Below are 72,089 nucleotides of genomic sequence, written 5' to 3'. Positions count from 1 at the left end.
TCAGGAGTTCAATAGGAAGACATCATAGTTAAAGTGTCTGAGAGGAAAAACCAACCAAATTCAAGTTTCCGTTAATGTGTTCGGCCCTCCTAAAATGACAAAACAAAAATCTGCTAAAAGAGGCCACTTGTTGACAAATCAACATGCAAATCAATAGGGAAACTAGTGTATCTTTCTCTGTTGAAGTTTTCTATGACATGTATTTATCAAAATCATCAACTAATTGTCAGTCTTCCACTATATTTGAGGTACATAAAATCAACACTTTTCACTCCAACACCCAAAAAGCTTGTGGTGCGGTCAAAAAACTGAAGAAAAAGTAGTGGGTCAATCGAATGAATGTCCTATTTTGAGATGGTCTATAATATTTTCCCGTTAAATTGGTGGTCACCAAAAAATTCGTAAGGAGAGAATAATTTGTGACACAAATTATGTCTTACAAAATATAAGTTCGATTTCAAAACATTATGTCTTAAAAAATTCGTAACCCACAAATTATGTCTTATAAGATATCTTAGTTTCTACATAACTTATTTCTCTATCGGTTTTAGAACCCCAAAAAATATGCAGTAAGAGATCGTTTGATGTGAAGGATAACATCAAATAGTCCCGAAATTAAATTATAGTGCACTTAATTTTGTTGTTTGGTTGGCAAATTCGGGATAACTTATCCTGGGATTAGTAATTAGTACCGGAATAAGTTATCCCTCATAATGGGTGATATAGTAATTTCAAGATAATGTAACGACCTATTTCCGTCGTTAGGGATAGCCCAATGGGGAAGAATTTCGAGCCAGAAAACTTTGGATAGTAACTTGCGAAAAATTTGAGCCTAGGCTGGACTTGGACGAATTCTGAATCAGGTAAAGTTTAGGATGATCACGTGAATGATGGAAGGTCAAATTTATAATTTGATCGGACAGACTGATAGCCAAGACGATACAAAGCATATATGGCTTTGCGGAATTTTCATTGATTTTTCATGAATTTTTACGCTTAAGGTAAAGTTATTACTCCCTAGATTCATACTTTGATTCTTAGAAACTAAAAGTATGGGTGATAATCATTGGGGGAGGATTTGAACTGAAAATCTATGGTGGAAAATGGCCCTAGGGTAAGATTAAGATCATGGGTTTGGCCTAGGAAATGAAATTATATTATATTTCGTGATAGTTAGGCTATTGTATTGATCTTTAATATGTATTCAATATTTTTAGACCAAGAATGAGAAGAACGGACCCAGAAAGGGAATACTCTTACATTATAAGGTTGAGAAAACTTGAATTTGAGGTATGTGATGGTCTAGTTTCCTGTATGTGTTTCATATTAAATTGTTTCATGATATGCATGTATGTATATGAATAGGGAAACATGCTAGATTATGCGTGAAATGATCATTTGCTGGCCTGTTATTGTGATGAACCTGTTCTTGGTGGTATAAATGTTGTAAACATTAAATGTTCTTGGGATCGAGTGTCATTTTCAGACATATAATTTGGATCGGGTGTCACGTTTCGACACGTATTTGAATTGGGTGTCACGTTTCGACACATACTTGGATTGAGTGTCACATTCCGACACAAACTTGATTATTTGTAGGTCCCTTGAGAGGACCTTTGTGTGAAATTATAGCATGTGGAAGACATTAAGTTGTGATATTGAGATGTTGTTGACTTATTCTGTATATGTATATGTCTATTGCGTTGGGTTTACTTGTCTATGATCCGCTTATTGGATAACTGCGTGATCCTATCAGTACACCGTTATTTTTTGTGCACTAATACTATACTTGCTCTGTCTTTTTGTTGAGTACAGAGCATATTCAGCCGGTTGCTAAGAGACTTCGTCTAGATGAGTGTTCGTGTCTTCGAGTTCAAGGGTAAGTTGTTCCTTCAAGCTGTCGTGGACTCTATCGTTATTCTAGTCCTTTTCTTTTCCATGACTTAGGTGTTCAGACATGGTTTCTATTTATTACTGGTTTATAGTTAAAGTTGTACTCATGTTCTAGACTTGTTAGTTATAGTTTTGGTACGATGACTTTCAGTTTCTAGGATGTGTTTACTTTCGCATTTCATTGTTATTAATATGGTTACCTAAGTTTATGGGAACTCAACATTATTTCTGGTTTATTCCTACTTCCGCAAGTCTTTAACTGTTATCTTCTAAAGTTTGGTAAGTTAGACTATAAAAATGATTTTCCTATTAAAATAAGTATTGTGGGTGCTAATCACGGCGGTTGAGGTCATAACAAAATTGGTATTAGAGCCTAAGTTCCTTGATCTCGTCATACCAAAACAAGTCTAATAGAGTCTTGTAGAACGGTACAAGGACGTCTATACTTTTCTTCGAGAGGCTACAGGATTTTAGGAAAAGTTTTACTATCTTCCTTCCTTCGTGCTATAACTTGATTCCAATTAGTATCTGGTGATCCAAATTGATATATAATCATTTTCACTCTCTTTTTCATAGAAAGATAACACACGTTACAATGGTGTCAGGCAAGTAGCCCCAGTTGAGCCCGAAGAAGAGCCAGCCGTTCGAAGGCGTGGCAGAAAGAAAGACAGGAGAGGTAGGCGAGGCAGGGGCAGAGAGAGGGCAACACATGCTAGAGTAGAGTTCTCTATTGAGGAGGTGCGGGCAGGTGAGACCTCTCGGGCTCCCCAAAATGAGTTTGAGGGGGAGGTAGAAATTGGAGAGGAACAGGAGCGGGCAGAACAAGAGGAAGATACCCAAACTGAGGCTGCTGATATCCCCCCTCTGGATCCAATCTTGGCCCAACAGATCATGGCATTTCTGCGCGGGCTAGCTGGCACTAGCTCCATCCCCACCATGTCAGCAGCACTAACTCTTGTTAACCATCCGTTTGCAGTTGTAGTTCAGCCAACAGATGAAATGGTAGGCACAAATGCATTCTTCAGGCCACTAATGGGTCCTATGATGACTGGTACTGAGCATGACATGCTCACCAAATTCCTCAAACTCAAACCTCCAGTTTTTCATGGTACTGAAAATGAGAATGCCTACGAGTTTATTCTTGATTTCTTTGAGAGGCTACACAAGCTAGGCATAGTGTATCAGCATGGAGTGGAGTTTGTGACTTTTCTGTTGCAGAGAGGGGCCAAGTAGTGGTAAAGGGCCTATGTGGAGTGTCGTTCGCCTGTGTTGTCCCTATTTACTTGTGCTCAGTTTGATGCTTTATTTTTAGAGAAGTATGTGCCCCGCACCCTGAGGGACAGGAAGAAGGATGAGTTTATAGCCCTTGAGTAGAGAGAGTTATTAGTGGCTGCTTATGAGGCCAAATTTCATGCTTTATCCAGGTACGCTACTCAGCTGGTCACTACTGAGGAGGAGAGGATCAGGTTGTTTATGAAGGGGTTGGACCCCGAGTTACAGGTACTTTCTGTTCATATGACTTCGTCCGGCAGGAGTTTCAATAAAGTCATAGACTTTGTTAATAAATTTGAAGGTGTGAGGAAGGATGGGAAAGCCAAAGCTTTGGCAAAAAGGCCTAAGAGTGCAGTAAACTTCTAGGGATCCTATTCTAGAGGGTCAGGCAAATCGGTGATTGCTGCCCGACCAATTCAGTCAGCACTGCCCGCTTTCATTGGCAGATTTTTAGGTACTCCACAACAGCATCGACCATAAGGGTTAGGGAGCATCATTTCCAGGTAGACACCTGTCTTTTAATAATTATTATTTTAACTGTGAAGAGAAAGACCATATATGGAGGGAGTACCCTCACCCCCGCGAGACAGTTTCAGCATCCTAGTAAGCCCGAGCAGTTCTCATCAGTTGGAGGGAACAGTAGCAGAGGACGTCCATAAAGTGGATGAGGAGGAAATCTGAGTGGCCGTGGGGGTCGAGGCAGTAGTAGTGCAGGTCAAGGAGTAGTCCAACCAAGCAGGAAAGTGGCCTGTCAGGATGACCGAGCTCAGTTTTATGCATTCTCGGACAAAATTAAGGCAGAGACGTCTGACGCAGTTATCACAGGTACTATTCTTGTCTATGATCGGATGATTACTATTTTATTTAATCCAGTTTCCACTTATTCCTATGTGTCTGTAAGATATGCCTCGGATTTTGATACATTGTGTGATATATTAGATGCCCCTGTTTATGTTTCTACCTCTATTGGAGAGTCAGTCATAGTCACACATGTGTATCGTTCTTGTTTTTTTTGTTTATGAGATGCTAGACTTGGGTTGACTCAGTGATCCTAGACATGACAGATTTTGATGTGATCTTAGGCATGACTTGGTTGTTCCCCTACTTTGTTGTACTTAATTGCAATACAAAGACTATGGCTCTACGGATTCCGGGGAGGGAAAGGTTAGCGTGGAAAGGGGTGTACAAGCCTAAGCCAACTAAGGTCATATATTTTCTCCAGACTAGAAAAATGGTGGGGCAGAGTTGTTTTTCCTATTTGGCCCATATCCGAAATGTGGAAGTAGAGTCTTCTTCTATTGAGTCTATTCCAATAATGTGTGAATTTCCGAAGGTTTTTCCTCCAAACTTGCCTGGTATGCGTTCTGACTGAGATATAGACTTCTGCATTAATTTAGAGCTGGGTATTTATCCAATTTTCATTCCTCCCTACCGTATGAATCCGGTGGAGTTGAGAGACCTTAAAGCTCAGATTCAGGAGATTCTTGACAAGGAGTTCATTCATCCTAGTACTTTTCCTTGTGGTGCTCCGGTGTTGTTTGTCAAGAAGAAAGATGAGAGTATGAGAATGTGCATTGACTACCGATGGCTAAATAAGGTCACCATCAGAAATAAATACCCTTTGCATTATATTGATGACCTGTTTGACCAGCTATAAGGTGCTTCAGTCATCTCAAAGATTGATCTCAGGTCTGGGTATCATCAGTTGAAAATTAGACCCGAGGATATGCCCAAAACAGATTATAGGACTAGGTATGGGCACTATGAATTTTTAGTAATGTCCTTTAGATTGACCAATGCACCTGCAACTTTTATGAGTTTTATGAATGGGGTGTTCAAACCATTCCTGGATTTGTTCGTGATAATGTTTATAGATGATATATTGGTGTATTCAAAAAGTGAACAGGAATATGCAGATCATCTTCGAATTGTGTTGGGAGTTTTGGGGAGATAAATATTGTATGCAAAATTGTCTAAGTGTGAATTTTGGCTGCCTTCAATTGCCTTTTTAGGCCATGTTATTTAAAAGAAGGGGCAATGGTGGACCCATAAAAGATTGAGGCAGTTAAGAATTGGGCTAGGACTAGTTTTGTGACAGAGATTAGAAGTTTTGTGGGACTGGCCAGTTACTATCACCGGTTCGTGAAAAACTTTGCTTCTATTGCTACTCACTTGAGTAGGTTGACTGAAAAGGAATTACCATTCGAGTGGACTGATAAGTGTGAGGAGTGCTTCCAAAAGCTCAAAACTAACCACAACACCAATTTTGACCCTCCCAATCGAAGATAAAGATTTTATTGTTTATTGTAATGCTTCACATTACGGTTTGGGTGTTGTGTTGATGTAAGATAAGAATGTTGTAGCATATGATTCGCGATAATTAAAAGTGCATGAGAGAAACTATCCGATTCATGACTTGGAGTTGGTAGCGGTAGTGTTTATACTAAAAATATGGAGATATTATTTGTACGATATCAAGTGTGAGGTTTTTACTGATCACCGTAACTTACAATACGTGTTCACCCAGAAGGACTTGAATTTGAGACAACGAAGGTAGATGTAGTTGTTTATAGATTATGAGGTCACTATCCAGTACCATCCAAGCAAGATTAATGTAGTAGAAGATGCATTGAGCCAGAAGCCTGTGAGCATGGACAGTTTAGCTTGTTTGGGGGCCCTGAAGCGGCCTCTGGCTAGAGAAATTCAGGCCTTAAAAGCCAGATTCATGATGTTAGGCATCTCAGAGAAATGGGATAATGGTCGGAGTTGATCTAAGGCCCACTTTCATAGAAGAGATCAAGACCAAGCAGTTTGAGAATGTATGCTTAAATGAAATTAGAGGGAAGATATTAATGGGCAAGGCTCCAGACTCAACACTAGATGCAGGAGACGTGCTCCATTTTAGGGAAATAATTTGTGTTCTCCGGGTAGATAGACTAATTCAAAAGATCCTACTTGAATCTCATGGTTCATAATACTCTATTCACCTTAGAGTGACTAAGATGTATCAAGACTTGAAACGGTTATATTAGTGGCCGGGTATGAAGAAAGACATAGTTGAGTATGTAGCCAAGTGTCAGAACTACCAATAGGTGAAGTATGAGTACCAAAGACCTGCAGGTTTGTTGCAAAGAATGTCTATTTCTTAATGGAAGTGGGAGAGAATAGCCATGGATTTCATGGTGGGACTTTCTAAGACTTTGGAAAATCATGACTCTATTTGGGTGGTGGTTGATAGGTTAACAAAGTCAGCACACTTCATTCCGGTTAGAGTAGATTACACTGCACAACAGTTGGCCAAAATTTATGTGAAGGAAATAGTAAGGCTGCACGGGGTGTCCCTTTCTATCATTTTCCACCGTGGTACGTCGTTTACTTCCAAATTTTAGGATAAGTTGCATGAAGAGTTGGGTACTCTACTCACTTTCAGCACATCTTTCCATCCTCGATAGACGGGCAGTTAGAAAGGACTATCCAAGAGCTGAAAGATATGTTGAGGGCATGTGTGATAGACTTTGGGGGACATTGAGACAAGTTCTTGCCCTTGTGTGAGTTTTCCTACAATAATAGCTACCACGCTAGTATTGATATGACATCATTCAAAGCCCTATATGAGAGGGGATGCAGGTCTCCCATAGGGTAGTTTGAAGCTGGAAAAGTGGAGCTATTAGGGGTTGACTTAGTGAGGGATGCTCAAGATAAGGTAAGAAACATACAAGCTAAGCTTCTAGCGGCTCAAAGTCATCAGAAGGAGTATACTGATCGCAAGGTGAGGAATATGACATTCGAGGATGATGATCAAACACATATAAAAGTATCACCCATTAAAGGGGTGATGAGATTTGGCAAGAAGGGCAAACTCAACCCTCTCTATATTAGTCCTTTTGAATTTCTTGATTATGTAGGGCTAATGGCGTACATGTTGGCCTAACCACCTAGCTTGTCTGGGGTACACTCGGTGTTCCATGTGTCTGTATTGAAAAAGTACTATGGGTATGGGAACTACATCATTAAATGAAACTCAGTATTATTAGACAAAGAACTTCGGTATGAGGAAGAGCCAATTGCAATTCTTAATCATGACGTCTGAAAGTTAAGGACTAAGGAGATCAATAGGGTTAAAGTGCAATGGAAACATCGTTCGATAGAGGAAGCTACTTGGGAGACTAAGAAAGATATGCGAGACAAGTATCCTTAACTGTTCAACGAAACAGGTAATACTCTATCTTTACTTTAGCCCTATTTTTCCTAGTTAGTCATTCGGGGACGAGTGATGGGTAAATTGGTATTCATTGTAATGACTAGTTTCCATCGTTAAGGATAGTCCAATGGGGAAGGATTTCAGGCCAGAAAACTTCGGGTAGTAACTTCGGAAAATTTGAGCCTAGGCCAAACTTGGACGAATTCTGAGTCAGGTGAAGTCTAGGATGATCACATGAATGATGGGATGTCAAATTTATAATTTGATTGGACAGGCTGATAGTCAAGACGATACAGAGCATTTACAGCTTTGCGAAATCGCATTTGGACGAGTAAAACTCCGAAATTGAAGTTGGCGTAAAGGGTATAAGATTAAGATCATGGATTTGGCCTAAGGAATGAAATTGTGTTATATTTCGTGATAGTTAGGCCATTGTATTGGTTCTTGATATATATTTAATATTTCTAGACCAAGAACGAGAAGAACGAACCTGAAAAGGAAAAGCTCTTGCATTGTAAGGTTGAGAAAACTTGAATTTGAGGTAGGTGATGGTCTAGTTTCTCGTATGTGTTTCATATACTTGTTAAATTGCTTCATGATATGCATGTGTGTATTTGTATAGAGAAACATGCTAGATTATGTGTGAAATGATCACTTGTTGGCTTGTTATTGTGATGAACCTTTTCTTGGTGGTATAAATATTGTAAACATTGAATGTTCTTGTGATTGTGATATCTTAGGATAGGGTGTCACGTTCTGACATGTATTTGGATTGGTTGTCACGTTGCAACACATACTTGAATCGGGTGTCACGTTCCGATATAAAATTGATTGTTTGCAGGTCCCTTGAGAGGACCCTTGTGTGAAATTATAGCATGTGGAAGACATTGAGTTGTGATATTAAGATGTTGTTGATTTATTTTGTATATGTATATGCCTATTGTATTGGATTTACTTGTCTATAATCTGCTTACTGGTTAACTACGTGATCCTACCAGTACACCGTTGTCTTTTGTGTACTGATACTATATTTGCTATGCCTTTTTATTGAGCACAGGGCATATTCAACCGGTTGCAGAGAGACTTCGTCTAGAGGAGTGATCGTGTCTTGGAGTTCAAGGGTGAGATGTTCCTACAGGCTGCCATGAATTCTATCATTTTTCTAGTCCTTTTCTTTTCCACGACTTAGGTGTTCAAACAAAGTTTCTATTTATTACTTGTTTCTAGTTAGAGTTGTACTCCTGTTCTAGACTTGTTAGTTAGAGTTTTGGTACGATGACTTTCAGTTCCTAGTATGTGCTTACTTCCGTATTTCGTTGTTATTAACATGGCTGGCTGGGTTTATGGAAACTTAGCATTATTTCTGGTTTATTTCTACTTCCACAATCTTCACTATTCCTTATTTTTATGATAATTCTTTATATTTTTTAATTAAAAATTAGACTATACAAATATATTTTTTATTTATTAATTTATTTGACTAATTCTTAAGTTTATTTATGTTTTGATTTCTCTACTACTAAATTACATATTTTTAATTATATATATTTTTTAGTAACTTGAAAGCTTGTATTTTATATATCAACTAAAATGAAAACTTTAGTATTTTACAATTTAAGAGTGATATGTGCTTAAATGAAGTGATATAAATAATAAATCCTCTTTTACTTTAACAAATTTAAGATGAAAATTCTATTTTAAAGCTAAATATGATGAAGGTTTTGGTTTTAAATACATATGGTACTATCATGGAAATGCACACACAAAAATATTTAAACTAAATAAGATAAAAAATTTATTTTTAAGAATGAATAACCAAAGCTTGCAAAGAAAATATAAAAAACTAAATAAAGTGAAGGGTATTTTTGTAAATAAACAACTTATTCCTAAAATTTATGCCATGCATATTATTTATAATACAACAAATCAAACAATCAATAAGAAATAATCATAACATAACTTATCACATCATAACAAATTCCAGCATAACTTATCTCATCATAACTAATTCCAACATAACGTATCTCATTATAATTAATCTCATCATCACTTGTATTCAAACCAAACAACCCCTAAGAGACATAATTTATCCCTACATAACTTTTGTTGGATAAAATAAAAGTACTTTAAAAACTTATACCTTGCGAATTAAATATTACACAATTAATGGCGGACAAGTTGATACAAATGCTCTTAACATTTGTCTTGCCAATCCTTTTTCTTCTATTTAACATTGAGAAAATATCTCTCTGCTTTTGTTGGAGGATGTAAGCTTGGTCGAACAAATTAGGGTTTGCCCTCCTTTCTTTTTATCATAATTAGAATTAATTTTTTGGCAAAAATTTTTTATTAGTGGAATACTAGATCTCTTTTATATTTACTAATTTTTTCTTTGAACTTCCATAAATTGATATCTTTTTTTAAACTACAACACAAAAGCATCCACGATGTAGTTATTGACAAGTCTTGTTTAGAAAATATTCTCTCTCAATAATTTTTATATATATTTTTTATATCAACTTTTTCCACATGCACGTCAATTGACCAAAACTATATTAAGTACTATATATTGCACTTTTTTAGTATACTTTTCTTTGTTTATGATTTCTCTAAATTTGTAATTATTATATTCCTCATAACGCTTTGTTATTTCGATCCAATACGAACCTCATTAAATCCTTATATGTTATTTCTTAAACTCTGTTTTATTTACTTTGTATTTATTTATACTATATTAAAAACACGAAGGTGCTTAGATTTCGCTTTAGATAAAATCGTCTTTTCACTATTTTTTAAAAATTATTATTTAATTATAAAATTACATTTATATATTAACCCTAGAATATATATAGGGTGAAAAAGAAAAATACGGTGCACAAAAATTGAGACTCCTACTTAGGTTAAGAAATCAAATATGAATAAAAACTAATGTTGGATCCTAATTAACGTGAGAAGGATGGGAAATATACCACCTAAAATAGAAATTCTAACTAATTTTGGATCCTAATTAACGTGAGTAGAAGAAAAAATATATTACTTTAAATAGTTTTATTCCTTCTTAAAATTAATATTTAAAAATTCCAAGTTAGAATCTACCTCCCATATTTAGAATATTCTTAGAATTATTTAACTTCAATTTACAAAACACAAATGTTCATGTACCCTTCTAATTATTTTTATATATGTCAATTATTATCAATTTCTTTTCATGTACTTTCATCCAAGTTTTTTGAAAATTTTCTACTAATTGTGATTCAATCTATTTTTATTAATTGAAATTGTTGTTCAACGGTCCTTTGACTAGGTCCATGCCTTTTACTTTTGATCTCAAAATTTTATTTTCGCAAGGAAGAACACGAAATTAATTCGCTTTCGGAATTATATTATTTAAAAGATGGAGCAGGTAATTTACTTTATCATGAAAAAGATTATGTGACTTATTTTTTTATCAATATTTATGAGATCTACTTCTTGAAAACATGGCTTACTGAAAATTGAGAAACTCAGGCATCTCAATTTGATTTAATGTTATAGTAATTGTTTATCTCAATTTATATTGAGAAATTCAATTGTACGAGAATTATAGCTATTAGATTTTAATATAATTTTTTTTATCTATGAGTAATTCGCCAATGATTTAATAATGAAATTCGCTATTAAATTTAATTTTTCTCTATAACATTTGTTATCAAATAAAGTGTGCGCTTTGATCATGCGCAAAACACGTACACCGAGATTAATATATTGTTATATGCTAGTTAACCATATATATTATGCAAGAGTGGTATTTCTATTTATTTTTCAATTATTCCTCTTCCTTTTGTGTCCCCAAAATTATCATACGTGTCTCGAAGCACAAGAGAGCGCTTAATAAACATTGTAGGGGCCATAGCCACATGTATGTCATCTAAAGTCCACATGTTTTTTTTTTCTTTTTGTTTTGGGTCCTATATTCGATGAACTCAAAATGAAGGGACCAGTTGTTGCAAATGGAGTGGGCTTTAGAATTTAGTTGAAAGGATATGCCAATATTGACACATCATATGTGCAACTCTGGGAAAGAAATCACATGTACAAATCTGGAAAAGTTGTCAAAGCACGTCATTTCTATCGTCAAGAATCGTTCACCGACTCAAAAGATCATTCAACTATTGAGAATTATATGATAAACTCAACAATTTTTTATTTTTTTTTGTAATTAAGAAAGCCATCCAACTTTGTCTATATCATCTTCAAAAGTCACCTTATTAATATTTAACCATCAAAATCTGACATAATATTTTATTTAGTCTACGTCGACCTTTTCTTTTTCTTTTTTAAGTCCACATGCATGACAATATGTTGAAGATAAGAAAAGCTGAAGATATCAAACATGCTGAACAATCTGGTCTAATCAACGTATAACTAGAGTTAGACTCACACTATGACTAGACTCCTATATCGACTAGGCTACTACTTCTTGTACTAGCTGAAGTCGACTAGAATTATATTATTCATAAATTGCAGTATTATCATAGTAGTAATAGTTATTGTAGTAGGACTCTAATTATAGCTATTTTAAGACTCTACAATTAACTCCTACATAAGGAGCATGTACGCTATTGTTTTAATTATCAACACAATCTTTGATTTCTCTCATTCTTTTGTTGAGAATTCTATATGGTATCAGAGCATTAAAGTTTTTTCTCTCTTTCTGAATATTGGTAAAAAAAAAAGGGAACCGCACGTTCAAATTGCAATGACTACCTCTACCAACACACTGTCCATCTCCTTACTTCACCACCTCACTGCCTCTTGCTCCATTAAACTTAAATAAACAAACTATCTCATATGGATGATGCAGTTGATTCAGGTGGTGAGACTAGCCTGTCTCATTACAGAGAATAAACCAACTAAAAGTAGTTGTTCCACTGCTGAGAAAGTTGTGGCTGTTGAGAAGGATGCAGAAGATAGTGGCAGCATTGATGATTGGGAGGAGAAAGATGTGCTGCTAAGGAATAGGATCTCAGGAACCTTGATAGAAGAAATCATGTACTTGATTCTGTGTTGCTCAACTGCCAAGGGGATGTGGGAATGCTTAGAAGAAACTTATCTTCAAGCAACAAAAGATAAATAGTTTCAGTTTAAACACCACCACCAAAGTGTTAGGCTAGGATCCAAAACGATTTATGAATATATTAAGAAATTCAAAGGCATATGTGATGGCCTTGCAGCCATACGCAAACCATTGGATAAAGATAGCAAAGTAATCAATTTTGCTAGAGGTTTATGTCTCAAATATAAGACCTTCAGGACTGTCATGCTAGGTAAGACACCATATTCCACATTTAATCAATTTGCTAATGCTCTCATGAGTTTTGATATAAGGGAAGATGAAGAAGAGTTTTTACAATAAAATACTAATATGGCATTCTCTACCCAAAGAGGCGGGGAAAGAGGAAATAACAACTTCAACTACGGAGGAAGAGATAACAGCACAAAGAAGAAACAACTAGAAAACTGGAGAGAAGCAAATCCAATGGCATCATTGAATGCCTCTGAAGATTATCTTCCTTAACAGGAACAATTGCCACAAACGTATTATACAGGTGAAGGAAACAATAGTTGGTATACAACTTCTGGAGGAATTGTATCAAACATAATAAGAATGGAATTAACAATCGAGCTTACAGATTCAAAGTTATTCTCTTACGTTACAGTCACCATTAAGTCTGCTCTCTAAGGTGATACCAAACACCATGAGGAGTTTCGTTTGATTATAGAATATAATGAACGTGATCCTGATAAGGTGGTTCGAAAAGAGAAAACTTTAAAAGCTTTGTTAGGATCAATTTTTTCTCTCGATGTTATTCACCATAAATCTCTTGTTTCACCTATTATAAAAACGAGCATGTGAAACTATAGGACTGATGTAATCAATGATGTGATGAAATTCAGTATAACCTGGAGAGCAGTGTCTCAATTTGTGCTTGGAAATGCTTGTGAGGAACTTTATGCCTCCTCATTCCTTCGTATCGTTATTGAATCGCTCACATGACATTCTGCAAAAGGCCCAAGTGAGTGATCGTGTCCATTCAAATTTATTTGGCATTGCCAAGTTAGTTTCTGTGAGCACTGAATTGGGTTGGTATGTGCAAGATCAACAACAACTAGATTGCTATTCATATCGAAGCATTGACAAAACAAGTCTTTGTTGGGTTTCAAAGCAAGCTAGGAGAAATTGTTCCTCCACTCTCTAGCTTGAGGGGAAGTGTTGAAGATAAGGAAAGCTAAAGATATGGAAAAGGTTGAACAATCTAGTCCAATCAATATACAACTAGAGTTAGATTCACACTAGGACTAAACTCCTATATCGACTAGGCTGCTACTTTTTGTACTAGCTGAAGACGACTGGATTAGATTATTTATAAATTGCAGTATTATCATAGTGGTAATAGTTATTGTAGAAGAACTCTAATTATAGCTACCTTAGGACTCTACAATTCACTCATATATAAGAAGCATGTACTCTATAGCTTAATTATCAATATAATACTTGATTTCTCTCATTCTTTTGTTTAGAATTCTACATAATAAACCACAACCGCCCGACCCTAATCCATATCCCAAATTAACCCTATTCACTTGGAACCGACCAGACCTCACTTATATATCCTCCAATTTTCAATCTATGGTTAATAATAAGAATTATCGTTAGGTAATCATGAGGTTATGAGTCTGAATCTTAAAATTAAAACAGTGAACCGTAGAAATTTGAACATGTGTACATTAGAGGTGTATTTCGTACAAAGAAAAATATTTTTTCAATTTTTTCATATTTGATTACTCAAAATATTTGGGAAAACTTTTTCTTTAGAAAAATGACAACAATAACAATATACCCAAGTGAAATACTATAAAGTAGGATTTGAGGAGGGTAGAGTGTGTACGCAGATCTTACACCTACCTCGTGGAGGTAAAGAGACTATTTTTGAAAGTCTCTTGGCTCAAGTAAAGCAAAATAAAATAGTAATGAAATGAAAAAATGATAGTGAACAAAACTTGGAAACTCATAGGAAAACAATATAGAGCATACAAACAAGAAACAATAACATCAACAAAATAGTTCAATCACCTAACATAATAAACATTAGATGATAACAAATTACAAATTAAAGCAAGAAATTATATGAATAGGGCTATTTTCACAGCAGACATAGCACCGCAGACCACCACCAAGTCTAATCCTGTTGAAAAGTAAGACAACGCTCAATTACCTACTATATCCTAATCTATAACATTCATATCCTTCTATCTAAGGTCATGTCCTCGGTAAGTTAAAGTTGCATCATGTTACCTCTCCCCGATACTTATTCAACCTAAGCCTACCTCTCCTCGTGCCCATTATATCCAACCTCTCACACCTCCTTACTAGGGCATCTGCACATCTCATTTTTATATGTTCAAACCATCTTGGTCTCTCTTATTCCCCATCTTGTCCACCACGGAGGCCATTCCCACCTTGTCTCAGATATCTTCATTCCTAATCATGTCACTTCTAGTATGCCCACACATCTTGTCACAATCCGACCTAGAGCCTAGTCGTAACACGATAATTGAAACCCCTAATAGGATCCAACCAAGCCTCTTGTACATATCATAAGCATACATAAGGTAAAAAAGAAGCGGAAACATCATAACAGAGTCTAAACCATGAATAGAAATTTAAGAATGTCACATGACAACATAAACTCGAAACATTTGTCCAACTAGATGCCTTTACTCATGAATATGGGTGGGGGTTAAGATATGTCCCTAGCTCACCCTCAATATGAAACATAGCAAAAGTCTTTGAAAACAATACTAACTCGATAACTAGTCCCCGATAAATAAAGACTCACCACAACCATCATTAGATAGGAAAGCTTAACTAGCCACGTAAATGAGTATGATCTTCAACCTCAACCCCTACATTATGAGACAATGTAGGCAAAAAGTATGCATTAGTACGTTGAAATGTACTAAGTATGTGGGCATGACATGCAACGTAAATCATGGAATGCAATGGTCAAGTAAAATACATAATAAGATGAGATAAGTAAAGTCATGAGAAAATCATATTAACCAAAGCATTTGAAAAGCATAATTTAAAATTATAGCATACATAAGAGATTATACATATGTGGGATAGGAACCATAACCGATAATAAGACCATGCGAGATATAACATGGAATCCCGTTGTCTCTCCATACAACGAAGAAAAAGGAGAATCTACTTGCCAAGGTAGACTCTACCCTCTAGGCGGATCATACATACGCTATATATGGATCTAATAGCTAGACCATGAAGGCAACCTATGGTGGCACGTAGTTTATGGGATATGAGGCTTCTACTAAGACTTTTGGTAGGGCCCCAAACTCAATTCCACTCGGTACTAAGTCAAATCCCACGGAATGCATGCATAGCATAGAAATCATAATTACATATATCGTAGTCATGATCATAGGTTTGAAATAATAGAGTAGTTCATTTTCATAACATACTTGTAATGTGAGAATTTTTCTTTTATTATTACAATCATATTTGCATAATTCATATCGTTAGGCTTTAGGTTACCACATAGGTCCTAAGTCACCTTTTAGGCCTTAGGTCACCACATAGGGCCTAAGTCACCTTTTCATAACTTGCATGAAATTCATACCTTGAACTTAGAGTAAAACTCAATTGCATAATCAATTGGCTTTGAAAATCATGTAATTACCTTGAAACATGCATGATCATACACTTTATATTAGCTCATACATAATTCATATAGATAATATTCTTTGGAAGGATAATTCAAAATACTCATAATTTACATCATAAACCCTAGAGATCAAAATAGGAGAATTCATGAAAAAACTCTTCAATTTAATGCAATAACCATCAATTTATATCAAAATAGACTCATAACCATACTTTGAATCATAATTCATGTCATAGGAATAGAGATCATAAAACCCATAAAATACCATACTTTAATTTGATAGAAAACCTTGAAAATTGATTGGGCTTCATGGATGAGAGGATCCATGAATCAATACCCACATACCTTAAGTGAGAACACCAAATAATTTGGAAGAACTTGAGAGTGTTGATGGAGAGCTTGAGTTAATTTACTTGAAGTCTTCAATGGAGCCCTTGAGAGTCTTTTATAGAGAGAGAAATATTTGAGTAGGTGAATTGTAGAAGAATGAATAGAGTTAGAGGTTTAGGTCAATTTATAGAGTTGAATTAGATCCTAAAAATGTCTAGGTTCATTAGCTAACAATTAAAGAAAAGTCTAAAGTGCCCTTGCCAAAAACTAAATTCAGCCAGAAAAACCCTCACCAGGTCCGTGACGCGGAGGCAAGCAAGTCCGCAATGCGGACTTGTCGTGCACCTTACTGGTTTGCGCAGTTTCTTAAGAAATCTATCTTTCGATCTACGGGTCCTAAAAATCCATCGAAATTATTTTTCTGCAGGTTTTGACCCCCTGATCGATATTCCGAACTCGGATTTTCCAAGAATATTAAGGATGATGCATTACATGAGCGGCCTAATCCCAAGGCATTCTTAAGACACTTATGAGCATTTTGAGGAATATTATAGTACTGGCCAACACTCTATCACACACAACATAGTTATAGTCAAACCATCACTCTATAGATTTTACCTTTAAGTTTTTGTGGTATAGTTTTATTACACAAGACTCTGAAGGCAAACCTTCAATTCATTCTCGCCGCACCAATCTAATGTGTAACATCAGTATCAATCTTCCATTTTCCTTGAATCAACAACTCGCATATCAAGTCTCTCTTCCACGTCTAAATGTGATATTTACGTGATAAACATATCAATGAACTTACTTCATGAGGAATGCAACTTTGATAAGGTGATAACATAAAAGCCTTATCATACTTAGTCTTAAGTTATTAATCTAGTTATTACAATTATATCCAACGTTGAATTGGCTCATTAAAGAATAGATTAGCTTTAAAGAATATAAATATTTTCTCTAATACATCCTATCAAATGATCCCCCATATATATTATAACTATTAATCATTAAGGAGAAGAAATACAAGTCTTGTCTCTGTGTTAATTTCAGGAAGAAAAAATAAAGATGCAAAGCCAATGGGAGCACGAAACGTACTTACCCTCAGGTGCTGTTGAAGAATATATGACATTGGCTCTCTCCTGTAATTAGAAAGAAAACACAAACTTCATTGGTTTTTTCACAATTAATATTCTCTCACTCTCTCAAAAAGCTGACCTTGTCTTATTTAATTTGTTCCATCTAGTCTTTAAAATCTTCTGACATTTGGTTTTCTCCATATATATGTATGTTGTCTATGAAACATCCAAAAATTACTAGAAAAGAATGCTTACTCATATCCATGTCCACATGAAATCACATTATGTTAATTCATTCCTTAAGTGAAAAATTGAGGTTAAATTACACATTAAGCTAATCAATATTTACACCAAGCTAGTGATATTATTTTATCATGGTTAAATAATAAATTAATGTCATGATAAAAATATTATTGATTCGATATAAACACCAGAATATATAGCATTCACAAAATCAATTAAATTGGTTAATTATCATATATAAATTTTGGTAATAAATAAGAGATCGTTTAATAGTCATAATCTTAGATAAGACATTATTAGTAAAATTGGAGAAAAACTTCCTAGTGAGGTGATTTTAGGAATTAAAATCAAACAAGCATGAGTGAAATATTTGTTGAGGTTGGCACCCTGAATTAGAATGCTTGTACCAAATCAACCATGTAATGCTTAATGACGTCCCAAGTGGTTTGAAAAAAAAAGGGTGTAATTTATATAAATCTCTTAGTGTTAAGAGTTAATTATATTATTTATATACTTTTTTTAAAATTATAAAATTCTCTTAAAATTTATAAATTTCAGATACATCACTAGACTTCGGATACATCAGTAGACATTCGGATACATAGGGGAGAGATGTATGAGGGGATAGGACATCCGAATATATGCATGGGGAGGGATGTATCAGAAGGGGGGAGAGATGTATCCGAAAGGGAATAGGGATGTATCAGCTAGAGGGGAGTAATATATATATCCGATTTGATATTTTTGAATTTTTTTTAAATGATAAAATTTTTTAGAGATTATGATAAAATAAGATATGTATTTAGATAGTTATTACTTAAAAATGGCCAGTAAATCCATCAAGACCAGCTGAGCTACAAAGATCCATGGAAAATATAGCATTCTTGATTTAATGTAAATACCAGAATTAGTTTTCCAATAACTAGTCTGCAAAGAATTTAGTCCTTGAGCATATAATGAAATAATCAAAGACGATATAGTCTGACCAGCGATCGCGAAGAGTGTTTCACTGTCAGTTGTAATTTTTCAGTTTTTTCCTTCTTTTTACCTCATTTTTACTTAGTTTCTTTCATTATTCCTCAAATTAACTAATAATTCCTTTTTATGCAAACTATGAAGAAAACCACATTAAATGCATCTATTTTCACATAAACAAAACAAAATTCTGAGTTTAAAAAACTCTAAATGATTGAAAATTACCCACTCATCATAGTCCTCCAGACTCAAGTGCATTTTGCTGACGTACCACAATCATGAGATTCCACCATCCAACAGCATGATCACAAGCTACAACATTTATATATATATATTCACTCATGAAATGATTCATATAGAAATTAATTTTAAAAAATTTGAATAGTATTAAAAGAAACAAAATTGCGACGATGAAAAGGAAGTTATGAAAGTGGAACTAGTTAATCCTAGCTAATGCAGGGATTACACAATTTTGGAGTTTATTAAGAATATAGAGTGAATAGAATAATATTTTATATGCTATATAGCTGCTTAAGTAGAAGTATTGTATTGTGCTTTTTTTTTTACTGGCATCGTTTCAATTGTTTGTCTGATTTTATTTTGTCATGGAGTTTAAGAAAATAAGAAAAAAATAAGTTTAATCTTGTGATTTTAAATTAAAGATATATAAAATATATACCAAAATATCTTTTAATTTTATAGTTTTAAACGTATCATATAAAAAGTTGAAATACAATAAGGAGTTACTGAAAAAAAAGATATTTTAAAAATAAATTTTAAAACAACAAATAAATTGAACTAGAGAAAATATCATATTATTGGTGGGAAGAAGACAAGAGAATTTTATGATACCCAATATAGCTTGGAAAGATTTCCTTGTCTATCAGAATCGAAGTCCAGTACTCTATTCATTTTAGTTTATTTGATCTATCTTTTTTTTAGTTTATTTCAAAAAGAATAATGTCTCTTTTATTTTTAGCAATTCATTAATTCTAATTTTTTACATAATATATTTGATTAAAATCACAAAATTAAAAAATATTTTAATATATTCAAGCACACATATCCATGCAATACAATATTATATTGAAATGGGATGAACATATGGTCGTTATAAAGAATATATATAAAAAAAACTAGTTGACTAGCCTATATATGTGTTTGGAGAAATGAAGTAAACCACGTAAGATTGAAGCTATTCACAACTGTATACTATGTACTAGGGCTGTACAACACAAATCGATAAACCGCACCAAATTGACAAACCGAATCAAACCGGAAAAAAAAACCGACTAGTGGTTTGGTTTGACTTGGTTTGGTGTTTGGAAAAAAAACCCGACCATTATAGGGTTGGTTTGGTTTTAACTAAAAAAAGTCAAGCCGAATCCAAACCGACCCGATTATGTTATACATAAAAATATTTATTAAAATATAATTTATAAATATTTTAATTTTTTTTTCATAATTGTTTTTTCTTTCTTACATTTAGATTTGGACTTGAGAAACCATCTAAATAATATGCAAAAAAAAAGTCCATCTTATAAAGTTATATTATAAAGTTAAAACTTCAAACAGTGTTCTGCCTCCATCTTATATGTTGATATTTTGTACTAGAATTCTTTTTAAGAAGCACCGCTCTTTGTTTTTTATTAGATACTATGAAAACCCAAAAAATCCGAAAAAAACCCGAATAACCCGAAAAAACCCGAATAACCCGAAAAAACCCGAAAAACCCGAGAAAAATTAATATCGAAAAACCCGACTTTATTGATTTGGTTTGGTTTATAGATTTAATAACCCGATACAAATGGTTTGGTTTGGTTTATAAAAAATCCGAACCAACACGATCCATGTACACCCCTACTATGTACATACTGTGTGGAGCACCACCACAATTTTGTGGTCATCCAAACATACACAACAACAAAATTAGCTTTTAACGATAATAAATATATTTATTAACAAAAAATATTAAATATTTTATTGAAATTAGTTAATTATCATTAAATTTAATATCACTATATATTTTAGGAACATTTTTAAAGAGTGTTAATTATCGCTAAAAATATATATTTAACGACAATTAATTAATTACAACTAAAAATTATTTTTGATATAGTGATAACCTTGACCTCGTAATCTCGTATGTCCCCCTCCCTATTTATTTTTTTGCCTCTTCATAAAGTATTATTCTGATCTAATTATACATAATTTAGTTATTTGTAATGTTAATTTGGTACTCACATTACAAATTTTATTTGCGTTTTAATAACATTATTTATGTCATATTTAATATTTTAATCGCCTTCTATAGAGGATTTTATCATTTGGAGTTTATATTATGTTATTGATATGTAGGATTAAAATGGTGGTTACGCGATGACGCTGCATGCCAGATGCCGTGTTAGGGTAGGCTGATAGGTCAATGTTGTGAAATTCAGATTTTAAAGGGCGTTTTATTTTGGGGATCTTTTTGGCACTCTATAAATTATGAATAAGTTATGAAAGACAATTTTTTAACTAGGAAGAGTTAGGAGTCGTTGCGAAGGCTAAAGTTTATTGAGTTTTTTTTATTTTCTTCATCGTATTATTTTTTTATTATATTTGTTTGGATGATTTGTAGTATTTTTTTCATATCCATGTGGAGTTAAACTTTTCGTTATATGGTTGTGGTTCTTTCATGTTTGTTGCTATTCGAATATTATTTTTGATCAATTGATTTTCCATCATTGAATTATTTATCTATTCTCGGTCTCAATTATTTGATTGTTTCATCATCACCAGTCAAATATTATTTATGACTCGTTATTTGGACTTGAGGGAGAAAATTGCTAGCGTAATATCATAAATAAGTAGGGTGTGTTTGTGAACCTCTAGATAGGGAATCGTTTCGCCAATGTGGATAGAAATATATCCTTTAGCTCTCTCAGTTAAATATAGGAGATATATAAATGCATTCAGATAATGTACGACGATCATAGAATATAGATGTTAGAGCAGTTTGGGTAGGCTTAGACTTATCCACATGATGTTCATAAGCAATATAAAGATGCAACTAGTAACTTAGGAAAATTGATAGGTGAATCAATTAAAGAATAAAATGTGATTGTTAGATAGACCATAACTCTAAATCGATTTCATTCAACGATAATATAAAATCTATTTCTCTTTGGTTGAAGTTCATTATTTGTTTTCTTTTTATATTTTAGTTAATAAATAATTACATCTTTGATTTATAATGCTTGAATAAATAATTAGCATTAGTTTAATATAGTAAAACTTTAATTATAAGTTCCTATGAATTTGACATTCGATTCTCGAGTTACTATATTATTTGTACAATCATGCATATTCTACCCATCTTGACCTGACATCTTTGAATAGAAATCCTTGTTCCTTTGAGATTCATATGCTTGTAATTCTCGTACATATTTTCTTGAATATATTTTGTCATAATTTTTTCGAGAGGGGCTGTGTACACCTCTCCAATCCTTTGTGGAGAATTTATGTAGTATATGTGTTTGTTTGGGATGACCAATGTAATGATTCCCCATTCCCGAGCTCCTATATTATGATTCTCATGTTGTTTGTGATATTAACAGGACCAACAAAAAGTGGAGAATGTGAAACATGATGCTCAATTTATTGATATAATGAAGGAGTTACAAAAGGCCATAGAAAAGCTACGGTGAGAATTTCAGTCCATATAAGTGAAATGAGTTTTTTTAAATGGATAAATATAGGCTTCAACCTATTTAAGCTCACACAAATATAAATAAAATGAGTAAAACATGAAAATTCATATATAATCATATATCATCCACTTATAATAAAAATCTATAATTGCACTATTTGTTTTTGAAAAAAAAAATTGGTGGCTGGGGTGGGGATAAAAAAATGAATTTTTAAATATTTTTTTCTAAAAAAATAAATAATAAAAAATTGGGTATGGGATGGAGGTGGGGATGGGGACAGAGTAGGAAATTTTATTTTTCAAAAAGAAAATTAAAGTGTTTTTGAATTTTTTTTGGGGAGGGAGGGCTGGGGGTAGCGTGCGCAAATTTATTTATTTTTTTCCAAAAACAAAATTGATAATTTTTTTGGGGAGTGGGGGTATGGTGGGAGGTGGGGATGGGTGGGGTCGGGGTGCAAAGTAAGAAAAAATTAAATTGCTTCTTTTGTATGAAAAATTATTTAAAGAATAATAATAATATAGGGGTGGGGTAGGATAGTAAGAGTTGAGGTATTAACAATTTAGTTTTGATTTAATATATTTTTATTTTAAGATATTAAAGTGGGTTTACAATCATTTTCTCCAAATCATATCAACTCATATTTTATATGGGTGGATTATGATCGAATCTATTTTAACTCGATCCATTCAAATTCAATTCAATCTACCCATTTGCCTGGGAAAGGCTTAGTGTCAAACTCACACAAATGTAATTATCTATAAGTGACATGTCTAGCTAATAACAAGGACGAACCATAAATAAAAGAAGAAATCTAACTATTTTCTATGAGAAGAAATTTTGATGAAGCGAAGATAGTGATCTAATATTGGGTCGAGGTCCGAGTCAACTAATACAATTTCATGAATTTCTCTGTGATGGTCTTACGGACATAGCGACATAACTGATAGAATAAATAACTAAGCTCGAACAAGAGATAAATCAATTTCATTCAGATATCCAAAGGTCAAAGATTCATTTATTAACAGTATAAAACTTAAATCCGAAAAAGAAAAGAAAACAGAGATGTTACTATAGTAGAAGACAACTTAATTATTACTTTTCTGGTATAGGACGGAAACCTCTGCTGAACCATATGAACGCCTCGTCTAAACCTAATTGTGTGCACAGGTGACAATTAATCATTTTTTCTCGAGTTTAGAGCCCGTTTGGATTGATTTATAAGTTGCTTATAACCTGTTTTCAGTTTTTTTGAATGTTTGGCTGATCAACTTAAAATCATTTTATGCTTAAAATAAGTAAAGAAAAATAATTGGGTCTGTTTGATTTAGTTTATCTAAAGTGGCTTATAAACTGTTTTTAGCAAATAAGTTGCTTAAAATAAGTTAAGCCAAAAATTTAGTATCCAGAAAAATCCATTCATTTTCCTTAACTAAATATGATGTACTTTATGTTGCAGATCAGAAAATTTCATGAAGAATAAGAACTTAATTGTGTTATTTTAGTTTGTAAATAACAGTTAGGAGACTTACAAGTTTCTTCTTAGCTGAAGCAAATCACGATTTGGGTCATCGACTGTCAGAATTTCTCAAAAAGCAGATGAATATATTCCCTTTATCCACAAACTAGATAATTTTTTTTAAAAATGCAGTGGTGAAAATTAAATATCTATATTTTTCAACACCCATAATATTGATAAGTTATAGGTAAAGTTTAGGAGAAGGATAAGTTAATGAGATGTTCTGGTAATTAGCACCCCTTATGAATGGACCCGACCCAATAGCTATTTGCTATTTCCAACATTAAAGATTAAAATTGATAACTCCACTAGTGGAGTTAAACCTGAGAAGAGGAAAGTAGTAGCAGAAGGAAGAAGAAGAACAAAGAATAAAGATGAAGACGAATGTACAAAAGAGAAGAGAAGAGGAATTGTAGAGAGAAGGAGGAGCGGTGAGGTAGAGAGAGAAAAATATCTCAAAAAATGAAACTAATATGTGTGTATTACTTCATTAGTATATGTACTTATATTTTTTCACTTGTACATATACATCATTTATACATTTATACATTCAACTACATTTCAACTAACTAAAATAACTTACTAACAACTTTTAACAGCTCTTAACAATATTCTAACTACTTTAACCATGTTAGCTTGCCAAGTTAACACTCCTCCTCAAGCTCATGGTTTGAAGAGGTTTATAACTCCAAGCTGATTTAGCGACTGTTGATGTTGGGATTTTCCTAGACTTTTGGTGAGTATATCTGCTTGCTGGTCTTTGGTATGTATGAAGTTAGTTTTCAGCATACTTTGGCATAATCTTTTCCTTACAAAATGGCAATCTATATCAATGTGTTTGGTTCTTTCATGAAAGATGGGATTTGCAGCAATTTGAATAGCAGCTTTGCTATCACAAAACATGTTAACAGGCAATTCAATCTGAACTCCTAGCTCTTTAAACAGACTTACCAGTCAGGTGATCTTAGCTGCACAGTTGGCCATACTTCTAAACTCAGCCTCTGCATAGCTCCTGGATACTTTTTCTTATTTCTTTGATTTCTAGGAGATTAGTGATTACCAAACTTTACTAAGTATCCAATGACAGACCTTCTTGTTTCTAGACAAGCACCCCAATCAGAATCACAGTAGGCAGTCAATTTATTTGTACCTTGAGATGACATTAGCAGCCCAAGATCTGGAGCTTCCTTGAGGTATCTGACAACCCTCAGTGTTGATTCCATATGTGACTCCTTAGGATTGTGCATGTATTGGCTCAACACTTGAACTAGGAAAGCTATATCAGGTCTGGTCATGGTGAGATACAAGAGTCTCCCCACCAGTCTCTGATACCTTTCAAGATGCTGTAGTGGTTGATCATTAACTCTGCCTTCATGTTAGATGAGTTTATCATATTTTACTAATGTGAGTTTCTTATTCTGTTCTAGTGGAGTTTTAGCAGGCTTAGCTCCTCCTAGCCCACATTCAGCAATCAGTTCCAGTGCATATTTTCTCTGAGACATGTGGATCCCTTGGCTGGATCTAGCACACTCAATGCCTAGGAAGAACTTCAACTCACCTAAGTCTTTCATTTTGAATTGCTTTTATAGGTCTCTTTTTGTATTCTCTACTAGACCTGGGTTACTACCTGTAACCAGCAAGTCATCCACATAGACTAGTACTACAAGTATGTCATTATCAACTTGCCTGGTGAACAGGGAATAGTCATAGTGACTTTGATGAAATCCCAACTTCAATAAGGACTCAGTCAGCTTCAAATTCCACTGTCTAGGGCTTGTTTGAGGCCATACAAGGACTTATGGAGTTTGTAGACCTTGGTATTTGGTTCCCCCTGTCTAGCAAACCCATCTGGATAGTCATGTACACCTCCTCCAGCAGTTCCCCATTGAGAAAGGCATTATGGACATTCATTTGATGAATAAACCACCCCCTAGATGCAGCAAGTGCCACAACAGCTCTGACAGTGACCATTTTAGCCACTGGACTGAAGGTTTCAGTGTAATCTAGGCCCTTTTGTTGATTGAACCCTTTGGCCACCAGTCTTGCTTTCAGCCTTTCAACTTCACCTGTAGATTTATATTTAACTTTGTACACCCACTTATAGCCAATAGGTCTCTTGCCAGGTGGTAAATCCACCAGGGATCAAGTGTGATTAGCCTCCAAGGCATCAATTTCCAACTACATTGCTTGAACCCATTGAGGATCAAGGGAGGCAGCTTTATATGCAGTGGGTTCAGTGATGGCTGAGTATGCAGCCAAACATGAACTGTAGGAAGGAGAGACATGAGAATAGGATATATGTGTTGCAATAGGATATGAGTAAAAGTTGCCTATAGAGGTTGTGATAAAATCTTGAAGCCAAGAAGGAGGCTTACTAGGTCTGGAAGATTTTCTGGGAGGGACAGGAGGGGATAGAGGTTGAGGCTGGAGGTTATCATGAGATGTTGCAGGAGGAGAAGGAGGTCAGATGGATTCTGGGTGTAAATGTGGAGAGGAGTCTAGAAGTGTAAGAACTGGAAATATGGGATTAGAGGAGGTCTGGACATCCTTGAAAGGGAAAATATCCTCTTTGAAAACTGCATATCTATTAACAAAGAAGGATTTGGAGTGGAGATCATACAGAAGATACCCCTTTTTTGATGAGGAGTACCCCATTAGTACAGCTGGAATGGCTCTAGGAGAGAATTTGTCAAGAATATATGGGTAGGTGGCATAGCAGAGGCAACCAAAGACTTTGATGTGGGCTAAAGAAGGATGATGTAGATGAAACATCTCAAATGGGGCTCTGAACTGAAGTAGTTTTGAGGGAATTCTGTTAAGGAGATAGACTGCAGTAGTGACATACTCCTCCCAGAATTTTAAGGGTATAGAGGATTGGAACCTGAGTGCCCTGGCCATCTCCAGGATAGTTATATGCTTCCTCTCTGCAACTCCATTTTATTGAGGAGTATAAACACAGGTACTTTGATGAAGAATGTCAACTGTAGACAGCATGGTCTGAAATGCAGCACTAAGAAACTCACTGCCATTATCAGTTCTCAGAATCTTCACTATTGTGGAGAATAAGTTGTGAACCTGTGTGAAAAATTTTCTTAACACCACAATTGTGTCAGAATTAGAGGCTATAAGAAAGGTCCAAGTAAACCTGGAGTAATCATCAACCACAGTTACAAAGTATTTCTTTCCATCATGAGTGGGTACCCTGTAGGGACCCCAAATGTCACAATGAACTAGTTCAAATACAGCATTTGACACTTGAGAACTTATAGGAAAGGGAAGTTTAGTTTGCTTAGCAAGTGGGCAAACTGTACATATAGAGTGTTCATTGTCTAGAACCTCAATACTGGAGGATTTATTTATTATATCTATAGGAACATGACCTAGTCTTAGATGTCATAGAGTAGCTAAGACAGGTTTGCCAACTGGATGGACACTGCTACTTGTGGAGAGTACAGGAGCTACACCTGGGAGCTGAGTTGAACAACCATTGACTGCTGCCTTTGGACCTCCTTCCTTCAGAATGTAGAGCCCTTAATCCTCTTTACCAATCCCCTTGACCTGACCACTAAAGAGATCCTGGAAAATACAGAAGTCAGGAAAGAAGGTTGCCTTACATTTGAGCTCTTTGGTGAGTTGTGATATAGAAAAGAGATTACACTTTAAGTCAGGAACAAACAAAATATTGCCAATAGATTGATTCCCAAGGATATGTGTGTTACTAACATGTGAGACTGATACAACATTTCCAGTGGGTAACATTACTTGTCTTCTCTCAGATGGTGGTATAGTGTGAAAGTTATTTAGGAGTTCAGTCTTAGAAGTCATATGATTTGTTGCTCCAGTGTCAACTATCCAGCTTCTATCTACATATTTAGAAACTAAAGCAGATAGAGCACTACCTGCTGTAGCTGCTTTAGCTGAGTGTTCTCCTCTATTGTCACTTTCTTTGGCCAGCATCTGCAGTATCTGATGGTACTGATCCTGTGTGAAGAAAGTTGTAGGTGTAGGTATGTCACTAGTAGATTGTGGACCTCCACACTGAGTGGCTTCAGCCTGATTGGCATGTGAATTAGGATTGAAGTGTTCCCTCTTTTTCTTAGACTTCTACCGAACTAGATAGTCTTTCACTTTAAAACATTGTTCCTTAGAGTGTCCTCTATAACCACAGACCTTGCACACAAGAGTTGACTTGTGGAATTTTTGTGGCTTGTATTGGTTGCCATAGTTCCCTCTTCCTGGGTTGCCATCACCTCCTGGTTGATGGCCAAAACTGCCACACTGATTAAGGCCATTTCCCCCCTTTTTACTGAATAAAGCAGTATATTCCACCATTTTAGAGGCAACACCTTCATGACATGCACTTGCCAGGTTTCTTTGGCTTTCATGATTGACTATCAGAGAGTAAGCTTTGTTAAGGTTAAGAATTGGATCCTGCATCAGTATCTGACCTCTGGCAGCTGAATATGACTCATTTAGTCCCATCAGAAACTCAAGCAGCCTCTGGTATTCAAAATGTTTTTGGAATTTTTTTGATTCAGCACAAGAGCACCCTAGGCATGGCATGATGGAATCAAATTCATCCCACAATCCTCTTAGGTGTGTGTAGTATTCTGTAATAGTCAAAGTTCCTTGAGTGAAACTATGTATTTGTTTGTACAATTAAAATACATGTGCACCATTGATTTTGTCAAATCTATCTTTCAGATCACTCCATAACTTGTGTGCATCACCAGCATAAACATTACTACTTAATAGACTAGGTGTAACAACATTCATTATTCAAGACAAAACTACAACATTACACTTTTCCAGATGTCAAACAGCTCTGGTGCAAATTGAGACTTAGGAAATCGCCCATCCACAAAACCTAATTTACCCTTACCTACGAGCTCAATGCGCATAGACCTACTCCAAACAGCATAGTTCTCGGAACCTGTCAACTGAAGGAAGATTAGAGAGCTACCTGGAGTGTCGTTGGGATGAAGGTACAGAGGATGATTGTGCCCTACAATCGGAACTTCATAGCTGGTTGGACCAGCGGTTGCATGTGCTCTGTTCAAGTTTGGGCCACCAGTTTCCATGGATCCCGACGTAGCTTCAGCTGTATATATCTCTATTGATAGCTTAAACGCCTAGATCGTCGGTTGACTTCTTCTACTGGAGTTTAGATCGCCTTTTCTACCCTACAAACCTTGTAGGCTCTTATACCATGATAACTCCACTAGTGGAGTTAAACCTGAGAAGAGGAAAGTAGTAGCAGAAGGAAGAAAAAGAACAAAGAATAAAGATGAAGACGAATGTACAGAAGAGAAGAGAAGAGGAATTGTAGAGAGAAGGAGGAGCGGTGAGGTAGAGAGGGAAAAATATCTCAAAATATGAAACTAATATGTGTGTATTACTTCATCAGTATATGTACTTATATTTTTCCACTTGTACATATGCATCATTTATACATTTATACATTCAACTACATTTCAACTAACTACAACAACTTACTAACAACTTTTAACAGCTCTTAACAATATTCTAACTACTTTAACCATGTTAGCTTGCCAAGTTAACAAAAATTTTATTGGAAGTATGGAAGTAATTACTTCCCCTCTTCACTTTTACTTGTTCATTACTATTTCAAAAATAGATTTTTATTTTTACTTGTCACTTTTAACATATTAAGAAAAATATTTTTTTTCCTTCATGTTTTACCCTAACACTAATTACTTATTCTCCGAATCAATTTTCAAGACCTAATACTAAACATCAATTAATATGGATATTATCGTAGAATGTTCATATTAAACATTGTTTTCTAAGAGGCGTGATGACAAATGATGATCATCCCAAGTCATGTACATATAGTATAAAGATTTATTACACAATTGTAATTTAATTGATATAGCAAGTAAATGGTTTAACTTGATATAGCAAGTGAATGAGACACCATATCTTTACTAGATTTCTGACTCATTAATGTTTGTCATAGTAGTCGATTTATTTGTCAAATATCTTTAAAATGAAATGACGGTGTAAAAACTTTTTAGACCACCAACGCATGGAATTTAAACTAGTATTATTAATTATATTCCACCCTTTTCCTTGCAACAATAGGAGATATGATCAGACCATTTTATATGCTCAAAATAACGTTTTTCTTTTTAATTTTATTTTTGAATAACGAAATAATAACCAGTTAGGCATATTTCCCTTCTCAGTAACTCTCTTTTTTTAACACCTTTTCCTTTTGTATGTCACAAGGAACCTTAATGTATGGAAGGCTTAAGTCCACGCTAGGTCATTTATGTCCTCTTCCCAAAGATATATATGGAGCCTTCTTTCCATGCTCTTTATTGGTTCATTGTACAGTCACATCAATTTCTAATGTAACAACATCTGATTTTAGATCCTAACTTCTTGTTTTTTACGTGCAAGGGAAAGAAAAAGGAGAGTGAATTAGCACTAGGACCACCTCCATGAAATTGCACATGATCGAGGCATAATGATGGAGTCAAAAAATTTAAAAATATTGTCACACATTGGAATATTCAAATGTGCACCTTGAAGCAATTTTCAAGTCACATTTGCCTTTATACCAAGGAATCCAACATTTTATATATATAGTTGTACCTCATTTGCATCGAAGTGTTATGATATTATTGTAAGGAATGAGACTTGAGTTTCATATATATATTGATTTATGATATTATCGTAAGAAATAGGAATTGAGTTCCATATTGATTAAATGGGGAGCTGGTATATGTGCGGTTTATATAGGTTTGGGCTCTTCCAATTCGATCAATAACTAGTTTTTGGACTGTGGTTTTTCTAGAATTATATCAATGGCATTAGAATCACTTATCATCTTATGTGCCCACCGTGACTTGGATGGTGACATCGGTATGACAATGTTCGGTCAGGGTTAGCCATCGAGGACGACAAATGCAGACTGTGATGACTTCTTGTTATATTATCGTAAGGAATGGGACTTCAGTCCCACATCAGTTAAATGGAAATCTGATGTGGGGCCTATATAATCTTGGGCTCTTCTACTGTAATAGTTAGTTTTTGAGGTGTGATTCTCCTAATTAAAATAGTGTCAAATAGTATAATTTTGAGACGAAGAGGCATATAATAGGTCGTCCATGCCTCCACCATCCAAAATTTATCAAAACCCTAGTTATAATTAGTCTTGGATGCTTTAGGGCACATGGGACATGTGATATATTGCCATCGACTATAATGGCAGGTCCTATGTGGTCGGAGCAATGACAGTTACAAGGCTTACGTACGGTACCCAATGGTACAGAAAGCCCACTTGCATGAGCTATTAGGGGACATACATATGCGTTTTATAAGCATATTGTATTACATCTTGTAAATTATAGTGGGGAAGGAATATGGATCAATGGACATGCATGTGATTGAGTCACAGATATTATTATTTTTATTATTATTATTAAAGTGATGGAAAAGTCATGATCCATGATGTTGATGTTGAATGCTATGAAGGGTTGGAAAAAAATCACTCTTAGTACAATCTTGAATGATTATAACAAAGTAACAATAAGGGCCCTCTTCCACCTTCCCATGTTTGAAATAGTTAGGAGGTTACAAGACCTTTGATAATTTTACCATTAAAAAGTGTGGTGGCTTTCCGACATTGAACTTCAAAAGAAAGGAGGAGAAGACGATCTGCGGAATCTCTTTGAAAGGTAACTTGAATTAGCAGTCGGCATACTTAGGTCTCAGGATGAGATTCTGAAAGAGTAACTGCAATAGTTTTCCTCTGCTGAAAAGCAGTCCTTCACGGATATGGGAGCTTACTCCGTTGTTGCTGGTTTAGTAAGCTAAGCATTTCCATCCTTTATGATTATGAAAAAGGAATGGATATAGGGCTTTCATGGAATCCTCCGACCTTAAGGGAAAAAAATTGCTAAGAAGTATTTAGCCTTATACAACGCTAGTCCGAATTAGTCATACCAAAAACTTTTGTTAAGAAGTATTTAGCTTTATGCAACGCTAGTCCTTATTAGTCATACCAAAAACTTTGATAATTTCAACCTCAAACCAACTCCTCCCACCTTCCTTCTCCTTACATTATAGTTTTAGTATTTGGTTCATGATGACAGAAATATAAAATATATTCCCTCTGTTTGATTTTAATTGTCATTTTAGCTCTTTTCAAATCCATTAAGAAAAAATAATTAATACAAGGTATAGTTTATCAAGTCAATACCATTTAATAAAGGTAGACTAATTTTCCCTCTTAAATAGTGTACGTACATCTTTAATATGTTAAGAAAATATTTGGAAATAATTGTCAATTTTAGACTTACTGAATTTTTAAAATAACAATTATTTTGAAACAAAAATTTGTAAGCTAAAACGATAGGTAAAATAGTATGATTTGTTGTTTGGTAGAAGCGTTTTCCTTTTTATCAATAATGAGTGTATTGGATAGCATGTCCAATAACCATAATAACTAACGTTTACATAACCAAATGGGAAAATTAAAAATAAATATAAAAAAAAAAACATAATAAGTAACAACAATGATGAAGAAAGACAAGTGGGTGTGTGAGAGAGAGAAAGAGAGAGAGAGGGATTTCTTCAACTACCAAAGCTCCAAAAGAAAACTTTTCTAGCTTTTAGGAAATAGCCACCCAAACTGGCTCCCAACATGGAATCCCTTTATTCCTATTCCCACTTGCATTGCACCTTGTTGGTCTACTTGAATACTCCCCAACCCCTATATCACTTGCTAATTTCCTACTACAATTTTCATTGAATTCATCATTCTCTTGGATAATTGCATCTTCTTCTCCATGTCTAGTACATTCGTCGTGTTTTAACAACGAAAGCTTGAGCCTACCATTAGCACGTTCAACTCGGAAATTAGAGTTGCAACAAGTGATTGACATTGCTTTTAATACTAAACGACCACCTTCGCGATGAGGCCTAATTTGTACACCTTCATTTCCATTCATTGAAGTTAGAGGAGGTGGAAAACTAGCTGTCTTGTTGATTTTTTTCGCAAATTCTCTACATTTTGACCGTTCAACTCCATGAAGAGAAAAATTACAAGAGAATTCCTCAATGTTTTCGGTAATGTCACTGCCTGTTTCGCTTCCTAAGCTTTCAGTGCACATTTTCAAACTCTTTGTGTTGAGAGAAGAGAGTTTCACCAGAGGAGGAACATAGGCTTCTTCCTCTGGATCGCCTTTTCTCGAGTTTTGACAAGGAATTGCAAGTGCTTGGATAAAGCTCCAGCCACCAACATTGTCATTTTCTTCTTGAATTTCACCGATTTTACACTTTTGCGGCAATGTCATAGGTTGTGGGAAATTTGATCTAGGAGGAGCTAATTTGTTCATTACAAGTGTAGGTTCTAGACAAGATTGTAACCCTTGATGCAGTGTGGAAGTTGAGGTCATGTTTTTGAAACAATGTGCACTAAAAAGGAACTAAACAGAACAAGAACAGAGGGAAAACAGAGGATTTTGTCTACTTTTATATTTAACTAGGAATGGAGTTTTTGAGTGTTGAGAAAATCATCTGCTTAAATGAGGATAATTATTATTTCTTAACTCATTGAGTCATGTTTGAGAAAAGCATATGCTTAAAATGTACCTTAAGTGATAATGCTTAAGAGGGTGGCAAAGTGACGGTAAAAAGGAAAAAAAAGAAGGATAGAAAAAGGGAAGGTAGAGAATAGATAGAACATGAAAGAGAAGTGAAAGGGGTAAGGTTGAATTTATAGGACCAAAAAGTAACCATTTGAAGGTTTTCTCTTTTTTTTCTTTTTCTTTTTTTTCGGGGGGTTTTTTGTTGAACACAGGGCCGAGCCAGCTTGGACCTGAGGCTTCATCTAAACCCCCTTCAGTAAAAAAAAATAATATTATTTATATATAATTAAAATTATTTTTTATGTATATATAATATACATGTTAAACCTCTTACGACTTGTTTGTGTGCTAATTTGTTCGTATTTTGAACTGGTTAGTGAAAATTTGGGGTTGAAGGGGTTCTCTATTTGCCACTAGAATGATTCAGCTTTCACTCTGCCACACAATTATTTGAGGAAAGGAACAAAGAAAAGTGGGAAGCTAGAAATAATTTAAAGTTGGACAAAGCTCATTGGTCTTTGTTTTTTATTATTCACTTTCTTTTAGCTAAAAATTCAATTGTTGAGTTTTAATAATTTCTTTTAGAAAGAAAGAATTAAATAACTTGTGGATTTGGGAGGGTCATTCTCTTTTTGCCATCCAAAAGTGAACCAACAAAAAGGATTCCTTCTGATATTTCTTTGACATATATATATTGCTTTTTTCACCCCCAATCCCCTTATTTAACTTGTGCTTTTCAACCCATTCCTTTTTAAAACTTGGACTAGGGACGAAACCTAAACCTAAAATTAGCATTACAACGTTTGAGCAACTTCAACAATGAAGAGAGATTAAAAAAAACACTCAAATTGGAATTAAGATTGAAGTCTAGTAATTGTAGTTTCATCCTACTCCACATAAATGTCGGACTAATTTTAATTAACCAAAGTTCCTTCTTGTTAATTCATCCACTCAAACTTTCACGTATTCTGATGCAGATAAATTTGATATTGACTCCTATCATAAGACTTAAAAGAAAAAATATAAATAAACGAAATGACTCTTTAATTACAAGCGTGAAAAAAAAAAAGAACTACCTACTTTTGAAAGAAAATAAAAATCTTATCTTCCAATATATGTATCCCACCCCAACTATTTCAAAAAAAAACATGGAACCAACATTGTCCTTTGTTTGAGATTTAGTTTATTTATATATTGATATTGTACCAAAAGAAAAAAATTAACACATTTGATTGTTTGCTTTATTTTTTAGGTAACTAAATTCACGTATCATAAATAATTCATTATAATAACATTTTAGGTGACTTGATTGTGAAAAAAATATGTGTCCTAAATAAATAGCATCGCATGGTTAAGAGGCTTGTTTAAATCACCGACCAAATGAACTTAGCACTTGGTTTTTTGGTTTTCATTCGTTGTTCGATTTTCATATTTGAATCTAATTAAATTTAAATTTGCTTTGGAAAGTCCACATTGGGGGTAAAGCAATCACTTACAAAGGCGACTCCTTATCTAGAGAGATTCAAATTCGAGATCTTTACTTAAAGATAAAGTACTTATCATTCCATTATAATTAATATTGATGTCATATTAACTCGCACTTCCTAAGCCCCTATTAAATAGTGCAAACGTGGCATCTTGAGGTGTAAAGTGTACCAACTTGTATTTGCCTTTAGAATGTAACCTCAACATTGGTCAATCTTTTCTTTAACCTCATTATAGTAAATGTGTAGAAGCCATTACTTAAAGATAAAGTTTGTTCTGTTTGATTTAGCACCAAAGGATGTGGCTAATAGGTCAATAAGGTGACGAGAATCCTAAGGCGGTTTTTAGAAATAAAAATATTAAATTTTATATATTTAAGTTTTTATAAATAATGAGTCGAGGGTTTTTCGAAAACAGCACTCCTATCTTGATAGAAGTAAGGTTTGCATGTATTTTATCTTCTCCAAACTCCACATTGTGGGATTTCACTGGATTATTATTGTTGTTGTAAGTTTTTATAAATAAAGCTATAGAAAACTTGCTCAAATAAAAAATAATAAATGTTTTATAAGAATTAACTATGATAAGTATTCTATAAAAATTAATCTAAATGTGCTTAAGCTGAGATCACGGTTATCAAAATGTAGGTTTGTTTGATTTGTTTAAAGTTAGAAAGGTCATTATTTATAGAGGTGCAATAAAGAATTCTGCCCCACTAATGGTTTATCTCATTGGTTTACCATTACACCACTGAATCCCCAATCCTTTGCTTGCTGTGCAGTGACAGTATCAATATCCACTAATAGTTGTTTCCAGATATATGTAATGTGAACCAAAATAAGAATCAGACAACTTTGTATTTGTCATTCAAAGAAAAATATTCTTTTATTATTTTATGTTTAAGTAGTCCAAAAAAATTATTTTTTTAAAAAAATAAATTTCTTAAAAAACAAGAGAATGACTTTTATTAGGGAAAATAAGTTTCAAAAATGGCATTCCACATTAATTGTATCTTCTCTGCTTTCCAACATCTCATCTTCACCCCACCGTCTCATAGTCCCCATCCCATCTCCATCGCCTTTAGTATTAGTTTAGATTATATATAAATTGGAAAAAAAATTATAAGCAAATTATTTATGTATTGCATACAAAAAAAATAAGTAAAAATCATGTTTATTTTTCATGGAAAAAAAAACACTTTCCTTCCTACGGAACCCACATTTAGTATATATTGCTTTTCCTTGATCTTTTGTCCACTACAGTACGTATCTACTTTGGTCAGCCTGTTTTTTCTCCCCCCAAATTAGCATTCCGTTCTTTCTATATTAGTTTCCAATTAGCAGTGCGTCTTTATGCTTGATTTCGTGGTAGTGTTTAGACTCTATACAGTCCTAGTTGTACAAAAAGTTCCTAGTACATTTAATCTTATATGGTGTAACACAAAAACTTTTATTTCAAGTATCCCCTATTTGCCAAGAAAAAAGTACAAGTATATATATATATATATATATATATATAGATAGATAGATAAATAGATAGATAGATAGATAAGTGTCAAAAATACATATAAACTATTCTTTTTTTTGAATTTCATACTTAAACAATTAGAAGTGTGAATTTCATACATAAACTATCACTTATTAGTTTGAGAAACACACATAAGTGGTGTGTGTAATGCACTCTCTCTACTCTCTTTATATTTTGCAAAAATCTTGTCACATGGATAAAATATTTCACCATGACAAAAATTAAATAAACTATTAATATTAATTAAAAGTTAAAGACTAAACTATTTTTAAATTATCTTTTAAAAAAATAAATTTAAAATATTTTTCTCACCCACTCCATTACCTCCCTCCCCCCCCCCCCTGCCCCGACAATCTCACCGTTTTATTTTTTATAATTTCTTATATAAACTATTTTTAAAAAAAATGCATACTTCACCCCCTCTTTCACTCCTTAAAAATAAAATTATTGTTTTTATTTTTTAAAAAAAAATTAAGTTATACTTATCACATCTAACCCTTGGCCCTTAATTTATTTATTTATTTATTTATTTTTGGATTTTTCTCATTTTGAGTTAGATATGTATATATATTTTTAGAAAAATATTTTTTCTACTCGCGTACCAAATATAACAGAAATAAAAATTATTTTTAAGAAAAGTTTTGGGCCAAGTAAAAAATAATTTTCCAAAATCATATGTATATATCTAACCCAAAATAAGAAAACATTTTGGAAGGGAAGGGGTAGAATTTTTTTTAAAATAATATCTAAATTATTGTTTAAAGGGGGGGGGGGGGATGGGGGACGAAGTAAGAATTTTCTAAAAAAAAATTATAAAAAAAATTTAAAAATTAAAAATAAAACTAAAAAATTGGAAGGAGGGAGGTATGGTGAGAGAAAGTGGTAGAGTGGGATAAGAAAAATATTTTATATTTTATTTTGTAATTATTATTTTTTTGAGAGAGGATAGTAATACTTTAATCTTTAATTTTAACTTCTAATAATTTATTTAATTTTTGTCAAGGTAAAATGTGATGTGACATAAAATTTTAAATGAAAAAAAAGTGTAGTACACACCATGATGAGAGTTGAATGAAAAAGAGTTGTGTGTTTCTCAAAATAATAAGTGATAGTTTGAATATGAAACTCACGCTCTCAATAATTTAAGTATAAAACTCAAAAAAAAAAAAATTAGATATATTTTTAACACTAATCTCTATATGTTACATAGCATCTCAATTGCCATGCATCGACTGGTTGTCTCCTCTATCAAAGAAAGAGAACTTCAAGATTGAACCTTGGAAGATAAAGAAAGGTGAGATATTGAATGTCAGCCTCCTCTAATTAGCATTCAAATATTTCGAAGCACACATTATATAAGCAGAATAGTAATTGACCTATCTATTCTCTCTCAGTGGTTGATTAACCCGAGCTAAGCATTTTGATTTGGTTTACGTGTTTCTTCAGAGAGAAAAAGATGGGAAGAAACAAAAGTAACAAAATTATATCTAAAAATTAAAAAAAAAAATATTTCCCTGCTAATAAATCTATTGACGGTGTCGGTTGGAAATAGAAGTTGTTTTCACATAAAAAGGGAATTACTCCTGTTAATATTTGTCACGATCCAAAAATCGAGGTCATAATAGCACACATCCCAAAATCCAACCTGATGTGTAAGCCTAAAAGCAAAATTCATACAAGACTCCTCAAGGGAAAGTCATGCCACGATTTAAATGAAAAGAAAGACAATGAACAAATTATCCCAAAACCTGATTTTATAAGTATAAAGAGCATTTGATACAAGGTTCGAGTCTGAAGATACAACATAAGTCTCTGAATGATACAAAAGAAGAAGAAATAAAGATAGATTAATGACGATCCGAATTTCGGGACCTCACCACTAATCTGAGAATACACAATCTGCTAGAATATCAGCTGTCACGTGAGGTACCATCACTAGTATTTGCATCAAAAAGGGACACAGAAGTAGGGGTGAGTACAATTCACATGTATTCAATAGGTTTTAGCCGACTGAGTATAAGGAATTAATCAAACCTATGAAATAAACTAAAGAACGCTTCCACCTGTATATAGAAAAGTCCCACTTCGACATCGGTGCCGCCAATTTATATATATAATGGCGCGAGTAAAGTACACCCATAATAACATCTCATAATCACAATTAACCAGATAATTCAAGTAGCACAAATATCAATGCAATGCAATGCAATATGATGATGCAATGATGTGGTGGTACGGTAAAATCAAGACTGTCGCACAGCCTGTCGTATACACTTGTCGAGCTGTGCTACCAAGCAGGACCCATGGGGGCCTCGTAGACCATATACCTCAATCACAATATCTCATTATCCTTATCACCTCCTCGTAGTCAAAAGATCACAATACATCCACTATCATGTCGTAAAACTGCCTCGGTCAGGAACTCAAGATACAAAGGTTTAAAGGTGTTTCATTTTCTTTCTCAAAAAGATTTTTCATATTTCTCAACTTTTCATGTTTCATGATATGATGAATGAGGATGAATGCATCAAAACGCATATGGCATGGAAGCAATATTCAACTCCACATGTAGTACAAGGTTCAAAGTTCTCAAAACTTAACCTGCACATGATACTCACCCTCAATAACCCCTCAGGTGAGCATCACAAGTCAAATAATACCACCAAGCCTCTCTCCCAAGCAAATCATTAATCACATGCTCTCAAAGACAAATAAGATAACAAATAAGGCCCCCACATGGTCTATGTAATACAAATAAACCCCTGCACGGCAACACATAAATAAATAAGCCCTCACACGGGCATCACAATATATATAACATTCTCAACTCATACTACAACTCCATCCCGAAGTCTATAGCATATGAATGACTAATTACCCCATCTCAGTCTCAAAGAAGGATAGTCAATTGCCGAAACCGCACTAGAACACCTCCACCAGACAAGCAACTCTCGAATTCAATACCCGGAATGACAACCCACTATCAACAATGGAACATACATATGACAAGTAATCCAATGACACCCATAATGATAGGTTTCAGAATCAGGGGTAAAATGGTCCAAAAATTAATTATTTTCGAAAAGGTCAAATCTGAAATTTTATTTGAAAATTATGTTCTACACATCGAGTAGAGTTTATGGATGAAAACTCCATTAAAATCGAGTAAGAATCGAGTTCCACATCATAAAAATACGATTTTCTAACTTGAAAAAAAAATTCCAAAACCCACCTTTGAAATCTTGATTTAAAAATGTTTTGGAAGATAATCATTGCATAAACTGATAAAGAATAATCTCACCACAATGTTCTTTGCAGAAAAACTCACAACTTAGACTCAAGAATCATTAAAAACGGAGCTAAGATGACCAAGAAACAATCCTCTAAAATTCATTAAAATTCCAACTCGAAAATGATAAGGCAGCAGCTAGATTAGCGAATTTACCTCACACGAAGCTCCTAATCAAGTGTTTGAGCTCACCACTGAATTTCTAAGGAAAAACTACACAATTTAAAGCTTTGAATCACTGAATTCGAATCTAAGATGGACAAGAAACCATCTTCCAAATTTTACAAAAATCTGAATCCAAAAATGATCGAAGCAGCATCTAAAAATATTACCTCCAACAAAGGTTCTAATCAAGATTGTGAGCTCACCAATGGACTCCCCATGAAATTCTCTTGAATATAGCCTCTTGAATCGTCAGATTTGGACTTGAAAAGCTTAAGAAATGAGGGTTCAAAATTGAGAGAAAAATCTAAAAAATCTACACTTTTGCACCAGATTTTTCTGATTTTTGCATTATTTAAAGTCTCCGAACGGACATTTGAAATTCGTTCGGAACTCAATTAAAATAAACCAGATATGCTATCCCACTAAATTCGACATTTCGAACTCAATGGTGCATTCAAAATTATCATACGAGATCATTTTAATAAAGAGTGAATCCCACATCAAAGTGGTATTTTAAGCCAAATTCCACAACAGTCCTCGGGATTAGACCAGAAACGTCGAAAAGCAAATGAAGGATCGTTGTAGACCAAACTCGATATTTTCGAACTAACTGTGCTATCAGAATTTTCATCCAAGTACATTTTTCAAGAATGTTGACCAAAGTCAACTATAGGCTTACTTTTAAAGTCAAAAGTGTCAAATGGTCTCAAACTCGTATTGATTGCCTCGATAGTCATACCGACAATGCTACTAGCCTAATTTGGTCATTTCGGAGTTGATAAAACCATCATAATTTAAATTCGACGTCTCTATGACCAGGAACTCGAAAAGTCACAACTAAACCAATTTAGGCCTTCAAAATACCAAATGGGTTCGGAACCTCCAAAAATTCAGCCAACATTCCTTCTAGACCAAAAATCATCCCCGAATCCAACGGAGTCTTCGAAATTCCATTCTGAGTATCGAAACTTTGAAAGTTGACCAAAGTCAAACTTTGGCCTAAAATTCCTTAAATTCCTAACTTAAGACCTCAAATCTTCGTTACAACTCCACAACTAATTCTGTTAACTCTCCTAGACCAATTTCCATATTTCGGAGCTGTTGAAATTGATGAAATTCCGTTCCGAGACTCGTAGCTCCGATTGGTATCGAAAATCACTTTTTCACCTCTTAACTTTGTAAAACTCAAGAATTTGCACAATTTACAAACCATTAAGTTTTTGACACTTTCAACTACACAAACCAATCAAATAATACTCGAGAGTACTAATAATAGGGGTAAAATGGTAATTTCACATATTTTTTTAAAAAATGACCCTCAAGGTCATTACAATATCGTAGAACATGATAAGAAAGAGGAGAATTGACTCCTTAAAGACAAATTGGGCCAACCATTTATTGGACTCATTTGATTTGGACTGATCTGATATTGATATTGACAGCTTACAAAATATACACACAATTCACAAGATATGCAGTTGTACATAAGATAATTGTATATATGGTGAAGAATAAAATCAACCAAAATTAGAGTAAATACATTAGTTCTGTTTTACATTCCATTTTCAGCATATACATGTATACATAGTGATAGAAATCTGTACATTGATCATAAGGAAATACATTAAAAAAATCACAAATTCTCTCTTATATTTCTACATATTATCAGAGCAGTAACATCTGCTGGATCATTTCTTTTGATTTCTTCGATTATTTTCCTCTTCCTTTTTTACAAAGATGTCAAACTCCACTGCTGAGAGCACTGAAGGCACTCCTAATACAAGTGCTCAACAAGACAATGGAATCACTATTGACAATTTTCATCTCTACTTTCTTTATCTATCTGATGCACCAAGAATGGTCCTGGTGAATAATTTTTTTGATAGCAAAGGATATCCATGATGGAGAAGGTCTATTCTTATCTCTCTTTCAGCAAAAAATAAGTTGGGCTTCATAGATGAAGCTTGTCCCACTCTGTCCCTAACAGATCCGATTTTTAAATTCTGAAGTCGCTAGAATGACATGGTAATATTTTGACTTCCAGTGTTCTTTATTCCAGAATAGCCAAAGATCTTTGGTCAAATCTTGAACATAGATTTGGCCAGATCAATAGGGAAAAATTGTGTCATCTGCAGAAAGAATTAGCAGATTTAATCCAAGAATCTAGTGATATTGTTGGATACTTCACCAAGATAAAAAGGTTATGGGATGAGTTGGACACTCTAAACGCTAATGTGCTTTGCACCTGTGAGTATTCATATGAAGGAAAAAAGAAGATGATCTAGTTCAAAGGAGATGAGAGGATCATTCATTTCCTCATGGGACTGAATGATACCTGCACCAGCGAGAAGCAATATTCCTATGCTTAATCATTTACCCACTGTGAACCATGCATACTCTCTTTTGATGCAGGATGAAAATCAAAGAGAAACTCATCTCTCTTCTCAATTTCCTGGAAATAGCTCTTCCTTCCTGGTAGGAAAACCAACTATATCATAAAGTCAACTCAACACTCAACCAAAAACTGGATCTGGATTTAAGGCTGGAAATACTCATTTCAAAGGAAAAACATCTTACAAAGAAAAGAAAAGCAACCAATTGTGCAATTATTGTAAGATGATTATGTTAGAATAGGAATAGGTATGTACAATCCTACTTAGAAAAGTAATAATAATAAGAATAGTAATAGAAATAGAAATAGTGAATCGTATCTTACTTGGTAAAGGACTGTATTGTAGTGTTTATAAATAAGATCTCTGTGTAATAATATATAGACACAATTCAATAATATTCTTCTCTAATAATTCTCACATGATACTAGAACTTCTACAATCTTGGTAGAAAATCAAAAAAAGCTTCTACTTCCGGCGGGCAGCTATGACCCATATATATCCATCCGTTTGGACATTGATTATGTTAACAAAAGTAAGGCCAATGATATATGCATGAACCCCATATTCAAGGGAAGAAAACTTAGTCAAAGAAGTCACCGTGCATCTTTTCGGTGACAACTTTCTCATATCTTATTTGCATAGCATCGTGCTATCTTTTTGGTGACTACTTTCTTATTTGTGTAAAGTTGTGCTATCATTCCGACCCACTTATATAATTTCTCTTTTTCAGTAGGATCGTGCTATCAATCAAACCCTACTCATATAATTTCTATTTTCCAGTAGGTTGTGCCATTATTCTGGCCCTATCCATAGAATTCTCTTTCTTATTAGGGTCGTGCCATCATTCCGACCCTACCTATATAATTTTATTTCTCAAATTGTGATCACTTTGAGCCATCAAATCTAATAACCCGACACATGAATATGTTCCGACCACTTTTTCTTTGACTTTTTTGTTAATGTCATCTCGTCTATTGATTTCAAGACGATTCATATATTTTATATCAAATTTTGAGCACTTTTCAGTGAATGCTGCATTCTGATCTACATGGAGCAACCACCTAGTTTTGTTCGGGAGGGGGGAAGGGGGGCGGGGCGGAGAATTTAGTAGCCTTATATGTCGATTATGGAGGCCACTCTATGGACTGAAACAATCTCCTCAATCTTGGTTTGGAAAGTTCAACACAGTAACTCCCAAGTTTGGCATGACTCAAAGTGGAGCTGATCATTATGTGTTTTGTTGACATTTTGCATCAAATTCAGTATTTTACATTGAAATTGGCGTCAATTTTGTGAAGTCAATTGATCAACTTGTACTTGTCTTCACCAAGCCCCTCACCGGTCCTCATATTAATTACAGTTATAACAAGTTAGGTACATATGACTTGTATGCACTAGCTTGAGGGGAAGTGTTCAAATAGAAATAGATATATATAATCCTACTTAGAATAGTACAAGGAATATGAATAGTAATAGAAATAAAAATAGTGAATAGTATCCTACTTGGTAAAGGATTGTATTGTGTGTGTCTATAAATAGGATCTCGGTGTAATAATATATAAACTATTATCAACCAAGTAAAATGGTTGTCCACTTAAAATGGTGGATAATCCATTTACTTTTTAAGTAGGTAAAATGCCCACTAATATTTTCCTCCACTTGTAAATATGGCTATAAATATAGCCTTAAACTTCAATGTAAAAACACACAAAACACATAAAAGAAAGAATTGCTATTACTCTCTCTATATTAATACTCTCTCTATTAACACTTTCTATATACATATTCTCTTGTTCTTCTTCCTTTATAAAATTGTCAAGTTAGTTAATTTATAACACGTTATCAGCACGAAGCTCTAATTTTTCAGAAAATTAACTTCTATATCAGGTATATCTACTAAAGAAATTTATTTTTTAAGTTATCTTTGTTACTTTCAAATTAATTTTCATCATGTCAAACTTGTCAAAATTGGAATTTGTGGCACTTGATATTTCTGGTAAAAATTATTTGTCATGGGTACTTGATGCTGAAATTCACCTTACCGCTAAGGGTCTTGGTGATGCTATAATTGAAGGAAATACAGCATCAAGTCAGGATAAAGCAAAAGCTATGATTTTCCTTCGTCATCATCTAGATGAAAGCCTAAAAATGGAATACTTGACAGTGAAAGATCCACTTGAATTGTGGAAAGACTTAAAAGGGAGGTATGACCACCTCAGGGCAACGGTATTGCCAAGGGCTCGTTATGAGTGGATGCACTTACGGTTTCAAGATTTTAAAATCGTAATTGAGTATAATTCTGCTGTATTTAGAATAACTTCCCAATTAAAATTATGCGGGGAAAATATAAATGATGAGGACATGTTAGAAAAGACACTAACTACTTTTCATGCCTCTAATGTAATATTACAGCAGCAATACCGTGAAAAGGGTTTTAAAAAATACTCTGAATTGATATCATGCCTTCTGGTGGCTGAACAACATAATGCCCTTTTAATGAAAAATCATGAAGCCCGTCCCACTGGAACTGCTCCGTTACCGGAGGCAAATATGGTAAAAGCACATGGCCAGTCTGAAAGAAGACATAATAAATATCAAGGTTACAATAATATGCGTGGACGTGGCAATGGCAGAGGACGATATAATAATCGTCGTGGTGGTGGTCAACATAAAAGGGAGAATAATATCAGTTCTCAAAATGGCCCTTCAAAAAGTAACTGTCATCGTTGTGGCATGAAAGGCCACTAGAAAAATGAATGTCGGACGCCTGAGCATTTTGTAAGACTCTATCAAAATTCTTTTAAAAGAAAGGCAAATAGAGGTGGTGCCTCTTCTTCTAATGCTCGGATAGAGTCACACTTGGCGTTCGAAAATAATGTTGAGGCAAGGCCTTTGAATAATGATAATATTGAAACAAATCTGGCCTTAAGGGATGATGATTTTAATGACCTCAATGATATTACTCATTTGGAGGTTGAAGATTTTTTTAAGGATCTTAATTGATGTTTAATTTCATGTTTTTCAATATGTTATCATGTACTTTGAATTATTGTGTTTTTACGTTTATGTATTTGAAGAAAAAAAAATAATAATCAAGGTCACATTTTTATGATAATTGTATATTGTTTATTACATTGTGCTATTTTACAATGTTGTAATTAATTACTATTAGTGTGCTATTATTTAATCTTAATATCATATTGTTACTAAAAATAATATTTGCCTTATTTAATGTCATTATACTAACTATTTATTCTTGTTAATGTTTTAGACATTAATAATATATAATGATTGTATTATTTTTGTCAATAAACAAATTATCTATACATGATGAATAATATTATATTAATGTTTTATAATATTTTATATTTATTTTTAATACTTGTGTATAATATTTATTTAAGGTTAATAAGTATATAATTTCATAAACTAAATTATTGTAACATTCATCATAATTGAATCATACAAATTTTTAAATTCTAAATTACCATAATTTAACTTTAAAAAAAAGGGACTTATGTTTTTCTAGCAAAATTGTTACTTATTTTATTTCTTACAATGCATTTTTATTTTATGAAGATAAATAAATTTATCAGTCTTCAATTGGATTCAAGATGAATAATGGAGATATGTGCATTTTGGATAGTGCCACAACTCATACGATATTAAAAGAAAAGAAATATTTTTATCATTTGATTATGAAAAAGGCCTATGTCAATACAATATTTGGTAGTACAAAATTAATTGACGGCTTTGGAAAAGCAGTCTTATTACTACCTGGAGGAACGATATTGGTAATTGATAATGCATTATATTGTAGTAAGTCTCAAAGAAACTTGTTAAGTTTCAAGGTTATTCGCCAAAATGGCTATCATATTGAGACTGCAAATGAAGGAAAGGTTGAATACCTTTATATTACTACAATAAATATGGAGAAGAAAATTGTGCACGAAAAATTACCTGCACTTTCTTCTGGGTTGTACCATACAAATATTGGTACTGTTGAATCACATGCCATTGTAAACAAAAGGTTTACTGATCCTAATGATTTTATCATTTGGCATGACCGGTTGGGCCATCCCGGTTATAATATGATGCGCAGAATTATTGAGAATTCACATGGACACACTTTGAAGAATCAGAAAATTCTTCAATCTAAGGAATTCTCTTGTGTTGCTTGTTCCCAAGGAAAACTGATTATCAAACCATCAGCAACTAAGGTTGGGATTGAATCCCCTGCGTTTCTGGAACGTATACAGGGTGATATATATGGGCCAATTCACCCTTCATGTGGACCATTTAAATATTATATGGTCTTGATAGATGCATCTACAAGATGGTCACATGTGTGCTTATTATCAACTCGCAACATGGTTTTTGCGAGATTGTTAGCTCAAATTATAAGGTTAAGAGCACAATTTCCAGATTATGCAATAAAGACAATTCGTCTTGATAATGCTGGTGAATTCACATCTCAATCATTTAATGATTATTGTATGTCGATTGGAATAAAAGTTGAGCATCCGGTCGCTCATGTACATACACAAAATGGTCTAGCGGAATCATTGATTAAACGCCTCCAATGGATAGCTAGACCATTGCTAATGAGGACAAAACTTCCTATTTCAGTATGGGGGCATGCTATTTTGCATGCAGCAGCACTTGTGCGCGTAAGGCCAACAAATTATCATGAATTTTCCCCATTACAGTTGGCGTTTGGAAGGGAGCCAAATATATCCCATCTTAGAATATTTGGGTGTGCGGTATATGTCCCAATTGCTCCACCGCATCGCACAAAGATGGGTCCCCAAAGAAGGTTGGGAATATATGTTGGGTATGAATCTCCTTCTATTATAAAATATCTGGAACCTATGACTGGAGATTTATTTACGGCAAGATTCGCTGATTGTCATTTTGATGAATCAGTATACCCAACATTAGGGGGAGAACATAAGCAGATGAAAAATGAGATAGATTGGAATTCATTGTCACTATCTCATTTAGATCCTCGAACAAATCAATGTGAGCAAGAAGTTCAAAAGATGATTTATTTGCAGAATATTGCAAATCAACTGCCGGATGCATTTACTAACCTTCCACGGGTTACTAAATCGCATATCCCAGCTGCTAATGCTCAAGTTCGAGTTGATGTCCCGGTAGGACAACTTGTTCAGGCAAATGAGTCTAGACCACGCTTAAAACGTGGAAGACCATTTGGTTCCAAAGATAAAAATCCTCAAAAAAGGAAAGGAATAAATGATCAAGATGATCATAATTTGGAGGCGAGTGCTCAAGAAGAGCCCAGAGACACAACAAATGGTGATACCACCGAGGAGGTCCAAGTACCTGAAAATAATGAGAATGAAGAAATCTCAATAAGTTATGTCTCGACAGGAAAACGGTGGAACCGAAATGATATTGTGGTCGATAATATTTTTGCTTATAATGTTGCCATTGAAATAATGCAACAAGATAAGGATCTTGAACCAAAATCTGTCGATGAATGCAGACAGAGAAATGATTGGCCAAGATGGAAAGATGCAATTCAAGCAGAGTTAACTTCACTTGAAAAACGTGAAGTTTTCGGATCAATAGTTCAAACACCTGAAGGTGTCAAGCCAGTAGGGCACAAATGGGTTTTTGTGCGTAAACGAAATGAAAAGGGTGAAGTCGTAAGATATAAAGCACGACTTGTAGCCCAAGGTTTTTCGTAAAGACCTGGCATTGACTATATGGAAACATATTCCCCTGTGGTGGATGCAATTACTTTCAGGTATCTAATGAATTTGGCAGTTCATGAAAAGCTTGAAATGCACTTAATGGACGTGGTCACTGCCTATTTATATGGCTCATTGGACCATGACATTTTTATGAAAATTCCCGAAGGGTTCAAAGTGCCTGAAGCATACAAGGATTCTCGAGAAAATTGTTCAATAAAGCTTCAGAAATCCTTGTACGGGTTGAAACAATCAGGGCGAATGTGGTATAATCGTCTTAGCGAATATTTGCTAAAAGAAGGATATAAAAATGATCTAATTTGCCCTTGTGTCTTTATGAGAAGATCTGAATCTGAATTTGTCATAATAGCAGTATATGTTGATGATTTGAATATTATTGGAACTCCGGAAGAACTTTCAAAGGCAGTAAAATGCCTGAAAAGGGAGTTTGAAATGAAAGACCTTGGAAAGACAAAATTTTGTCTTGGTCTACAAATTGAACATTTTACAAATGGGATATTTGTCCATCAGTCAACATATACTGAAAATATTTTAAAGAGATTTTATATGGATAAAGCACACCCATTGAGTACTCCAATGGTTGTGAGATCTCTTGATATTAATACAGATCCGTTTCGGCCTTATGAAAATGATGAAGAACTTATTGGTGCTGAAATACCATACCTTAGTGCAATTGGTGCATTAATGTATCTTGCCAACAATTCTAGACCAGATATAGCTTTCACAGTAAACTTGTTAGCAAGATTTAGTTCTTCACCAACACGCAGACACTGGAATGGAATTAAGCATATATTCAGATACATTCAAGGTACCATTGATATGGGATTGTTTTACTCAAATGATTCCATGTCACAATTGATCGGTTATGCAGATGCGGGATATTTATCTGATCCCCATAAAGGTCGATCGCAAACAGGCTATTTATTTACATGTGGTGGTACAGCTATATCATGGCGTTCAACAAAGCAAACTATGGTTGCCACTTCCTCAAATCATGCAGAGATAATAGCCATTCATGAAGCAAGTCGAGAATGTGTTTGGTTAAGATCAATAACTCAACACATTCAAGAAACATGTGGTCTTTCTTTGATAAAAGACGCTCCAACAATATTGTATGAAGACAATGCTGCATGTATAGCTCAACTGAAGGGAGGATACATCAAAGGAGACAGAACAAAACATATTTCACCAAAATTCTTTTTCACTCATGATCTTCAAAAGAAGGGTGAAATAGATGTCCAACAAATTCGTTCAAGTGACAATTTGGCGGATATGTTCACCAAAGCATTGCCAACTTCAACCTTTGAGAAAATGAGATACAAAATTGGAATGCGTCGTCTTCGAGATATTAAGTGATATTTTTATCAGGGGGAGCAAAATACGCGTTGTACTCTTTTTTCCTTAGTCAAGGTTTTGTCCCACTGGGTTTTCCTAATAAGGTTTTTAATGAGGCAGCACTCAAGGCGTATTATCAGATATGTGTACTCTTTTTCCTTCATTAGGCTTTTTCCCACTGGGTTTTTCCTAATAAGGTTTTAACGAGGCACATTTCTCGTGGACATCCAAGGGGGAGTATTATCAACCAAGTAAAATGGTTGTCCACTTAAAATGGTGGATAATCCATTTACTTTTTAAGTAGGTAAAATGCCCACTAATATTTTCCTCCACTTGTAAATATGGCTATAAATATAGCCTTAAACTTCAATGTAAAAACACACAAAACACATAAAAGAAAGAATTGCTATTACTCTCTCTATATTAATACTCTCTCTATTAACACTTTCTATATACATATTCTCTTGTTCTTCTTCCTTTATAAAATTGTCAAGTTAGTTAATTTATAACATAAACACAATTCAATAATATTCTTCTCTAATATTTCTCATAGAACAAACACACTATTGATAATTGGTACAGGCTAATAGGTTTTCCAGCAGATTTTAAGTTCACCAAATCCAAGAAATTTCAAGGAACTGTGAGAAGCAACTCTGCAATTTTAGTGGAAGAACCAGACGCGAATCAATCTATTTTTGCTGCTTCTGAGAATCCTAATTTTGCTCAACAATTCTCCCCAAATCAATTCACTCAAATTGTTCATCTCTTAAAACATATTCAAGAAGGAAAACCAGTTGGATCAGAAGTCAATGACAACTTAATTTTTGGTATATTTTTTGAACATTCATCCTTTTGTTATTCAGTAGATAATTCAAATTATAAATATTGAATTATTGATACAGGAGCCTCTGAGCATATGTGCTTTGATCCTGACTCTTTCTTTATCTCTCATTTCCTTACCTAATCCTTTAATGGTCAGGTTACCTAATTGATCTAGAGTAAAGGTTACTCATGCAGAAACTATTTCTCTTTTGCCTGATTTAATACTCACAAATGTCCATATCCTAAGTTTCATATATAACTTACTCTCAGTTCATAAATTATGTTTATCTTTCAAGTGTGTAATCATGTTCACATCTACTGATTGGCTTTTGCAGGGCCCTTTTTTGAAGAGCCCTCAAATTTTTGGTGAATTTAAAGATTTACATTTTAGAGCCTACTGGCACTCAACCTCTTGCTACAAAAAATGTAGTTTCATTCCCTAAGAGACCTAGTTCTCATTCTGTTTTAGATTCAGTAATTTCATTGCCTAAGAGATTTAATTCTCATTTTGTTTTAGCTTCATTTTATGTTCCTATTTCAGCTAAATCACAATCTGATGTAATGTTATGGCATGTAAGATTGGGACATTTGCCTTTCAATTCAATGAAATATATCAGTACCATTTCATTTTGTTCAAATTTTGAATGCCCTTGCACTGTGTGTCCCTTAGCAAGATAGTTCAGATTACTATTTCCAATTAGTCATATCAAGAGTAAAGAAATTTTTTATTTTCTTCACATTGATCTTTGGGGTCCCTGTAAGATTCCTACTTGTAATGGATATAAATACTTTCTCACAATTGTGGATGATTTTAGCAGAGGGACTTGAACTTATTGCTAAATCAAATGCTTTTTCAATACTCAAAAGGATTTCTTATGCATGATAGAAAGACAGTTCCATTCCAAAGTTCCTATTCCTTACTGGGGAGAGTGCATACTCACTGCAACATATTTGATTAACAGGTTTCCATCTAAAGTACTGCAAGGTAACACACCTTATGAACTCTTGTTTCATCAAAAACCTTCATGTCATCATTTAAGAAGCTTTGGATGTTTGTGTTATGCTTCTACATTACCAAATGATAGAGGCAAATTCCAACCTAGAGCAGCTGCTTGCTAAGTTGCACGGACTCTTTATATTTGTTGCCGCACCCGTGTCGACATGAGACGGGTGCGGGTGCGGAATTCGGTCAACCCACATCAGATACTTTGTCCAAGATACTTTTTTTCTTGGTCAATATTCGTTGCTTCATGTCTCAAGCCAAACAAAGAGATGTTAAATATTCAAGCGGTTGTATTCCGACTTATGGTAGACAGTAACAATAATCTGTAAGGAGAATAGGTGGAAGGTTTTGAATGACTTTCTTTTCCTTTTCTGAGGGGAAGAATATTTTTATCTTTCTAACTATATTTTTATAATATTGAATATTTTTAGCCGAATCCCCACACCCGCATCCATAATCAGATTCGTATCCCCGAATCTTAAAATTTAGATTTTGCCGAATTTGACTCTCGAATTCGCATTCGTCTGGGACACCCGCACCCGAGTCCAAGCAACTTAGGTTGCTTGTGTATTTTTAGTCTACCCTACTGGACAAAAGGGATACAAGGTGCTTATTCTGGATTCTAAGAAGGTATGCACATCAAAAGATGTTCATTTTCATGAACACATTTTACCATTTGCCTCTTTTCCTAATACCATTTTATCTACCATTTTTCCACCTATCCCTTCTATTTATTTTGATCACATTACAGATGACTCCATGTTTTTTCCTTCTCCTCCAGTTTCAGACAAACCCTCACCAATTTTATCTCTTGTTGTGAACACTAATTCCATTTCTCATCCTCAAACTACTACTACTCCACCTACCTCCACTATTCAAGATCCTTTACCTCCCCCTGCTATGTAGAAATATAGGCGAGAATGTATGGAAAATTTTATATATTTCCGTATGAATAATGTACAGATTTCTACCACTATTTATATATGTATATGCTGAAAAGGAAATGTAAAACATAATTAATGTATTTACTCTAATTTTGGCTGATTTTATTCTTTCACATATATATAATTATTCTATGTACAACTGCATATCTTGTGAACTGTCAATATTAACATCAGATCAGTCCAAATCAAATGAACTCAATAGATGGCTGGCCCAACTTGTCTTTAAGGAGTCAATTCTCCTCTTTCTTATCTTGTTCTACGATATTAACGGGAGTAGTTCCTTTTTTGTGTGAAAACAACTTCTTATCTCTAACAGTGTCAGAGAAGGGCAAAAATAGCTTAAAGCAATTGAGAAACTTGCTCCATTATTTTCTACTCATGATATAACTCTAGTTAAAAAGACTACTGCTGCTGGTTTAAAAAATGTCTCCCTAACCTAAAAACCCTGGGCCAAATTACTCATCAATTTGCTATAAATATCCCTCTTTCGGATCTCTTGCCTTTATTGTTTTTGGTTTTATTGAGAAATTTTGTTCCTATAATCATACTGGCCGACCAGGTAAATTAAAAGTCCAAACTAGCTACAATCACCCAACCTTTTCTCTCAAGCAACACATGCATGGACATAGAGATCTTGATTAAAACTTAAAACAAGACACAGTTAATACTCTTTTATAAAGGCCTAACACAAAGATTAAGGTACCCATTCATGGCTGACGTGTGTCGATACTCAATGTTTTTCCCTCCCTTACCTTTTATGAATGGGTTTAAATTCTATATATGCACGTCCAGTGTAAAAGATGGCATACATTTTTATCGCTATAAGATATTTACAAATAAATTTCTATGATAACCATAAATTAATAAATTGTTAAAAGTAATAGCAGTAACCAATCTGTAGATTATCATTTTATAAAACTTAAATATATCTTTTCTATAAGTGCTTGTTGCTCCCCACCCTTCTTTTGCACCAAGAATCGTGCATGCGTCTTATAGGCTTATTCACACTACCTATCAAGACTATAATCAATCAAGACTGAAACAACATAGATAATATTAACATTGGGAAGAAAAGCTAAAGCTTAGCTTTATGGAGCAATTTTTAAACGTCATCTCAACTGGGTGACATGTCATTGTCTTTGATCATTTTGATCTCCATCGTGTTCTTCCCCCAATTTGATTAATATAGTTTTGAATAAATATATGGAAAATGCAATGGGTTCCATTTTAGGATAGACAACAGTGATAACAAATGTCATGCTCCTACCGGGCATAGCAAGGGTATGAAGACCCTACACCCGGCAAATATAGTCATGAGAATTCAGTCCAATAAGCCAGAGAGGGGGTTTCAGAGTTACGAAGTTAACCTTTTATCACAGATGAAATATCTTTTTCCTGATGACATGTTATACTAACTGGTCCCCAAGACACTCAGATATCAAATGGTTATAATAGAAATGTCATTCAATTCCAGATTATTTCTTTCTGTTTAATCAAATTGCTTATACATAAGTGGTTGCAATCTTGACATGAAATAGTGAACACTAAATATAGATATTACAACAGCCTATGTGAAAGAATTATGAACTCCAAAAAAAAGGGTGAAGGGACTCCACCTGTTATGAAACATGGAGATTTTGGATGTCAATTCGCAAGGATTTCAGTTTCTTCTCAATAATTGTCAATTCTTCTGCAGTCGCCAAGAGTTCATCCAGTCTGTTTTGAGCTCTAACTTGATATGGCTTGCCGATGAGTTTTACAAAGTCCTCCACATTCCTAGTTGTCTCCAAGAGATCCTTCTGCATAGCCTCTTCGAGTTCACGTGCAAGGCCATCAGCAGTCCTCTTTACTTTATCTACCACTTTCTGCCTCCGTGATGAGAAGTTGGAGACCGCTAATAAACTATAAAAAGACAGTTTTTAATAATGATACAAATCAAACAATTGCTGAAGATGTGGTGGTGGGGGGGGGGGGGATCCTATCAAATAAAAGATGATACGCGACATTTCTCCAGACATGCAGAAACTCAAGAGCAAACAATATTACTGACAATGTTACATATCAGCAATTAAGCTTTAGATAGATATTCCCTGTCCAGAAGTCACTCTCTCATACACAAAAGACAACAACAATCATAGACTTTAATGGAACAAAAGGAACAGCATTACACATGTTCAGATCAGGATCTACAGTATAGTATTAAAACTTGCTTAAATTAGTGCACTCGTTACGAACAATGAATTACCAGGAAACAGGAATTTTTGACCTCTATGAGCCAGCAGTTAATGACCAATTACAATATATTGAAACAAAACTAGAAGCTCTTTCTGACTTAGGTAAATCCACCAAATGCACTGAATAGGCTCTGATTAGACAACCTAGGATGTTCCACTGGGGTAGTAATCAGTGTGCCCAACAATCAGTTCTCAAATAACAGAATACATATCAGAGCTACCATTAACATTATGAATCGATTCAACATCAAAAAGCATTGGATGTTATGCAACCTATACAAGCAGCAACAAGTTTTGGAAATCCTCATAAATGATTATAGATGTAACACTTCGACAACATTAAAAAAATTTAAAAAAGGTAACACTTTGAAAAAATTAAAGACATGCTAGAAAATTTAAATTGAAAAGAAGAGGATTACCCGCCAGCAGAACAAAGGCCAAGCGCAAGGAGATCCTCTAATGTGGTTTGAAGAACAGATGTCAGAAGTGACGCTGATAAACCAGCTGCTCCAAGACCACCAAAAGTACCCAAGAACTGAAAAATGAATGAGCTATCCTCAGAAGTTTGTTTTACGTTAATCATATTTTAAATAACATATGTATCCTTCAAAATTATGGACACCTCTACTCATCATATTGCACACCCACACAAACGGTTTTGCAAAAGACCTAGAAGCAAAAGATGAACTTTGTGACTGATTTCCTCTGACAACTATCTTGAATCTTTATAGGACCTGAAAAGAGGTCAAACTCTCTAAAAATGTAAACAAATGTTATCTATCACCCAACTGGATATAGAACAATGAAATGTAGTTTTCGTGGGGATTAAAATAGACAGATGAGCTTAAAATAATAGGATATTATTAGCGCCAATCTCTACTTTCCAAAAAGCATCTGATTGATTTCCACATACACAAAAACTTCCACATTTTTGACTATTATTAGTAGAAAATTCTAGTCCAGAACCAAAGATAAGAATAGAACTAGAGAAAAAAAAAATGAAATGTGTGAGCGAAGGCAAAAAGGCATATTTATTTGACATATAGAAAAAACTAAAACAAAATAACACAATTCTCCCCCTTCCTTGTCTGTGAGAGATGAGGAAAGCTCCATCATCCTAACGTATGGAGGTTTCTCAAAGAAAAAAGCGCCATACTGACCTCTGTTTAAATCTATTACCACGGATGATGTATTTCTACCCATTTTACCTGGCTCCCCACTCCCAAAAAGGAAAAGATTCCAACTCTTTGAAAGGAGAAAAAGAAAGTATAGCCAAAAGAAGCATCTCAACAGAATCATATTATAAAGATGTCAGAACCCAACAACTAGCAACCATACCTAATTTTCTAATGAGGTCATGATGTTATTAAAATATGATGTTAAGCGTTGGGAGGTTTTCTATCTTTTTTCTTTTATTTTTTTTGGCAGGGGGGAGGGTAATGAAGCAAAGAAAGGACAAGAGTATAAATTCATGCAAGTGATAACTGACTTTAAGCATGTCAAAATCAGCAACAACGGAGTCCAAACACAAGCAGAAGGCACAAACCAATTCAGTTAATTAGCATTAGCGGAAAGACGCACCACTTCACGAATATCACTCTCAAGCAATTTTGAAGCAGCTGCAGCACTGAAATCCTCTATGACTTTTATGCCAACTTCAGATTTTCTCACCAGCACACCAGCTGTGCCTAACTCAATCTGGTCAGACGGAACCAATGAGGTCCATCTTTCCTCAAAAGACTGCTTATAAAATTGTACTTCCTGGTCCCTCTTTGACTGTAACCACTTAGTGTACTCCCCGAGAAGGTTCTGCAACCACAGATAATTTTCACCGAGAATAAAATTAGCTACAGAAATTTATTCATATAAGTTAAAGCTACAGAAATTTAACAAAATATCTTCGTCAATGAAATTATGTACGTACTAGGATGCTAGGATAAGACTATCATAAGTAGAAGGAAGATCAAAGAAGGAAGAAAAGGAAGACCAAAAGGCTGCCATACCACTGGTTTAGGCACAACACAAGGTCACTATCAAATACAAGTCAAGAGTTGAGCCCAATTTGGAGACTGTAACCTACCTAAAATTTTCTGATGTTAAAAAAAAAAAAAACATTCTCATGCACCTAAAGTAAATCGAATAGTTCATTCCAGGAGAAATCAATAGGAGTTATCTGCACTAGAAGAAATGAAGCAACCAAAAGAAAAATCACATGCCCCACCCACACACAGGCTAGGTGAGAGCAAAAGACAGTTGACTAAATTACCAGATGAAAATATCTTCATTGAATAACCAGTAAAAATCAAGTTCTGGAAATATCCACCTTCATGTGGCAACAGACAGGAAAATTACAAACTAGGATTGACTATTTCAGTCATACTTCCAATTTGCTAATAGCTGAAGTGAATGACTGAGTTAAACCACAACAATGTTACTTTGACTTTCGATAGCAAAGAAGAAAAGAGGACAACTGAGCTTAACTCTAATCAATACGAGCAGAGAATAATGTACTCACTTGTCCTTCAAGAACCGATTGACCAAGTATGTCATTTTGGACACTAATGATGGCTGGCATTTGAGCAGATTTTTCTCCTCTGAATATATATGAAGCGACAAGATCAACATTTGACAGTTGTAACGTTGATTCTACAAGCCGGACAACACGTGCTTGAGCAGAGTTTATCTGCATGTTAGTGAACAAAGAATATAAGGACACATGCCATAGTTTAGTTGAAAAACAAGAAAAAACATGAGTGCTATTAGTCACAACGATATCAACTCCATACCAGAGATAGAACCTGCCTCTTCCACAAAATGCTATCAACTTCCAGCTTCTTTGTGCAATCTTCTACACTATTGACAAGATCTTCAACAAACAGCAAGTCTTGTTTTGCTTGCTGGCATTCTTGTCTCACAAATCCTTGACAAGCTAAAAGTAGTTGTTCTGCAATGGCAATTGGAGTTTCAAGTTTCAGCTTCATTCTCTCGATTCCGGTACTTGTAGATGAATCCAAAAAGCTAGACAAGTACTTCTCAAGCTCATAGAAGCTCTTGGTTTTCCAGTGAGAATCATTATTTGAACTCCCATTGTTTTGAGTAAAGGCGCCATCAAAAGTAGAAAGCTTTGATTCAAGAGTGAGCCGTGCAGATACTGGATACAGTGTTACGGATTCTGTATTCAGCAATTTCCGTGTATTTTCTTTGATAAAGGCAATGGCCTCCTCCAACTATATCATGAAAAATAACAATACATGACTTCAATCAAAATGGTCCAGCTTTTATATCCACGTATAATAACAAATTATTTTCTCACTCGACAATATCACAACAGCAAGTGTATGACTAACCTCGCCCTTATTCTTGTATATGTCAGCCTTGTTCAGCACAAACACGACCTTTTTACTCCACTGCTGAGTGTAACGCAGAAAACTAACCTGATGAGCACCAGAATTGCGATTTAGATTAACTTTTTTTTTAACTTGACGATTTAAATTAACTTTTGGCAAAAGAATACCAAAAGAAAGACATTAGAGATGCCGAAATTCACAAGAAATTAAATTTTTTTTTCTAAACTATAAGAAGGGGCAAGACATTAGGACCCATTTGGCCATAAAAAAAAATTGTATGTTTTCCTGGAAAAAAAATCCACTTCATTTGAAAATTAGTGTTTGGCCATGAAAATTCAAAAAAAACAAGAAATTATATTTCGAATTTTATAAACACCCAAAAACTTGTTTTCACTTTCACTATATTTTTCTTTTCCAAATTTACCCTATTTTTTTATATAAAAATTGTGAGAAATATTGGAGAAGAATACTATTGAATTGTGTATCTACATTATTACATTGAGACCCTATTTATAGACACTACATTAGACTCCTTTTCTAACTAGGACACTACATTACAATCCTTTTTCAAGAAGGATTCTATATACTATTCCTATTCCTATTCTAAAGGGGATTGTATATATTATTCTTGTTTCTATTTTTATTCTAACACTCCCCCTCAATCTGGTGCATACAAGTCATATGTACCTAGCTTGTTACAGATGTAATTAATACGAGAACCTGTGAGGGACTTAGTGAAGATATCTTTAAGTTGATCACTCAACTTCACAAATTTCGTGACAATGTCTCTCAAGAGTATCTTTTTTCTGACAAAGTGAAAATGAATCTCAATGTGCTTAGTCCTCTCATGAAATATTGGATTTGATGCAGAATGTCGATAAAACACAGAATGATCAGCTCCTCTACGAGTAATGCAAAACTCCTGAATTATTGTACTGAACTTACCAAATCAAGCTCAAGAAGAGTATTTCAGACCATAGAATTACCCGCGTAATCGACATACAAGGCTACTAGACTCCTCCTGAGCAACAAAACTAGATGGTTGCTCCATATAGACTTCTTCCTCAAGATCATCGTTGAGAAAAATATTCTTAATGTTCAACCAATTAAAAAACCAATGGCAAACGACAATCCTAGCTAGAAAAGGCGGACAGAAGTTATTTTAGCCACGAGCAAGAAAGTATCATTGTTATCTAGCCCAAATATCGAAGTATATGCTTTTTGGCAAAAGTAAATCTAAACCAAAGAGAAAACACTGCTGGAAAACTCAGATTTGCCAGAAACAATGTAATGGTCGTTGGAAAGTGCTCTAAATCTTATATAAAATACATAGATCATCTTGAAATCAAAAGACTAGTCAATGTTGAACAAGAAAGTCGATGGAAAACTAACCGGACAGGCTCACGCACCGACGCGGTAGCTGGAACCCTAGATTTAGTCACGCATAAGGGATCTATGATCGGCAACGTTGGTTGGGCTTTGGTCGTCGGAGGTTGTTGGACATTGACGAAAATAAAAACTACATAAGTCACATCAAAGGAGTCACCGAAAAGGCGCACGAAACTATTCAAATCACATCTGAAGAGTCACAAGAAAGACACACGGTGCTACGCAACACAAATATAGTAGTCCTAAAAGATGCACGATGCTACACAAATCAGTTATAAGAAAGTAGTCACAGGAAAGATGCACGGCGCTACACAAATCAGATATGAAAAAGTAGTCACCGAAAATATGCACGGTGCTACGCAAATTAGATATGAGAAAGTAGAAACCAGAATGATGCACGATACTACGCAAATCAGATATAAAAAATAGTCACCAAAAAGATGGCACGATGCTACGCAAATCAGATATGAGAAACTAGTCTCTAGAAAGATGCACGGCGGACCTGTCCGACTAAGTTTTTTTCCCCTAAATATGGGGTTCATGCATATATCATCAGCCCTACTTTTGTTAACATAATTGGTCAGACGGGCGGCATATATGTGTCATAGTCGCCCGCCGGCATTAGAAGCTCTTTGATTATCTATCAGGATCTGAAGTTACCAGTTTCAAAAAAAATATCTACCAGGATCCTAGACTCTCTGATACCATGAGAGAAATATTGGAAAAGAATATTAATGAATTGTATATCTACATTATTACATCGAGACCCTACTTATAGACACTACATTAGACTCATTTTCCAACTAGGACACTACATTACAATCCTTTTTCAAGTAGGATTCTATATTCTATTCTTATTCCTATTCCTATTCTAAGGAAGATTGTATATATTATTCTTGTTCTTATTCCTTCGAACAAAAATAATCATATTTAAATTATAGTTCATGCTTAAATCATATTTCATGTTTTTTAGAAAAAGTACATTCAAACAACCAAATATTATTTGCAAAAACTATGACCAAATACAACTCTATCTTCTACTTCAATGCCAATTCCAAATAAAGTGAAAATACTTGTAATAGTATGTAGTAGCTCTTATATGGGATCTAATTTATGACATTATGTGACTATCTATTTTGAGATATTAGACTTTTGGAGAAAATTTGATTGTATGTTTGAGGTAAATTAATCGAGTAGGGTGATTTTGCTAGTTCATAGAAATTGGAGATACAAACCACATTTAGAAAAAAAATACATTCAAATTCTAAATATTTTTTTGCAAAAAGTATGGTCAAACACCACTCCAACGCCAACTCCAACGGCAACTTTGAAAATTCCAAATAAAGTGAATTTTTTTTTGTTTTCATGGCCAAATGCTCACTAACCTTCTAGAAGTAATAATCTCATCAAGGCTACTTCAACACCTAAAAGCTCAAAACCAACCCCCCACCCTCCTTCAGACTTAGGTGTTGTAACAGCAAAAGGAGCATCATTGGTCATAGTACTTTTGCTGCCTTACTTTGACCACGTACAGAACTTGAGAAATTTCCAAAGTTGTTTACGATGACTTAGGCAAGCTTAAGGTTTATAAGACAAAGTGGGTTTGTAAAATCCTTCAAATCAGTATAATGCCAGAGGCAATGTGTAATGAAGAGAAAAAGTCCCAGTTCAAGTGAAGTCAGTTTGTGATAGTGAAAGCACAGGTAGAGAATATTGAGGCCCTAGCATAGATGTTGAATTGCAAAGTTAGGGCTATTCCTACGAGTCATCTTGGTTTACCATTAGGAACATTTAATAAAGACCAATCGGCTTGGAACCCAGTGATCGAGTAGAAAAGTGGCTTGCTGATTGGCAAAAGAGGCACTTATGAAAAGGGAAAAAAGAAGTGTTAATCAAGATCCCACTATCGAGTATTCCCACCTATTTCATGCTTTTGCTACACGCTCGCGTCAGTATTACAGGGAAGTTGCATAATTTTCAGTAGGACTTTCTTTGGCATGAAGATTTCAGGTAGATGTAAATGCTCTTTGTGAGGAGTGATCACGGAGAAGTATGTTGTTTTGGAAGGGGGTGGACTAAGAGTGTTTCACTTCCCGATGGTTATGTGGCATGGAGAAATATTTTGAAGCAGTGGAGAGAGCTATTAGAACATATCATTCAGCGTGAGGAATATGGGAACAGAGTGAGTTTCTAGGGACATATGTGGTGCGACAACAACATTTTCAGAATCACATTTCCAAACATGTAAGAATCTCATGCCAAAAAGAGATGTTAGTCCAACAACTATGGACTCTACAAGGTGGAGAAGTGCTTTGGAATTTGAGGTTTATGAGGACTTTGCAAGATTAGAGCATATAGAGTTTCAAAATTTGGTCAAATTCAGAAAGAAAGAAAAACGAGTTTCAATGTTTGCTTGAATTATTTTTTTCTTTTTTTGAAACTGGTGACATTCAATGTTTGCTTGAATTGATTCACAACCAAAGCGCTACGCTGGATAACCATGTGTGGAGATGAGGGGCGGGAATAATGGCGTCTTTTCAATTAAGTCTTATTATGAGAAGCTTTTGATTAGGGAGGTGTCAACTTTTCTACATATTTCAGTATAGATCCCTAGGCTATTGAGGAACAAGTGTTTTTTCGCTTGGATAGTTGCAAAGGGGTTGATTTTGAGGGCAAAGAACTTGAGGAAGAGAAAGAAGAAGATTACTTGTGTCAGTTGATGTTTCATGCGTAAAAAGTAAAAACTCAGGAGAAGATGTGAATCACCTCCTCATACATTGCCAGATAGCATCTTGCATGTTGTGGGAATTCTGAGATGATTTGGAATTGTGTGGGTGATGTTGGGCACAGTGAAAGAAACAACATTTAGTTGGACTTTTAGAAGAAGGATAGGAAGAAGCAGGGCATGAAATGTTGCTCCTCCAGCTTTGTGGACCATATGAAGAGAGAAGTAAGAGCGCTTTTGATGGAATAGAGAATGATTTTGCACATTTGAGGAATAGCCTCTAATCCTTAGGCTCATTCGGTTACGGAATAAAGTTATGCAGGTTATGTTGCTTGAACTCTCCAAAAATTATGTTGTACCTGTGGCAAATCCTCCGAAAATGCACAACTTTTGGAGGATCCAACATGCAACTGGAGGTATTTTTGAGGAGTCAAGGCAACATCAATGCAAGGAGTATAATCAAGGGATTTAATAGTCCATGTATTATTTGGAGTATATCCATTTTAGGTGAATGTTTGGTTATTGTATTAAAAATGGAATATACCTTGTATAATCTGAAATATGTGTTTTGAGTTTAAGATTGATAAAAAATTGATTCCAGTTATAACCTTTGCTTTGCATTCTCAAAGCCATCAGCTTCTTGCTTATTAGAAAAACTCCAAAACCTCTTCAATTCTCTGTAAACTTTCTTAAAGCCTCCATTCCACTAACCTTTTATGATTCCTTTGGCCTCTCCAATACCCAGTGTCATGACAGGAATTCTTCTCATACCCAAAACTGTCACACACAAACACAAAAAAATGTTGGGTTTGGAGTTTTAGTATTGAATCAACTCAGTTATGCCTTGAAGGGGAGCTTCCTTTATCTTGTTTGCACATCAGAAATTAATTTGCTTAAGAAGATGCCAAGGGCACTGGTTAAGAAAGGACTTAGAGGGTAAATAAAGATGAATGGAAGAGGTAGTGCTTGGATAAAAGTTTTAATCTGTATAAGGATACAGCTGAAGAAGATAATATTGTTGATTGATATCTTCAATCAACAGAGTATTGAATGGAGGATTCCCAATGATTTTTAACATTCTTCTTCTTTACTGAGCTTCTGAAAAGGATTTGAAGACGAAATGTTGGAATTGAGGGTAGTTTTGTCTTTTGGATATTTATCCGGGTTTCTATATTGTTATTCCAGCTTTTATCCAGTATAAAATAATACAGGATTTGTTCTATAACTTGTACAAGCTACTAGATATGCAGGAATTAAGAACAGCAACCAAACTCTGGATTTAATAGTACAATTTGAATATAAGGATTGTTTCATCTAGTACACCAAACCAAACGACCCCTTATTTCTTTTGGAGCACCCACGAAGTTCCTATATGTGTAAAGGATTGGCTGTCTTTCATAGAAAACCATTTCTTATTATAACATTTTCTACTTTTTGGTATACTTTTTGTATATGGGGGCCTTGTTTCTTGCCCCTTCTTAATGTAATTGTATTACTTGATCAAAAAGAAGTGGCAGTCAGTCAAACCGCATGAAGGACTTTCTGTTTGGACTAAAGAGAGTATTACACTATCATTATTTTCTAACACATAAAAATTTAGTCACAAGTCGCAACATAGCTTCCAGATGATCCCTCAAAGAACTAGCCATACTACCGAGAAATCATTTTGCTTCCGTAATAGGAGTGTGCATGTTTGGCTTAACTTATTTTAAGCAACTTATTTATTTTTAGCTTAAAAGTTGTTAAGCTAAGCCAAACAGATCCAACTATTTTTTGGGGCTTATTTTAAGCACAAAGTGGCTTTAAGTTGGCCACCAAACACTCAAAAAAGTTGAAAACAGCTTATAAGCAAGCAACTTATAAGCCAATCCAAACGGGCTCTAACACTTTTCTGCTTTATGGTTTGCTTAATAGTAAGGTCCAGTCAGCGCTTCCACTGAATAACTGGAGCATGGAATTTCCAGAGAATGCACGTAAATACATGACTTTCTGATAAAGAATCCTGGGAAAAAACCTTCTTTTTAAAACTAAACTTATGGACCGGCACAAATATGAAATTGGTTGGCATTAGCACTGAAAAGGTCTGCAACTAACAGATCCTAATAGTCAGTATTCACTATAATTCAGTGAATAGCAAAAGCTAAAAGCAAAAAAGCATGAAGAATATCACATTGTCTTATACTGCCATTATATAAAGCAGGTGGCAAGAATTAAATTGCAACAGAGGTTTTATAAATCCTTAAGAAAACTACAGCACCAAATCACATCCAAACTGTAGATTGAGATAACAAGTCTGAGATTTCTTGGAGACGAAAGTATAGACGTCGCGCTAATGAAGCTCCAGTGACATCAAAAAGATATCCAGAAGACCAGTCCTTAGTTTCCTTAAGCGCCACAGCTCTTCCAATAAACGAGAAATTGTTTTACCAAATCTAATCTAGCTACAACACTTGAGGGTTGTTTGGTTTGGATAAACATAAATAGTCCTGGGATAAAAAAATAATCCAAGGATAAAAAAATTTGTGTCTTGTTTGGTTGGCAAGTTTGGGATAACTAATCCCACCAAGTTATCCCATATACATGGTGGGATAAGTTATCCCATATCACTTATCCCAGGATAACTACTCACAGGATAATTAATCCTGAGATAACTTGTTCCCAACCAAACGACCCCTTAAGCATGAAATGTGAAGGTGGTCACCAGTGCTACCACAAAAAAACACTTTTCTCCCTCCTTCCCAATTGGAGGTGCTCTTTTTACCATCCCACAACTATGTCACGTAAATCTAGTGTTGTCAGAATCGACTGAGACGAAAAGGTTGTCATTTGAGCCATAGTGAACCAAAAGCAATATGCATGTAGTAATTTTTTTTCCTTTTGATAAGGTACTTTTAACACATAACCCTATGTAATACTCCCTCCGTCCCATTATATGTGATGTTGTTTCACCAGGTATGGAGTTTAAGAAAGGAAAAAGATTAATGAAACTTGTGGTCTAAAACAAGCCAGAAATATTTGTATGGCTATAAATAAAATAAAATTGTTTCTAACTATAGAAATATATTATTCATGGGATAGAGGGAGTAATGCAATGGTAAAATTTTACTTGTATTTGTTGATTGTTTGAGACGAATGAACAAAATTGTGATACTCTTGTCATGAAAAGTTGAAAGCAGATGCAATCCTACCTTAATCTCCAGAAACCCAAAGTCCTCATTCTTGAGAGGCAACACAAGCAAGCAACATACAAGGTCCCAGATTCTGTAACCTTAAAAATGCTAAAGTGGTACTCATACAAGTGACAAAACCATACCTCACTTTCAGTTAATGGTCGATCAGCAGACATGACAAAAAGAAGCAGATCTGCACGAGGCACAAATTCCTCTGTCAGCCTTTGTTGCCTTTGAAGAATCACATTCGTTCCTGGGGTATCAACAATAATCATCTGCCAGAATAAACAATAAAGATTTGGAGAGCCAGGCATGGAAATTAAGAACTCAAATCAAGCTGTAAGGAAGCTAATATCATAGAGGGAAAATCAAATATTAGACTAGGCACTACAAAAGCAGAAAAATTAACTTTCTATCAAAGGAAACTCTACCGAATTGTAACATCTGAAATGTTTCCTTCAGACTACTGATTATAACCACCTTAGTCAGTTTTATACACCATACATATTTAGAATTTGAGAAAGCACAGGCATGTGGCGAGTTGCTCCAGTCCATTTGACGGTCAAATCTAAAGTTTAGTGCCATTTGGCCATGGATAATTTTCACTTTTTTCCAGAATTTTATTCCAGAAAACTGTTTGGAACTTTGGACATAGAACTGTTACACTTTTCCACAATTCAACTTAATTTTCCAGTATCCGGAAAAAAAATTACAATTTTCACTCCAAATCACTCATAAACATTCAAAAACAATTCCAATTTGTATTTATGTCCAAACACAACTCCTATTTCCAAATACCATTTTCAACTTGAAAACAAATACTACTTTTTCCCAAATTTCACAATTTTTATGTCCAAATGCCCACTTAATATAGAACGCGATAAGCCCATATCAGTTGCAAAATTGAGTGTACAAATGCACACAGTTCAAGAAGCATCTGCCATCTTGCCTAAAAAAAATTCAGCCAAATATGTGCCAAAGATCATTGGCATCAAAAGTAAATGTGCAATAACACTTTCAAACTGAAACTAGTAACAACTGTTGTGAAAAGCATATGTGCCATAAATTATGAAACTTAAACAAACATTTGCATATAACGTCGTTAATGGTTTACAAAGGTCAACAACTGCATATCAAACCAACATAATGATGTATAACTTTAAAATGTGTCTCAAATCAGGCAGCTGCACATAGTCAATAAGTGAGAAACACAAAATGGTAAGTAAAATGAAGTGCCCCGTGATATGTAGAAGTAGCATTGACGAATTTACTTGCACATACAATTTTCCCACATGAACTAGATTCCTAATTAAATTCATTGATGAAATGTAAAATTGGAAGTCATAGTAACTCTCAGACAAGACAACTCACTTCTTCAAGAACTGAAGCCGGCAAGTAACAAACATATTGACCATCTGGATGCCTTTCACAACGCTGCGACTCATCAACATCCGAATAGCGCAAAAAGGTGATCTCATTGGTTGTAGGAACAACCCCATCTTTCAAATACTTTTTCCCAAGAAGAGCATTGATGAAAGTGGATTTTCCAGAATTGAATTCTCCCTAGTTTATCAAGAAATTGCATTTAGAAAGGAAAACGAAGAGGATGAAGAAGTAGTAATAATAATGATTATGCTGAATGTGGTATTATATGTGGTCTTGAAAACACAGTAATATGGACGAAGAGAGAGAGAGAGAGAGAGAGAGAGAGAGACGGAGACAGAGACAGAGAGAAAAGGTCACAAATGCCAGAACTCGAAAAAAGAAAAGTAGTGGGCCAAAGAATAACAAGAACCATGCATAAACAGCATCTTCAGGTCTATAAGATATTAATTTTATGCATTGCTTAAAATTTAGATTGGACCAGAGAAGGAAATACTCATTTGAAATTCAGAGCTAATACCCATGCATATCCCTGGAACCAGAATTTGCTGAAGTTCAGCGCTCAATTACCACTATAACCAGTAAGAATGGTTCATCAAGTTGAGAAACAGCATCTTTGAGAAGTGACATCTCCTCCATCTGCCATTTCAGTAGTATTCCATGTTAGTCTAAACAAACAAACTGCTGACAGATGAATTATCATCTGTACAACAATTCAGCAGCTAATTTTTGACAAAACAAGATCACCATTGGAGCAGCTTTCTCAATAACATTTATGGTATCGCGCAAAACCAGTCTCTCTTTTTCCAGCAATTGTTGTTCTCTATCTCGTAAGTCTATAAATCCAGCCACCCCCTTCCTACCAGGAAAGCCATTCCCCAAGTCCGGAATAAGCTGACTGTTACTTTGAGATTTTTCCTCCGTTTTCTTCTTCAAAGCATATGAACTGTAAAACAGTTTGCCAAAATCATCATCACTCAGAGACCTCAAATCTTCCATCGAAATAACTATTCCACTAGCTCCTGATTCAAGTAAATTTGATGCTTCATTGAACAACTTTCGATCCCCAAGTGAACCAATTGTGACAAAAACAGGAATTTTCACATGCTCAAATACAGAGCTCACCAGCTCCTCAGGTTCACTATTGACACCCACTTCATATATAAGAAAATCAGCTCCTTCAGAGTTCGAGGCATCTACTGCAGCGGTAGGTGTTTGTACAATTCTTGCTACCAAAGGAAGAACCACTAACTCTTCAGATTTTGAATCCATCATTGTGTTTCTGGCCACGATAGCAGGAAGATCTGTTAGAAAGGAGAATAGGTTATCCACAAGCAACGATTAATGCAGGCAGCTACTTAATTTAGACAGCAGATCATGCATCTAGAAGATCAATTACAGATCTTGTTAACATTTGCATTCCAGGGAAACCAAATGAATGAACCTAAAATTGAGTGCTAGTGATGGCTAACTGCAATTAGGTTAGGAATTTTCACCATTGCTCACGATGTTTGAACTATTATTCAAACACATTGTATATACTAATTAGCAACATTTCTTTCAATGAGCATGTAATAATCAATGTGTTACAAGTAAATAATTTCTTATTGCTCGGGTTGAATCTGTAGAAACCAGCTTCATTTGAAGTCCCATCATGAATAATTGTACTGCAACTAGTAGTAATATTTTCCTTTTTGCAAGTAAACCATCACTAGTACTAGTTGCTAGAAATATATAACAAATTTACTAGCAACTGGTACTAGTAACATATAAACAATCACTTAGAATATTAGATAAATGGTCTCCAGCTCATGTCGTCTTTGTTCAAGATCATAACATTATGTAGCAAAAGATACTAAGATAAAAGCCTTTAGGTATCACCGTATCAATCAATCGATCACCTGCTCCTCAATCCCAAACTAATGGGATCAGCTATAATGGAGATAAATTTGAGGCCGTCATCAAAAGTATGGTAAGGTAGTTTTTCATTTTCCACATATTTATGTAGCAATAAGGACAGAACATTATAGCACAAATTCACCGTGTGAGGTGAAGTACACAATTCAAAACGGTGAGTAAAATGTTGCAGAACACAACCTTGATCAGAGAGCAAAACACCGCTGGCACTAACTGCGGCGGCAATATCGACACGTCCATCGATCAACAAGTAAGCCCTGCCTTTAATTAGAGACTTCAACAAACACGCAGCCTCGTACAACTTCCCGCCGCTTGCTCCATCGTCACTGAGCACCACAACGTCAACCCGACCCGAAATCGCCTGGTCTATCTCATCGATAACTTTCTCATCTCTCAATACATCTTCGCAGCTCAGCTTTAGCGCTAAACCCGGCACTTTGATCTCCGGCCTCTTAAATCCACCAGGGAAAAGCGTTCTAGGAGTTTGCTCGGGTCGGTTTAGACTGCTTATTGCGAGCTTGACATTATATCCAGAGGAGTACACGGAGCTATTGGCCAAGTGTCGGCGACTGCGTAAATGGAAACACTGGCGTCCCCTAGGGTGGGTAAAGAGAGGGCACGGAGGAGAGCGGACGGTCGAGTATGGAGTTTGTAGAGATACCATAGAGAATTATGAATCTTGCGGCACGAGGACTGCGTTTTTAGCAACGGCGGCGACGACGGACCACGGCGGTGGAAGAGAAAGAAGGATGACGGAGAGGCCTTATCTTATCTAGTTGAACTGTGCTCAGAATGACTCAATGGAGGAGCTTCAAGTAAAGCGCGAATTCTAAAACTACAGTAACTTCTTTGCTTAAGAGATAAAATAATTCAAAAAAATAACAATCTCCTTCCCTTAAGACAAACAAAGCATATAATAATAGAAGAAAAAAATCTCGATTCAAAACTTCCACATTGTTGTAAATTAAATTGGCAACAGAACAAATAAAAGATAAAGAGGAGAACAAAGATATAAGAGAAATGAGAAGAAGAGAAAAACAACAAATGTATTTGTATTTCGATGCACACCTTCACTTCACCGATATGCCTTCAATATATAGGCAAACAAATAGGCTAAAAGGAGAGAAAATCAGTGGGTTGCCCACTTATCAGTGGGCCCCACTTATATATATAAATATTATACCTAACATCCACTAATCTTTCTAACACTCCCCCTTGGATGTACACGTGTAATGTGCTTCCATAGATGTTGTGTCTACATATCTAGTAATACGCCTTAATTGCTGCCTCATTAAAAACCTTACCAGGAAAACCCAGTGGGACAAAACCTTGGTTAAGGAAAAAAGAGTGCAGCGCGTATTTTACTCCCCCTGATGAAAACTTCATTTGATATTTTGGAGACGACGCATTCCAACCTTATGCCTTAGCTTCTCAAAAGTTGATGTTGGTAATGACTTTGTGAATAAATCTGCAAGATTATCACTTGAACGAACTTGTTGTACATCAATTTCACCGTTCTTCTGAAGATCATGTGTGAAGAATAATTTAGGTGAAATGTGTTTCGTTCTGTCTCCTTTTATGAAGCCACCTTTCAATTGAGCTATACACGCGGCATTGTCTTCGAATATAATTGTGGGTACTTTAACATTATTTTCCAGACCACATCTTTCTTTGATGAACTGTATCATCGATCTCAACCACACACATTCTCTACTTGCTTCATGAATTGCTATTATTTCTGCATGATTTGAAGAAGTAGCAACAATAGGCTGTTTTGTAGATCGCCATGATATAGCAGTCCCTCCGTGTGTAAACAGATAACCTGTCTGAGATCGAGCTTTATGTGGGTCTGATAAATAACCTGCATCTGCATAACCAATAAGGTCTACGCAACTTTTGTAAGTATAAAACAAACCCATATCAATAGTACCCTTCAGGTATCGCAAAATATGTTTGATACCGTTCCAATGCCTTCGCGTTGGGGATGAACTATACCTTGCTAGCAAATTAACAGAAAATGTTATATCAGGCCTAGTTGCGTTAGCAAGATACATAAGTGCACCAATAGCACTAAGATATGGTACTTCAGGACCAAGAATTTCTTCATCCTCTCTTGGAGGTCGAAATTGATCTTTTTCCACTTCAAGTGATCGAACAACCATTGGAGTACTTAATGGATGTGCTTTGTCCATGTAAAATCTTTTTAAGATTTTCTCAGTGTAGGCAGATTGATGGACAAAAACTCCGTCTGCTAAATGTTCAATTTGTAGGCCTAGACAAAGTTTTGTCTTTCCGAGATCTTTCATTTCAAATTCTTTCTTTAGATATTCAATCGCCTTTTGGACCTCTTCAGGGGTTCCAATAAGATTTATGTCATCAACATAAACGGCGAGTATCACAAACTCTGATTCCGTTTTCTTAATAAAAACGCATGGGCAAATGACATCATTTATATAGCCTTCATTTATCAAGTACTCACTAAGGCGATTATACCACATACGCCCTGATTGTTTTAAACCATATAATGATCTTTGCAGTTTTATTGAGTACATTTTCCGAGACCTTTTACATGCTTCAGACAATTTTAATCCATCTGGAATTTTCATGTAAATTTCATTATCAAGTGAACCATAAAGGTAAGCTGTAACTACATCCATTAGATGTATTTCAAGATTTTTATGTACAGCTAAACTGATGAGATATCGAAAAGTTATTCCATCCATAACTGGTGAATATGTTTCTTCATAGTTGACTCCCGGTCTTTGAGAAAATCCTTGTGCAACAAGGCGTGCCTTGTATCTTACAATTTCATTTTTCTCATTTCGTTTTCGCACAAAAACCCATTTATAACCAACTGGTTTTACATCTTTAGGGGTTTGGACTACAGGTCCAAAAACCTCACGTTTAGCAAGTGAGTCTAATTCTGATTGAATTGCCTTTTGCCATTCTGGCCAATCACATCTACGTCGACAATCTTCGACGGATTTAGGTTCAACACTTTCACTATCTTGCATGAGGTTAATTGCAACATTATATGCAAAAACATTATCCACCGTAATTTTTGATCGATCTAAATTTATCTCATCACCGGTAGAACTTATTGAAAGTTCTTCATTCACTTGAGTCTCGGATTCACTTATTTCTTCAGGAATATCAAGATTACTCAAACCTTGACCTTCTTCAGGAAGTCCATGTGTAGTATCATCTTTATTATTTCTTACGCTTCTTTTTCTAGGATTTTTATCCTTTGAACCCAACGGTCTACCACACTTCTGGCGTGTTTGGGATTCAGAAGCTATGATACTTGTAGATGGTCCTTTTGGGACATCAATCCGGATAGGTACATTCACTGCAGGGATATGTGACTTAGTTATCCGTTTCAAATCAGTAAATGCATCTGGCATTTGATTTGCTATTTTCTGCAAGTGGATAATCTTCTGGACCTCCTGTTCACATGTGCGGGTGCGTGGATCAAAATGTGATAGTGATGAAACTTTCCATGCAATTTCTTTTTCTTTTTCGGGTTCCTTTTTCTCTCCCCCTAATTGCGGGAAAATTATTTCATCAAACCGACAATCTGCAAATCGAGCAGTGAATAAATCTCCAGTCAACGGTTCAAGGTATCGAATTATGGAGGGTGAGTCAAACCCAACATATATGCCCAACCTTCGTT

General features: G+C 34.8%; 2 protein-coding genes and 1 long non-coding RNA gene across 7 annotated transcripts; all 3 read right to left on the bottom strand.

The window, feature by feature from the left end:
• Nucleotides 1-17,410: 17,410 nt before the first annotated feature.
• On the bottom strand, nucleotides 17,411-24,159 carry LOC129881752 (uncharacterized). Its single transcript, XR_008765689.1, has 3 exons — nucleotides 23,944-24,159; nucleotides 18,945-19,031; nucleotides 17,411-17,564 (listed from the first exon to the last, which is right to left on the bottom strand). It is a non-coding gene; the product is annotated as an uncharacterized LOC129881752 (long non-coding RNA).
• An 8,191-nt stretch (nucleotides 24,160-32,350) lies between these two features.
• Nucleotides 32,351-33,737, bottom strand: LOC129881751 (protein FANTASTIC FOUR 3-like). Its single transcript, XM_055955862.1, has one exon. It carries the CDS (start codon nucleotides 33,356-33,358, stop codon nucleotides 32,573-32,575), a length of 786 nt encoding a protein of 261 aa, XP_055811837.1. The 5' UTR covers nucleotides 33,359-33,737; the 3' UTR covers nucleotides 32,351-32,572.
• Nucleotides 33,738-41,689: 7,952 nt separating this feature from the next.
• Nucleotides 41,690-69,269, bottom strand: LOC129882830 (probable transmembrane GTPase FZO-like, chloroplastic). 5 transcript variants are annotated; one of them, XM_055957300.1, is made up of 12 exons: nucleotides 68,597-69,268; nucleotides 67,247-67,803; nucleotides 67,070-67,138; nucleotides 66,488-66,679; nucleotides 65,260-65,391; nucleotides 57,833-57,919; nucleotides 57,272-57,712; nucleotides 57,001-57,168; nucleotides 56,067-56,294; nucleotides 54,905-55,020; nucleotides 53,868-54,153; nucleotides 41,690-42,145 (listed from the first exon to the last, which is right to left on the bottom strand). In XM_055957300.1, the coding sequence occupies exons 1-11, from the start codon at nucleotides 69,078-69,080 to the stop codon at nucleotides 53,871-53,873; spliced, it is 2,757 nt and encodes a 918-aa protein (XP_055813275.1). In that variant the 5' UTR covers nucleotides 69,081-69,268; the 3' UTR covers nucleotides 41,690-42,145; nucleotides 53,868-53,870. The 5 variants fall into 5 exon arrangements, 4 of the variants coding, with proteins under 4 accessions (XP_055813275.1, XP_055813274.1, XP_055813273.1 ...); XM_055957299.1 differs by lacking the exon at nucleotides 41,690-42,145 and adding an exon at nucleotides 53,169-53,262; XM_055957298.1 differs by lacking the exon at nucleotides 41,690-42,145 and having other exon boundaries at nucleotides 53,690-54,153; nucleotides 68,597-69,267.
• Nucleotides 69,270-72,089: the final 2,820 nt, after the last annotated feature.

The sequence above is a fragment of the Solanum dulcamara genome, chromosome 3, assembly GCF_947179165.1.
Source record: "Solanum dulcamara chromosome 3, daSolDulc1.2, whole genome shotgun sequence".
Taxonomy (NCBI): domain Eukaryota; kingdom Viridiplantae; phylum Streptophyta; class Magnoliopsida; order Solanales; family Solanaceae; genus Solanum; species Solanum dulcamara.
The sequence above is the reverse complement of the archived record's forward strand: the minus strand, read 5'-3'. Positions and strand labels throughout refer to the sequence as shown.

What these genes read in the sequence shown, in the direction of transcription:
- LOC129881751 (XM_055955862.1), bottom strand. Translation starts at nt 33,358, where the DNA reads ATGACCTCAACTTCCACACTGCATCAAGGGTTACAATCTTGTCTAGAA.
- LOC129882830 (XM_055957300.1), bottom strand. Translation starts at nt 69,080, where the DNA reads ATGGTATCTCTACAAACTCCATACTCGACCGTCCGCTCTCCTCCGTGC. An exon ending in TTGAGAAAGCTGCTCCAATG is followed by an intron (nt 67,139 to 67,246) that starts GTGATCTTGTTT and finishes CTGAAATGGCAG; the next exon opens with ATGGAGGAGATGTCACTTCT. An exon ending in TATACAAGAATAAGGGCGAG is followed by an intron (nt 57,713 to 57,832) that starts GTTAGTCATACA and finishes TTCATGATATAG; the next exon opens with TTGGAGGAGGCCATTGCCTT.